Genomic DNA, 72,089 nt, shown 5'->3' on the forward strand with positions numbered 1-72,089 from the left:
GGTAGTTCTAATGCCGAATTTAAGATAATAAACTGGATATTTATTAATTGCTCATAGAAGGCATTTTATATGTTTTTATTTAAATTCATCGGGAGGGGGGGGGGGGGGGTTAAAAATTGAAATAGAGTTTTAACTAATTAAAGTTTTTTATATTATTTGTATTTACTAAGAGAAAATAAACACGATGATACTTAGAATATGCTATTTAAAGAGCATAACCATAGTACCTAGTTAAGAAAATTAAATTATAAACACTGGGAAAAAGTGTAAACTGCATCTAATGATTACTGGAGACCGCTCAAATGTTGACATAACTACGTATATGATCAATTGATTATTAATTATGTATCGCCCTTTAAATTGAACAGTTTTTAAGTTATCGTATTCATACACCCACAGATAAACACACGTATATACACGATTGTAAAACTGATTTTCAGACTCAGAGATGTGTCAAAACCGTTCCGATTCTATGCAGGTTACAAGAATTCCCCCTATACTTATCTTCTTATCGTCACAAATCGTACACATGTTCAAATCATCACAAACACCTACCGGATGCAGGTGAAAATATTCACTTCCTGCCCTGGTTATCAGCAGATTATCAGCTATTTAAGTCAACATTTCGAGGCACATTTCTCACACGTAAATGCCCACCACAACATAACAATATAAAATATGTTTAAACATCATGTATAATCAGTTTAAAATGTGTGATATAGAGACATAATGTTTACGCTGTTGGTTTTATTGATTATATATTATATAAAACGGAGGAGTGGGTTGGTCAAAATTTAAACTTTTTTGATATTCGAGTTAAATCAGTAAAATTACAATTCACAACCTACAGTTTGTTTTAGGTTGGTAGTTCTTTGATAAACTGCAGTATTATTTAGCCTTTTTATATGTTTTCGATAATTCAAACAACATTACAAGACTTAAGTAATGGAAACAAAATGAAATTGGTCATAGGAAAAATTCATCTTATTTTATCCTTATAGTTTGTTATTTTAGAATCTTTGATCAAATCTCTCAAGAATTGACCCTAGTTGAATTCATTTAATCATAGGAACAATTCATTTGTTTTTATACTTCAAATCTGCACTAATAAATATTTTATTTTACAATCTTCGATCAAATCAAACAAGGCTTGACCCTAGTTGTGTTCATTTCATCCTAAGAAAATTCATCTTTTTTTTATACTTAGAATTTGCAATCATACATGTTATTTTACAAACTTTGATCAAATCTCAGAAGACTAGACTCAATTTGAATTCATTTTATAATAGTCAATCGGTCACAACCCGATGTATTATTTACTTAAGATAAAACAGGAAATAGCCGCCAATCATTGCAAACATTGTCGTAATTTACGGATGTTTGCAACAATTCACATCCTAGCGACGCAATAAGCCAATCGGCATGTGGCGCGGGTGAACCAACCTGCACAGATAACTTGTTGCGATGGACTCCGTATCATAGTTATATTTGTATAAGTTCCATATTCGCATTTTCATTTAACCAGAGGCTGTTGTAGTGTTAAACCATGAACGTCTTTAAGTCAGCTTTACTAGTCGTAGCATTGAACAACGTGTTGGTGAGTTTTAACTAATTATATTTTCTGCTTTAGATTCATTTAACATAAAGCATTTAAACACATTTCATGTGAATACGAGAATGTAAAGTGATATCAAGTGAGGATTTTTTTATTAACGCTTTCTGTAGAAAAATAAATAGCAGCGTTAAAACGATTAAACGTATAATCTAAATTTCATGTGAAGGACATACCGTTTTATTAATTTTCTTGTGGTAACTAAAATGTAGTCTACTCTATTTTTAAAGTGTACTATTATTTACTTTAAAGCATCCCCCTTTCACATCTCCATTTTTCTTTGTCATCTAGTTATATGTGGACGCTGGGACAGCAAACTGTAAATATAAAGACACATATCTATTCAACTATAATTATGCATGCACATACGACGACCAGTGTACCACGGGGATATGTTTAAACTCAAAATGTGATTGCGCGACTGGAACAGCATACAGCACGTGCGCTGAGGCTTGTGTGCCCGGTGAGCATTAATTAACAAGATACAATTTTTATTTTATTTTAAATAGCCTTCTATATATATAGCATGAAAATTAATATGTATTGAAGACAAACAACCTTTTACATTATATATATATATATATATATATATATATATATATATATATATATATATATATATATATATATATATATATATATATCAGAGGCGTAGCGGGGGGACATATGACCCGGGCGCCGAGCTTAGGGGGGGGGGGGCGTAAAAATGAAAGTTTGAGGGGGGGTGCAAATGAAAAGTTCGACGGGGGGGGGGGTGCAAATCGAAAGTTTGAGGGAGGGGGGGGGGGGTGTGCAAATGAAAGGTTTAAAGGGGGTGCAAATCGAAAGTTTGTCCCCGGGCGCCGGGTAGGGTCGCTACGCCTCTGATATATATATATATATATATATATATATATATATATATATATATATATATATATATATATATATATATATATATATATATATATATATATATATATATATATATAATTTATGTTTATGAGTATACATGCTTGATTTTACGTTACTTGTATGTGCGTAATATTTCACTATTTATGATTTACACCTTTAGGACAATATAAAACATTTACATATCTGATAGAGTTCGCCTTCAGTAAAACTTTTTTTTATTTCATTAATGTCAAAAAATTTAAATCAACGCTATTTTAATGATATATTAATGACTAGATTGCGGCACTACTGTAGCGGCAACACATGGATTTCTAGCGATGCCAGATAAAAACACAATGTCTTCCTTCTACTGTACATGGACTATTCGAGGAATACCGGGGACAAGCATTGCATTCAAGTATTTTAACATTAAAGAATTACTGCATTTGCTAATGTAGCATTTTCAAGTTCCACTTTTCAAAAAAAATATAATGTTATTTTGGCATTGCTTAAATATTTCTTAAGTTTTCCGAATGTCGAAAATTTCATCGACAAAAATTAAATAGTAAAAATTCGAGAGTGAGCTCCCCTAAACATTATTGGGAACTCTTGGAGTGTTGGGATAGCACCGTCAGTGGAATCGGACTAAAACAATGTAGAACAGTTTGTGACAAACGGGATTGCTTTTTAACGAAAATCATCGAAATGTAATAGAAATATCCTGCTTTTTAAGAATATGATCCGAAATTACCATCTGATTCTAAATAGTTATAAGGAAACGGAAATAAAGTAAAATACCACTTCTGACCACCAGAAATTACTGAACCGTTAATAGGTATCTACATATAGGATTAAATAATAATATACGTTCGTTTTCGCACAACTAATCTAAAAGAGTAATCAAGTGTTACCGCTGAAATAAAATAACATAATTAACATATATTAACTTGGAATAGCTTAAACAATTAAAGAAAAAACTAAATTGATGTTCTAACTCTTAAGTGTGCATTTTAATCGCACTAACTGAAACCGTACTTAATTTATCGTGCTCTCTTTCTGTCTCACTCTTTCTCTCTCTCTCACACACACACACACACATACACACAAAACAAACACACACACACACTCTCTCTCACTCATTCACTCACACACATACAGAGTAACACACACAGAGCCAGACAGACAACATCAACACAACAACTAATTAGTTTACGTATATCAAGTTTGCTCCATGTTTTAGTTTGTCTTTGGACACGGGCGATGAAGTGGACTGCTCATCCAACTACATCGAACTATTTGACGGGCCATCCTCTTCAGACAGATCGTTCGGGAAAATGTGTTCAACCCTGCAAACACTGAGCTTGTCTACACAGAACTACATGCATGTCGTATTTAGCACATCTGGGAGTGCAAGATTTCTTGCTATCTACTATAGACATGGTATACACATACACATACATACACTCACACGCACACACGCACACGTGCACGTACACATATACATATATAACTATAATATATAACTATATATATATATATATATATATATATATATATATATATATCTTCTATCTTCTATCTATTATATATATAAAAAGCAATGTATGTGTGTGTGTCTGTGTGTCTTTTATGCATTACCACACCTCTTATCACATCGCCCTGAAACTTTGGGAAATTGTTGAAAATATTCCTAGGGAGGTTTCTGCGAAAAAAAAATTTCAAATTCGCAGGGGTGGCGCCCCGACAGGGCGCGATTTGTTTTTCTCTATATACGGTATATAAAAATAAAAGTCTATTTTGATTTCACACTGTTCATCCGATAGCCATGAGACTTTGGGGAGTTCATTATACCACTCTAGGGAAGGGTTCTGTACAAAAATCATTTTTAATTTCTCAAGGGCGGCGCCACGGGAGGGTGCGATTTTTCTCTATATACGGTATATAAAAATAAAAGTCTATTTTGATTTCACACTGTTTATCCGATAGGCATGAAACTTTGGGGAGTTGATTAGAACACTCTAGGGAAGGGTTCTGTACAAAAATCATTTTTAATTTCTCAAGGGCGGCGCCACGGGAGGGTGCGATTTTTCTCTATATACGGTATATAAAAATAAAAGTCTATTTTGATTTCACACTGTTTATCCGATAGGCATGAAACTTTGGGGAGTTGATTAGAACACTCTAGGGAAGGGTTCTGTACAAAAATCATTTTTAATTTCGCAAGGGCGGCGCCACGGGAGGGTGCGATTTTTCTCTATATACGGTATATAAAAATAATAAAAGTGAATTGCCGTGACACCGTTTACACGATCGCTATGAAACTTTAGGAAGTTGTTGAGAATATTCATGGGGAGATTTCTGCGAAAATTGCAGTGACACCGTTTATCCGATAGGCATGAGACTTTGAGGAGTTCATTATAAAACTCTAGGGAAGGGTTCTGTAAACAATTTCGCCAGGGCGGCGCCACGGGAGGGTGCGATTTTTCTCTATATACGGTTTATAAAAATAAGTCGATTTTGGTGTGACACCGTTATCCGATAGCCATGAGACTTTAGGGGAGTTAATTAGAACAATTCAGGGAAGGGTTCTGTAAAAAAAACTTTCTTAATTTCGCAAGGGCGGCGCCACGGGCGGCTGCGATTTTTCTCTATATACGGTTTATAAAAATTTCGTTTTCACACCGTTCATCCGTGTACCATGAAACTTTGGAGAGATGATTAGATCACTCAATGGTAGGGTTCTGCAAAAAAATATTGTTTAATATTGCAAGGGCGGCGCAAAACGGGGGGAGCGATTTTTTTTCTCTATACACGGTATATAAAAAATAAAACTCGGATGCGGTTCATCCGAGTGCCATGAAACTTTAGGGAGTAGATGAGAATACTCCCGAGAATATTTCAGCGAAAAAGAAAACTAAAGTTTCTTACGGGCGGCGCCATATAGGGTACAACTTTCGTCAATACACGCCCAGAGTTTTAGAGCGACTAAGTTGGCACTTGGCATCCGTTAATCGAGCGTCCTACATAGAGAGTAAGGGGTAGCGCTATATTCAGCGGTAAAACTACAACAGGCTTCTAAGAATAACTTTGTAACGCGAGAAAATCCTTCTGTACAGTTTCGTCACCTTGCGAAAGATGAAAAAATAACTTTTTGAATATGAGGAGCCTACTGTAGAGTTTCGTCACTTTGCGAATGATGCAATAAGCATCTATTATTAGACAATCCAGTCGGAAATTGAAACGGAGCATCTAATAATAGACCATTAGTAACGCTAGCAAAATCATCAGTCACACTGATGTTTAAAACACGTCAAATAATTTTTTTACGTGTTAAAGAAAACGATCCTGTTCATTTGTGTCACTTTAGCGAATGACAAAATCTTCATCATTATTAACAGGATGCTATTTGGCCGATGGCGCCTGTTAGTTTTAAGGAGCAAGGGGTCGTACGCCGCGCCTATGCGGTAGTGTAAGCGGGGGGTGGGGGCCCTGAGAGCGCCCCTCTACGTCTCTGACACATGGGCAGTCACCGAAGTGTGTTCTACCATATTATTTCAGTGAGTGATTAATGTACATTCAATGTTTTCATGCGGTAGTGTAGGTAAACCTGTGTCCCGATATTTGTGATCCAAGCGCAGGCATTGTTTACATTTAAATAGCTCACTTTTAGAAACGACGTTCACGCGTCTAAGAACATTCGATTGGTATTGCGTTTGTGAAATCCTTCTGATATATTTCTTCAAACTTTCTTCAATCCCCGCGGCAATGCGCGGGTGACGGGTACGCTAGTATATATATATATATATATATAGGCCTATATATATATATATATATATATATATATATATATATATATATATATATATATATATATATATATATAGGCCTATATATAATTTAATTGATTATTGTTGTGTATATGTATATAAATATAAATACATATATATATATATATATATATATATATATATATATATATATATATATATATATATATATATATATATAATTGTATCCATATATATAAACGTTTTTACTTTTATGTGTGTGTATTTGAGTGCGTGTGTGTGTGCGTGTGTGTGTGTGATTTGCTTACAGGATTAGATTTTAGAGGTATAGTTGGAGGTAGTGATAGTAGGCTTACTGTGCATGTGATGTCTAAACTACATTTGCGATAAGAAGATGAGAAAGAAAGTGTTAATGCATGTTTAATATAATGATTTCATAAACAGGCCAATATCTATATCTACCCACAGGCACCCATACTTTACTAGATGAACCAACTGGGTTTATCTCGAGTCCTGGGTATTCATTAGATAACACTGAAAATATGTTTTACACCTGGACTATACAAGGCAATGCTGGGACATATGTTGTCTTGAAGTAAGTTTCCCGCTTGATATATCTTGTAAGTGTATTTTATATAAATACAATCTTTCATACCAATAATAGTCTATGTGAGGGTGGGGATTTTTAAGAAGGCGGAACGAATGAATCCAATAACACACAGTTCAAGTTCCAAATACAAAGTTCTTTATTCATATGTATATAATCATGTTCTACCTAACTAGCTATACTCTCCACTATTTACTTATACTACTGACTGTTCACTATACCACTAACTACGTACTCCCATGATCAATCCTACCACTATCTACATTCTAACTGTTCTCTACATAACTACGTCTGCTCCATTCTACAACCTAACACCTTCTGCCCTCGCTAGCTAATCATGATCTCCCGGCCTAACAGTGGCCCACGCTTAAGTGGTCAGCTGACCGTCCCACGTGACCTGTCAGTCCTGTGCGCCCATTGGCCTCTCTAACCAACCAACTAGGCCTATAGTCTGTTTCTGCTAAACTATATCTGCTAAACATGTCTGACGTACTCTTGCGTCATCACATATCTCCCTCCCTTTCTGTAGCTGACAAATTATATTTTTCAGCGTCTACTACTAATCTAATACATCAACAACTATCTATCTTACTACTCTATTCTATCCCTAACATCAATCATATAAATCAAAAACAAAATGGGACAGCACAGTTTACAAAAACATAAAATCTCGTGTCTGTTGTTCTTGAAAAAAATGTCATTGTTTTAGTTCCTGAAATCTTGTGGTGTGACTGGTGTCTCTGCTTGCTAATGTATGTCTATGTTATGGTATGTGTGAATTCAATCATGTGTAACTCAGTTCTGGCTAGGTTGTCGTGTACTGGCCTTGAGCTAATCTTAGTAGAATGTGTAACCGGTTGAACGGGCTCTGCGACCAGTGTAAGTGTATGTGTAAGTGTTATGTAATTGCTGGCGTTCCTCTGTGGTGGGTGGGTTGTGGCGAGTTTTGATGTAAATTCCCGTGAGGCGGGTGTAGGCGTAACTTTCGTTGGTCAATGTGATGACGCAACAAACTCAACGCTGGTTGAGATGTCCACGTAGAGTGATTATACGATGAACTGGAGCTGTCTGATGCGGTGGCGAACAATGACGTAACGTTCCGACGCTGGGAACTTGGACGATGGGTCTTCTACCCTTTGTATCTGCCGACGTAGGTGTACGTAGCTGGCGGTCTGTTATTCAACCCCAGTGCGGGGGCGAAGCGGTGGCGATGCGTCCGCTGTTTTGACCAGGGCAATTCTCTGTTAAGCAGGGCTGTTCGCTGTCCAGGTGATTCAACGTAATCAGGGCTTCAGGTGGCGGCATTCTTTGAAGTGTCTGCTTGATCTCGTCTCATTCTGAATAAGCGTAGTGGGTCTGAAAATGGCATTTCGAGACTATGAGCAATGGCTTTATATGACCATCTTATTGCCCGCGCAGACAAGTATTCAGACAGAGGTACCTTCCATTAAAAAAAACTCAATCCCAAATTTATACGTGCTGAACACCTGTCTGGCGGCATAACAACATTAAAAAATAACATTACAACATAACCAAATAAAAAATCAGTACACTCTAATCTAACAACAATCTGTAAAGCCTAATAAACTCAATAGACGTAAACACTACCAGAGCTTAGAAATAGCTTCACAAAAAGAATAGACATGTGAGTGTATATCAATAATATTCTGCCATTTCAAATCAATATTTCAACACGTAATCATATAGTGGAGCAGCTCTCACTATCTGACTTCTGACTTGACTTAAACTGGCTGGCTTGAATAATTAACTGACTTCACTTTTGACTTCAGTAACTTGACTTATTTCACTTTGACTTCAGTAACTTGACTGACTTCAATTTAACGAATGATTCCACTTTGACGACTTCAATTACTTCAACTTGACGACTAACTTCGCTTTCAAGACTAACTTGACCTCGACGACTTCACTTCAATTCAACTTAAAAGACTTCACTTTGACTTCAACTACTTTAATATGACTTCAAATAATTCACTTTGACTTCAACAACTTCAATATGACTTCAAATACTTCAATATGACTTCAACGACTTCAATATGTCTTCAAAAACTTCAATATGACTTCACTTTGACTTCAACAACTTCAATATGACTTCAAAGACTTCAACGACTGACTTAGATTAACCTTACTTCGACTTCAAAGACTTTAACTTTGACTTCAACGATTTCAACGACATCACTTTGATTTCAAAGACTTCACTATAACTTCGACGATTTCACTTCTTCACTATGACCTCAACGACTTTATAACTTCAAAGACTTTTCTTTGACTGCAACATGACTTCAACTACGTCACTATGACCTCAACTACGACTTTAACAACATTGACTGACTTGACTGACTTCAAATAACTTCTTTGACTTCAGTTCTGACTTATACTTCACTGACTTCAATAACACAATTGACTTCAGATTTGACTACACTGACTTCTGACTGTACGACTTCACGTCGATTTCCTCGACTACTTAGATCAACACAAAAACTCGACTTGACTTCACTTTTGTCCGTTGTTCAAAATCTTTTAGGGGGACGGTCGGGGTCACATTCTTGGTCATGGGCTTGATGTTCTAGGGCAGATGCGTGTTATCTATTTGTTTCACTGATTCTAATGCTAACTATGCTTTTGTTCTTGACATTTCTTACTATCTTGACTATCTTGTTTCTTAACCTACTCTCTAAAGATGTTTCAAATTCTTCTTCTGTCTTGTCTAATGCTATGCCCCGTTTATAGCATTGAAACTCTGCCTCCATGGTTGTGTATGTGTGTGTGTGTGTGTTGAGGAAAGTAAACAAAACTAAGGCAACAGGGCGTAACAATAGAATGTATAAGGCAGAAAAACCGCTGGCACAAACTATCCAGCACGGGTATAAACCCAAACGTTTAAAAAAATGTTGGAAGGTACTTATCTTTTTGGACATGTTGACTGTTCCCTTGTATTGGTAATCCACACTCGTTCCGGTTGAAGAAACCCGCTGTTGTGTTGAGTTTAAGGAAGCTGTACACCAGATGTACTCCGTCATGAGTAAACCGATATACTGTCTTCCTGTCCTCGACCCGCGCTCCACCAGTTGTGAGGGTGGGGATTTTTAAGAAGGCGGAACGAATGAATCCAATAACACACAGTTCAAGTTCCAAATACAAAGTTCTTTATTCATATGTATATAATCATGTTCTACCTAACTAGCTATACTCTCCACTATTTACTTATACTACTGACTGTTCACTATACCACTAACTACGTACTCCCATGATCAATCCTACCACTATCTACATTCTAACTGTTCTCTACATAACTACGTCTGCTCCATTCTACAACCTAACACCTTCTGCCCTCGCTAGCTAATCATGATCTCCCGGCCTAACAGTGGCCCACGCTTCAGTGGTCAGCTGACCGTCCCACGTGACCGGTCAGTCCTGTGCGCCCATTGGCCTCTCTAACCAACCACCTAGGCCTATAGTCTGTTTCTGCTAAACTATATCTGCTAAACATGTCTGACGTACTCTTGCGTCATCACAGTCTACTAATAACACGTGAGTTTTCATTAGTTAATGATGTAAAAAAAATAGACATATTTAGTGAAATAAGGTAGTGTTAATTACCCACACTGTAGAATGGTGTTCAACTTGAAATACCTGTCTTTTCTTACAGTATTACAGATGTTCAGTTCGAAGGTAGCTGTAACTATGATCATCTTACAGTTTACGAAGGAGTTACAAATAATTCATCGCCAATTCAAATGTTCTGCACTTCATCATTTCTGGAGCCAGTAGCGACCAGACGTAACTTCATGTTCCTTGTTTTGAAAACCAGTAGCGGACGTAGATATAAAGGCTTTTATGAATACTATGAGATGAGAGGTAAATATGCTAAAAAACCAATATAGAAGATTTAGTGTGCAAATATGTGTAATCAATTAATAAAATATTGCTTTCTTGTTACATTTTAAAAATAATGCATAACCGGGATTTTTTTTCAAAAGTTATAGTGTAACACTACTCTTCATCAATAGGGCTGGTATGTAGGTCACCAACCAGTTATATGGCTCATGAATGTTTTATTGAGCCGTAGAACTGGTTGGTGACCTACTTACCAGCCCTTTTACACAGCGTGTGTGCAGTAATGAGATTTTCTTTTAAGCGAAAATGTTCCAGTGGGTCAAATGTGTCGATTCTAGGAATTTATGCAACGACACTTTTTAAAAAAACAAAAACAAGAATAGGTCTTAGTTTTATGTAACAATTTTAAAATCAAGAGGAAGATTCCCGAAAGACACTTGCATGAATGCCGTTTGCCCGAAGACTGTTTTCCTGAATGGACACTTGCCCGCATGGGTCAAATTAATGAAAGCCAGTTGCCCGTTTTGGGTGTTTGTCGCATTCGGGAACGTGTCAATTTGGGCATATATAAACTACTGAATTAACAAACATACTAGTGTATTAAATTGAGAGAGTTTTTCTAATATTGTGGATAGATACCATCTAGGTAAAAAAGACTTTGAAAATGAAACCGACTGCTGAATTGCTAATGTTCTTGTGCGAGTAAACGCTAAAGAAGCACAATCTTATAGTACAAGAGTCTGAATCAACGTACGAGAGTGCTCGTACTAATATATTGATACGTTAACCTAATGTGTGCTTGAGAAAAAAAAATAATAGGATTTTTTTTTAACTGTTTGGCAAAATATAGGCCTATGTAGAGATATAAAAACAACAAATACATATACGTTTTTAAGTTTTTAGCTAATATAACAATATACCATTTAACCTTTTTTTTAAAATATATTTCTAGGAACTTCAAACGTATTAGATAAGCTGTCTGGCTTGATAGTAACTCCAGGATTTCCAAGGGCGTATCTTAATAATGAGACGTATGTGTGGTTAATCAAATCAGTCTACTACGGTATTATCACACTCACGTAAGCTTAATGTTTTATTCAAAGCACGGCGTTGTATTTGTTATGTTTTATTTCATTTATCTTTCTTTAAAGCGATATTTTACATCGAATACTTCAATAAGGCGGTGATGCATGCTTCCATCTATAATATTATTGATGGTAATTGATAGGATCATGTACAATGACAGACAGACATACACACACACAAACACACACATATATACAAGTATTCAAACACTATTCATTTACCTTAACATATTGTCCTGATCAACAACTCTACATTTATCCCTAAACATGTCTCTAACAGTTCTAACCTTAAAGCTAAGCCTATCATTAAGTTAATTTACAATTTGTTGTAGGGTTAATCGACAAGGGTGGGGGGAGGGGCACATTTCACCAAAAGACTTAATGTCCCATAAAAAAAAAAATCCCCCACGTCAGTTAAATGACGTGTGGGTAATAAAATCGCGCTATAAAATAAATTATTAAACGTTTTATTAAATGTTTTTTTTTTATAAGATTAAAGATATAATTCAAAAAGGATTATGTTATTAAAGTATATATTGTATCAACAACAAAATGTTGCTTAGACACACAAAAAAAATAATATTAACCACTATACATAGTTTGCATCTTCGTTTACAGAACAGTAAAGTCTTATTAACATGTAACTCATTGGCTTACTCAGAGCATTTTTCAATCGTACAAGATAAATTTAAATATTTGTGTTATATGTAAATTTGTAAGGATTTTTTTTTTTTAATTTTATATTTCTGCAGAAAAAAAGTGTTAAAACTATTAGTATTTTAATCATGCTTATAAAATTATAACTATTAAAAAGAAATGTAATTAAAATGTAATTAAAAAAAACGAGTAAAATAATAAAGTGCATTAATCGTAAACAACTTTTAAAATTGGAAAAAATTCTAAACAATTCAATAGCAACATTTTGTATTTGGTCGTAATAAGAACCAATGTTTTTTAAAAATATTTTTTATCCCTTAGAAAAATGCAGATCCTGCTATTGTAGCATTGACTATTGTGAATTTGGTAAGTTAATAAATCGTATTATTAAATTATATTTTCTAAAAACAAAATTTAAATGTTCGTCAGAAACAATTTATTCATTTCACGCGTATCATTAGATTTAATTATGTAGCTTCTATCGCACCCAAATGCACTTTCATATTTACAAAAACTCTGCAAATATGATTTACACAAGGATTCGCTGTACGGATCATAATTTTATGAAGTTGACTCAGTTCTGTACTTGAACCACTCATTTTCTCCCCCCCCCCTACTCCCCCACCCCCTACGTAAATGCATGATGTAAACCAATCGATCACGTCAGTTTGCAATAATGCCGAGATAAACACATTTAAAAAAAAAATTATTACCTCTTAAAATGCAAATTGATCTTTAATCAACATATAAAAATTCCTAACTAAATCCTAGAGCTTTTAAGTGCCTTTCGTATTTTCAAGACAATCTATAGAATACAAAATAATTGAAACGGTAATATATTTATTTTATTTATGATTAAATAAAACCAGCTAGGTACTATGTATAATTTTACGAGATTCTTTTCTTTTTGGTTACATTTACATTTGTCATTTTCTTTTGATTAAAATTGCAAATAATTCTGAAACTTCGTCTTATTTAGATGTTCATCGCTACGTTTGCAAACGATTATATGTTTTCATTGATGGTATACATTTTTTACTCGTCAGCATCTAATTTTTTCATTTAAAACGAGCTTGTTAAATAAGATTACAGATTGAGAACAATTACGAAGTCGAAAATATATCAAATACCGTACTTTGATAGAAAACAGCAAATGCAGTTTAACATAAAAAGACGACGCTTTTTGAAATACTTGAATACTGCAATACGTACGCCCTTCTCAACATAACAGGATCGTAAATAGGGGCTCGTGAAAAAAATTAAAACGCATTAAAGGAAACAGTTATAGTAGTATGTTTTCAAGCTAAATAAACTAGGACCGTGTCTTATGTTGTATAAAATTGTTTCACCAATATTAACGATAACTGTGTGTCAAGACAATCCCATAAAATCTACTTCTCCATTGAACGTGAGACTTAATAAACGTTAATTTCAGTTGACTCCGGATTTATCGGAATCATAGCCGGCACGACTATTGGCGGTCTTGTATTGGTTGCTCTCATTGTGACTGCCGTGGTCTGTATAATCAGGAGGGTCCGAAGAACTAGGCAGAGTAACAGGTCAGTTTGTATGGATGATTGCATTTGTAATCGTAGTGAGAGGGCACTCTCCGTACCAACAACGATATGGATACAACAACATCAATCATTGGGGTTAAATTCAGTTTAATATGATCTATTTATCTGTTGTTAGTCACAACCAAGCTACCTCTCACTTCCAACAGTGAACTACCACCATCCACATTCACCTCTACACACCACCTTTCTGTCCCTCATAACACACCCGCGATCACACGACCTTCTCGTCTTACCATGTTCATTCTTACAATAACACTAGCGTACCCGCCACCCGCGCGTTGCCGCGGGGATATGATTCCGTAAAAAACTCGGCTATTCCACGGTATTCTTCTAGTTTTTAAAGTGATTTATTTTTATTAGGTTTTTATGAATAGATCTATAGATCTAAATGAAATAGTTCATTTATTCATCGGAAACCATGCCATATTAAATGCATTCGCTGATTAAGAGACTTAAAATTAAGAGACTTAAAAGATTTCTTTAAAAACCCGGCTGTTCAATGGTAGTTCTGTTGTTTTTAGTAGATAGATCTAGATTCTAGTATAAATCCAGATCTTAGCGTCTACGTCTACTTTTTCCGTAGATCTAGTCTAGATCTAGAATCGAGATCTAGATCTATCCCTAGATTCCAAATAGATAATATAAAAACTTATATAAGTTTAGGCCGAGAAAATCGTATTGTATACATTTCATAGCGTACGTAGAATCTAGCTCTAAATCATATTTGAATGAAATAGCTCATTTCTTTATTTTATTCTAAACTCGGAAGTTGACGTTTTAAGTTTCGTGCTCTTTTTTAGTGTAAACAATAAGCGACGTCATTGTTAAATGCGTTCTTGTCCCAAGTATAAACATTGCATAATTAAAATTATTTTTCTACATTCCAATACGCCGTTATTTTTTTATTTTTCTTCTTTAAATAAAATTGCGGTAATACATTTAAAACATCTAACATATTATTTTCAACATAAGTCCGCATAAAGTTCTTCATATATCGCTGCAGATTCTGATGTGATGTCCGGCGAAAATATTTTGCGGACAGACAGAGAGAGAGAGAGAGAGAGAGAGAGAGAGAAGTGCGCACTTGGGATTTTATATATTAGGATACACGTCAACACAACCGGCCTCGCGCAATACTACGGTGTAAACACAGTGATCCGTCCTACATTCACACATTTCATACACATCACATCACCACGCATAGTAACAGAAACCTAAACTGATAAAATACTTTTTATATGTTACAAGGAATAAGCACCCCCCCCCTCTCCCCGTCGTGTAGTTTTTTAAAAGTAAACCAATCTTAAAAATTTTTCGAATATTAGAGATGAAGTTAATAATGTTATTTTATTTAAAAACTTAAAAAAGTGTAGTAAATTAAAACAAACACTGACAGGCTAAGTAAAACTTCATCAAAGATTTACTAAGTACGGACACAAGTATCCACATTTTAATTCTAGCTATATGGATTATCTTCAAGAGTTCGAACTCGGGACTCAGTCATATCCTCTTTCCGGACCACACGCCTCCCTAATAATATACAGAATGCTGTGGTTTAATTGTTTTAGCAGTATGAGAGAATTTTAGAGATACATCATATTAAAAATCTTTAATCAACTTCACAGGGAGAGACCAACAACACAAGAGGCATCTATCAACATCACTCAATTCAACAATAATAATACTAGTGATCACACAAGCAGTGAAGGTGATCCATCGTAAAAAATCGTTCAATCGCACTTTATTTTATAATAATATAAATCATGAAATCATCTTTTTCTTGTTCATGCCCAAAATACATCGGGTAGATGAAGTAGAGTTCATCTGTTTCAGAAGTGATAGAGTTGCCCAGCCGCCTTGACTTAAGTACCCGTCAGAGCTGGGTAGACTCGGGGAAGTTTTACTGACTTGAACCCGAATTCAAACTCGCTTGGCCACTTCGTCCCACATAAATCTTGTAATATCTATATATATATAATTCTCTTCTGGGAGACGCTAGAAAACAAGCTGTAAACGCGCTCCCTACCATCCCCACCCCTACATGGTCTTAGTGAGCTGTGGTTCGTGCTATGTTTACCTTCGTGGAGTCGGGTTTAGTGACGGCTATTAGGGGCAGATAATTTAGTTTGAAACGATTTTAAACATTGGGGGGAAGGGGGGGGGGGTGGGTTATGGTCCTTAATGAGCTACTTAAAGTGTTTTAAAGAAATATTTTCAGTGTCAGCGTTGGTACTGTCGAATTCACAAATTATGAATTACTGAAAAGTAGAAAAAACAACAACTAAATAGCGGCGTATGTTATGCCGCGGGCCGGCTCGTATAACATAATTGAGCAGTGGAGCATTACGAAAATCTTCAATTCTCAGAAACTGTGGGACTCTTTTACTTCCTCCGGCCTTTATAATTACTAATCACGTATCTGGGAAAGTAACGTCGTATTTTTCTGCCCGATGTACCTCTTACAAATAAAAGCGAAATTTTGTAAGACGTGTAATTGACACGACAAACGTTGTAATGTCCCAATTGCCACAGGTGTATAAGGCAGTGCTGTTAGTTTTATTATCAAGTAGCATCATTTACCTCATATTTATTAGTATAAAACTAGTGGTCGCGTAAGAATGTTGTCGTACACTTCAGACATTACGGTAATTTCTTATAAATGTGTATATATATATATATATATATATATATATATATATATATATATATATATATATATATATATATATATATATATACATACATACATATATATATATATATATATATATATATATATATATATATATATATATATATATATATATATATATATATATATAATATACTTGCTTATGTCCGGCCTTTGTGTCACATTGGTGTGGATATGGAAATACCTTCATCGCACTGCGAAGTGCGCGAGTGGTGGTAGCACTAAGGTGACGACGTGGATATCCACGAAAATTAATCTACGATTAAAAAAATAGCCAATAACTTAACGGACGTCCGCCCATATTTTGCTCCTTCCCCAACCCGCGGCGTATTAGCGAAGACAAAGTGGCTATACCGACGACGGAATGACGGAAGGAATAACACTAAATGGCGGCTTATTTTATCTATATAATAATAATGTAATTCGTAAACCTTTATATCTCTATCATCATCAAGTTAGTAGTACCTCAAATTTTGTTACATTTATCTAAATACAGTAAACCTGCAAGTGAATGAAGGTCTACCCTAGAAACTGGCAATATTTCCTGGTACAAAAAATACATGATGAAAGCAGTGGCGGAACTAGAAAAAAAGGGCCACCCCGCAAAAAAATTTTTTAGGCCCCCCCACCCATATATATATATATATATATATATATATATATATATATATATATATATATATATATATATATATATATATATATATATGTATATATATACATATATATATATATACAATCACAAAATACGAACATAAGATACTCATTATACTGGCCTGTTAGGGATTTGAGATACATCAATTTTAAAAAATTTCAACATCATGTTATGTGTGTTAGTGCATTAGTGTGTTTAGTGAAAATCAGTTTTAATTAATTTTTGATAGAAGCCATCTTAACATCCAGTCGGTCAAAAATAATAAAAAACATGAAAGCTTTGTATAAGTAATGGTGTCTCGTGTTATGTTTATTATTATGGTTTTTTTTTTGTATTTATTTTATTAATTTTTAAATGTTATTGATTTAATACATTTCCTTTACATACAATGTCATTCTTTAGTAATTACTTATAAAAAATATTAATTAAGAGAAGTAATTGGTTTTTAATTTGTTTAGTATAAATCTATTAAAAGGAGCTTATGATCACCCCTATTTGAATTTTTTTTTTTTTAAAAAGGGAAATAAGTCATGGAAGTGGTTTGAACATTTGCTTTTCTTTGATAAGTTTAATTGTAGGAGAAAGACTCGGCTTTCACTGTGACCTTCACAGTGTTTTAAAAACAAAGGGAACAAGAATATACAAGCAGTGTTTCTTCCAGAATTTTTTCTCCGGGGGGGGGGGGGGCACTTGAAATTTTCGGGGGGGTCGGTAAACTTTCTTCGGGGGGGCGGACACTGTTAAAAGTATATATTTTCTATATAAATTATATAAATAAATTTCATTTCCTTCGGGGAGAGGATAAAAAATTTTCGGGGGGGGGGTTGGGGGGATAAAGCCCCCCCGAAGAGATGCCTGGAAGAAACTCTGTATACAAGAGCGTGGGGTGGTGTCTATAGAATAAAGATAATCTAACCGCAGCTACGGTAATTTTTTACAAAACAATCATAAGTCAAAAATAAAAGAAAATTTAATTTTTTTTTAACTATAAAAAAAATTTATAATTGTCGGCTCTGGGCCCCTAAATGGCATGGCCCCCCCCCCCCCCCCCCCCCCCCCCCCCCGCATTGCGGGGTCTGGCGGCACTGTAGTTCCGCCCCTGGATGAAAGTAAAAGTGTTTGTTTTAATAGTATGATTTATATTATAAGCATTTAATTTGCATCGACGTTTTTTTTTATAAATAAATGTTATGCATGTTTGCATATTTGCATGTTTGTAAAAAACCTTTGCAATATATTTTCCACAGTAGCACTATTATATCGTACACATAATTTTATTTCCTTAATATTTGAAAATGCATTTTTAAAATGGCAATTAGCTGATCCTAGTATAGTATTACCGACTTATTCACCTTCTACAAACTAAATATTATATAAATATAACCCTCTCTCCTCCCACAAATCATGCTTGTTATGAACATTATCGTATGAAATAAAATTAAATGTCTCATTGTTTATTTAGATAGCACTATTTTCGTGTGTAACTAAGCTTACAAAATTGTGATACCGTTTTAACAAACCGCATAAAAGTCTTAACAAGTTTCTACGTGTAGATGTTATTTCGGTAAATCTTTTATTGCAATGATGATGTAAATTGAAATTGAACTTTTAACATACAATACATTATGAATTATCTGTATGATTTACTTTCAAATAAATTGGTTTAAAGAAAAATTAAAAACATGTGTTTAGATCTAATTTTAAAAATATATCAATTGAAATATTAGACAGTCAAACAGTGATAAAAATGAAAGTTTGTATGAGTTTCTAAACGTCATTTACATATTAATGGGGCTAAGACGTGCGTGCCAGATTGCTAGGCCGTGTACTGTAGATTAACACGCAGTGGAATGCAAGCGTGTTGGAGAAAGACCAACCTATGTTTTTCGTCCTCAGCTGTTGTAAGTTTATATTTCCTGGCTGTCCTAGCATTCTCCGTCAAAGATATTTTAAAGTTTTCTTATAAATATATTGTTTGTTTCTTGTCGTAATGTTTTACAACTATTAATTTCTTTCATAACTGTCACAATTCCATCTTTCATTCTACATTTCCATCTGAAATTACATCAGGAATCATGATTTTTTAAAATCTTAAATTACCCCCTCAACAACTCGTTTTAGCTTAAATTACAAATTGTCATCTTAAAACAAACATTGTCTTCTCTGTTAACATTTTTTACCAAAAAATAGCTGATTTAATTTTAACCATCACATCTTAATCTTTGCTTTTCTTCATATTAAAACACTTTCCCCTGTTGTACTAAACCAAACTTAATCTTCTTCAAATAAACAAAGGCTTCAAATCTTCATTTGTATCCTAAATTAACATCAACACATTCTAAATCAGTGTAATGTTTGAATGGAAATTAAAATCGTCAAATGCATTATTAAAATTAACAACAGAAAGCGAGTTGTTACACGTATAAAGTGCATAGTTAACGTCTGAAATAGAATGGATGGTCGAATAGTAGAACGTTTGACTGCTAACACGAAAGTCCCCGTCTAGCGTCGTCGCTCGTCATTGAGTACAGCCACTGATGAGTACCTGAAACACGTTAGGGAAAGTAAATGCATCTGTGAAGATTCGGGTGAACTCTGTTTCACCTGCCCCATAAGCTGTCAAGTTTGAAAAATAGCTTACTTATTTCATCAGTTTAGAAATAAAGTGTCTGCCTGTATTCACCTGTTCCTTTCATCGTATACGGATGTGACGGACGCTAAATAAAACAGGTTGGACATCTTTTAGAAGTCACGGACCCGTGCACCGTGCCAGGATGTCTGTGCCGCATAGGAATGTGAAACAAACAATTACTCTTGGTGGTAATTTAAAAAAAAACCCACACAGAGTATTAACGTTACGCATGTTCAACAGAGCATAACAACGCAAGACAGGTGCAGGCAATATTACAGCGTGATGTAAAGTTAAAAGGATCAAGTTTAACTGGTGTCATCGACAGGCACGACAAACTCTGACCTTGAAGACAAGAATGTATTAACTTCTTTTCTTGTAGACTGGGAATTTTAATTTCGAAGAAAGTCGGTTTCGAATTTGTTATTACATTAACAAATCAGAAAAAAACCTCTAGCAAGTACATCCTTAACAACTATTGTAATGTTAAACCGTTTTGATTTAATGGTTCCCCACCGCTCAGTAAATTTTCCCATGAATGCGCTTACCGCCCATTAATTGTAACACGTATTTTTTTTTGTAACAGATGTCGCTTTGCCCCTCAGCTAATGGGTTTGACCACAGCTATAATGGGAAACACAAAAACAACTTTGAGGACTAATGTAATAGATTGTAAATGGTGTGGATGTCAAAGACCGGGTGAACGTAATGAAATAAGGATTTCTCTAACGATAGAAAATAATGGTTTTGTTATAAAAAATTTAAAATAGGACTACCTTATTTTTAAAAATAAATAACAAATTAACAACAAACAAAAAAACAACAACAAATAAACAAAATAAACCGGGAGTGATATCCCCTAAACTTTCTCGAATATCTATAATTTAAGCGGGCTGTGTCTGTCCTTCCTTCTGTCATCGCTATAGATTTTGGAACCATAAAAGTAAACATCGCACCATGCAGTGCTTTTCAGTGCACCGCAGCGTCTTCTTATAAGTAATTGAGTAGAGCTTGTTTATATAACTACATAACGTTATTTTATAAATGCCACTCTTTTTACTCTTTCGCATAACGTCAAGAAAATATTAAATACACGCACACTGCTAAAACATATTAAAAAGATTAATGTCAAATATCAATTTCGTATATATTCATAGAAAAAGTGGATACATTTTAATAACATAATAACAGTAGGGTAGAAAAATCAAATTAATTTTTTTTTAAATTTGACAAGGGAGGTAATTTAAAAATAAATTAAATTCACGCTAATAAAAAATGAGAATGCAAATCTACGGCGTCCTAGAAGGAATTAGTGTTGCTATAATATAATTAGCAAAATGTGAATGCAAATTGTGCGGATATGGAAGAGGAAATTATTGTTAGAAAATTATAATTTGCATGGATTGATCAAAGGCAATGTTTTATTTAATTTATTCACTGAATGTACTGTTTACTACTTCTAATTTTTAATCAACTATTCCGCACTATTATAGACGCGTCATCACGTTCATTGGGTGCGCAATAGTTTTAGTTATGAAACTATTGTACATTTTAAAAATTTAAAGTACTGGAAAAAAAAGCGTGAATTGATAAAGTGATATATAGTAGATAAAACACGGATATTTTAAATACTGCCTTTTATTTATTGTATATTTATTATTATTATTATATCTTTCGGTTTGCCGTCAAGCTGGGGGTTTTTAAGGAGAGGCGTAGCGAGGGGGGAGGCTTATGTCCCCGGATGCCGACCTTAGGGGGTGCCAAAGTGGGTGGTTGGAAAACCAATTGCTGGGGGGGGGGGGTTGGAAATCGAAAGTTTGAGGGCGAAGGGGGTGCAAATCGAAAGTTTGAGGTGGTGGAGTGGAAATTGAAAATTAGAGGGGAGGGGGTGCAAATCGTAAGTTTGAGGGGGGGGGGGGGTTAAAATCGAAAGTTTGTCACCGGGCGCGGGAAAGGGTCGCTACACCTCTGTTTTGTAGTCAGACGCGTCCGCCGGCGCTCAGAAGGGCGCGATTGGGTGCCTTTATGATTGCATTTAAATTGTGTTTATGTTATGAGTGTTGTGTTTGTTTTTTCGTTTTTTTGCGTTCTTTTGTGTTGTGTTTAGTTTTGTTCTGTTCCCAAGTTGGTACATTTAAAAAAGATTTACAGTGGCGGAGCATGGGATGCAGCTAGTTCTTATATCACTCGGAATATGAACATGATTTTTAATTATTTAAACTTTTAAAAATGGAATAGAATCTCGTAGAAAAAAAAATTGCGCACAACCGAACGCAAAAACAAAATGTGCATAATAGTGCACAATATTATTAGTACTTCATACATTTACATGCGTTTTTTGAGAAATCGGAAATAGCGTAAATTAGTACTTCCGGTCATCAGAAATTACTCAAAACTTGAAGGTAGGGAATTAGATCTTTTACTTACATGTAAAATTTCATTTATGTATCTGAAATAGTACTCAAGTTATAGGCTTTTGAAAAATTCAAAGTAGAAAAAGTTCCACTTCCGGTTATCAGAAATCGCTCAAACGTTGATCAGGATCTACGATTTCGATAAAATACCTATATATGAAATTTCATCAACCTAGCTGTAACGGTACTCAAATTAACGTGTTTACACACAGACAGTTAGACACACACGCACACACAGACAGACACACAGACATACGGACAAGATTGCAAAATTATGTTTTTCCGTATCAGTGAGGTGTAAAACGTCGAGAATTGTGAAAATCTCGATTTTTTTTTTGCATGATTACAAGACTTTCTCTATTCGTCGCATATACGAGAAAGTAAAAATAAATCAAAATTTAAAAAAAATTTAAAATTAAATTTAAAAACTTAAAATTAAAATAAAAAAAATTAAATTTAAAATTTAAAAAAATGTAACTAGGTCACTAACCCAGTGGTCATTACGTAACTAGGTCACTACCCTGGTGGTCATTACGTAACTAGGTCACTAACCTGGTTGTCATTATGTCACAAGGTCACCCCCTAACCCTCCCCAGAGGTCACTAGATCATTTGGTCAGTAGATGACCTACTCCCCCTCCACCACCGCCACGTCCTGCGCCACCACTCCGCCTATATGTCATTTTGCCAGGCTCACTCTAAACTCCCCCTGCGCCACCGCAACGACTCCTCACCCTCCGCCAGGTGGCGAAGTATTTTACTATATCTCATTGTGCCTCATCCTCACCCCTCAACCCCCCTGTGCCACCGCCAGTTGGCGGAGTATTTTACTATATTATTATATTCATTGTACCTCCTGCTCCTGCTCATGCTCCGCCAGAAAAAATGCCCAAATGTGAACTGATATACTACTCACCTCATTTTAACCCATTTATTAAAACCATTACTTAACAACCCCACCGAATCGCTTCACTTTAAGATTCGAAAATTAACTTTATTAACCATCCTAAAGAATAATATAAATAAGCTGCTCAAAAAAGCATTAGCCACCTCAACAAACAATCGCATTAGCCACCCCCAACACAACCCACCCGCTACCATATACCACCTCACGAATCCAATCCTGGAACCCAACTAACCGTAACTTGAAAAAAAAATATTTTAACCCATTACCTCGCTATACCTAGATCCGAATTTGTGTCTATATATTCGCCTCACCCCTAGGAATAATACATTAAGCGCACACAACTCTACTTGATACCAAATCACCTTCCTTTTTAGATCTTAAAAACAATTTTAATACTACGTCCTGCTAAAATCTTAAGCAGACAAGGACAATGTTTATGTATAAAATACACCTGCTCCGTCGCCATCTCTGTGTAGTTGTGCATCAGTGCGTTCAGTATGAGACGCCTTTATTAATATACAATAGCTTTTTTTAAAAGATGCTTTGAAGTTTTTCAATCTAGACCTTCTAGCTTGTCCCCTGTTGGAAACTTTATCGCAGGCCGCAGGTGTCAACTGTTCTGATAACAGGTTTGAGAATAGTTCTTAGGCCAGTCTCACAGGAACGTAACTAGATCTAGTTGCGGCCCTTTATTCAGCAACAAGTGAAGCGTTCAGCTTCTTGTTATTACATCGTACGACATTAGAGTCATTTTTATGTCTGGTTTATCCTGTTTACTTCCTTGTTGCATTAATGTGTGGCTCCAAATATAAGCTAGGACATATCGAGTCTAGCATTGAATATATTTGATCTATGCTCAATAAGATGTATACGTTTTAAAAAAATGGAGGGAACTTTTGTGAAGTTTATTTTGGTTTCGGCCGTTTGGACTACATTATTGGTAAGCATACATGTCTGTTGTTCTTATTTTAGAAACTAATATTATCTATGGTTATACGCTAACATTATATGTTTTTGTTTCGTTTTTGTTCGATCATATACATTTCCTCTCGTACTAATTAATTACTGGCTAAAGATTTTACTCATTAGCCAGGTAGGTTGCAAGAATGTTAAGAATCGAGCGTTTCTCACACCCATATAATCTGACACTAGACCAGGCTTTTGCTTCCACTTTAATGCATCGAACTATCTGTTGTGTACATAAGAATTGGTTCGATAGTTCTACAGTTCCAAGGCTCCTATCATTTGATGTTCGGGTTAGTAAGGGGTCTCCAAACTACGGCCCGCGGGCCGGATGTGGCCCGCTAAGTCCTCTCATCCGGCCTGCGGACATATTTTTGTCCACGGTAAAATTGTTTGTTGGTGATGGCTGAGGAACTTTGCCCAGAAAAATTAAAGACATGCCTGGAAGGAATTGGACCCCGAACTGAAATTTGATAGTTAATGCGGCCCTCGGACTGAAAAGTTTGGAGACCCCTGTTGTAGACCATAATGGTGTCATATTGGTAAGCCTATACATTACAAGCGATGGCTACTCGGGATATAGACAATATTTTTACACGATTTATTCAACTCACTTCCTCTGTCTGTCATCAGTCTGTCTAGATCGAAACACTCGAGCAAAATTACAGGCACTTCTAACTCACAGATATGGTTCGTAGTTGGTACGTGGGTCAAGACATTAAGACAATGCAACATGACATTAAAATTGTCTTATTTGTTTGCCTAATTAATTATTAATTTTTATGAATTAATGAAATGTTCGCCAAAATTAGTAGGCTGTCTCATCAAACTGTTCCGCACTATTAGACATGCGTCATCACTTCCATTAGATGCGCAATAGTTTTTAGTCATGCACTTCTATTGTAAATTTAAAACAGTTTAAGTACTGAAAAAAATTCATAAAAACGTTTTACAGAAAAAACAATCATACACTACCATTTAAATAATTATAAAGAAAAGTGTGGGTCTCTTTCTAAATAATAATACGGGTATCCAATAAATACTAAAGTAACCCACGCTTTTCTTTATAGTTGTTGAAATAGTAGAGTATGATTTATTTTCTACTTTTTAGTGCATTACTAGCGTACCCGTCCACGCGCGTTGCCGCGGGAATAGAAGATAGTCCGACGAAATATATAAGAAGGGATTCATCCATGCGCTACCAATCCTATATTCTTAGACTCGTGACCTTGTTTTCTAAAAGTTACGTATTTAAATGTAAACAATGCCTACGCTTGGATCATAAATATCGGGACACGGGTTTACCTAACCTACCGCATGAAAACCTTGAGTGTACATTAATCACTCACCGAAATAACACGGTAGAACACACTTCGGTGACCACCCCTGTGTCAGAGACGTAGAGGGGCGTTCTCAGGGCCCCCACCCCCCGATTACACTACCGCGTAGGCGAGGCGTACGACCCATGGCTCATTAAAACTAACAGGCGCCATCGGCCAAATAGCATCCTGTTAATAATGATGCAGATTTCGTCATTTGCTAAAGTGACACAAATGAACAGGATTTTTTTCTTTAACAATTAAAAAAATTATTTGACGTGTTTTAAATATCACTGTGACTGATGCAATATGCTAGCGTTACTAATAGTCTAGTATTAGATGCTCGATCTCAATTTCTGACTGGATTGTCTAATTATAGATGCTTATTGCATCATTCGCAAAGTGACGAAACTCTACAGTAGGCTCCTCATATTCAAAAAGTTTTTTTTTCATCTTTCGCACGGTGACAAAACTGTACAAAAGGATTTCCACGCGTTGCAAAGTTATTTTTAGAAGCCTGTTGTAGTTTTACCGCTGAATATAGTAGTTAGTAGTACCCCTTACTCGCTATGCAGGAAGCTCGATTAACGGATGCCAAGTGCCAACTTAGTCGCTCTAAAACTCTGGGCGCCAAACCGTGTATTGACGAAAGTTGTTCCCTATATGGCGCCGCCGGTAAGAAACTTTAGTTTTCTTTTTCGCAGAACTATTCTATGGTGTATTCTCATCTACTCCCAAAAGTTTCATGGCACTCGGATGAACCGCATCCGAGTTATATTTTTTAAATACCGTGTATAGCGAAAAAAATCGTTCCCCTGCCCCGGGGGCGCCGCCCTTGCAATATTAGACAAATTTTTTTTGGCAGAACCCTACCATTAAGTGATCTAATCATCTCCCCAAAGTTTAACGGTACACAGATAAACGGTGTGAAACCGAAATTTTATAAACCGTATATAGAGAAAAATCGCAGCCGCCCGTGGCGCCACCCTTGCGAAATTAAAAAAGGATATTTTTTTACAGAATCCTTCCCTGCATTGTTCTAATCAACTCCCTTAAAGTCTCATGGCTATCGGATAACGGTGTCAAACGAAAATCGGCTTATTTTTATAAACCGCATTTAGAGAAAAATCGCACCCTCCCGTGGCACCGCCCTTGCGAAATTAAAAATGATTTTTACAGAACCCTTCCCTAGAGTTTTATAATGAATTCCCCAAAGTTTCATGCCTATCGGATAAACGGTGTCACTGCAATTCACTTTTATTATTTTTATATACGTAAATGGAGAAAAATCGGAGCCTCCCGTGGCGCCGCCCTTGCGAAATTAATTTTTTTTTCAGAACCCTTCTCTAGAGTGGTATAATGAACTCCCCAAAGTCTCATGGCTATCGGATGAACGATGCCAAACCAAAATCGACTTTTATTTTTATATACCGTATATAGAGAAAAACAAATCGCGCCCTGCCGGGGCGCCACCCCTGCGAATTTGAATTTTTTTTCGCAGAAAACTCTCCAGGAATATTCTCAACAACTTCCCAAAGTTTCACGGCGATGTGCTAAGAGGTGTGGTAATGCATAAAAGACACACAGACAGACACACAGACAGACACACAAACATTGCTTTTTATATATAAAGATTACATGATAGCTAGTTATTTTAACGTTTTTATGAGCTTTTTAAAAACCATTTTTTAATTAATTAAACTTTTTAATTATAATAGAATAGAATCTAGTAGAAAAAAGAATTACACACCAAGTGAACGCCAAACAAAATGTGTTCGATAGTGCGGAATATTGTTAGTACTTTATAAATTTACATGCGTTTTTTGAGAAATCGGAAATAGAGTAAATTGCTACTACAGGTCAACAGAAATTACTCAAAAGTTGACAAAAGGCAGACAATTAGCTATTTTACTTATTATTGAAATTGCATGTATCTATCTGAAACAGTACACAAGTTATAGGCTTTTGAAAAATTCCACTTACGGTTATCGGAAATGATAGAAAAATTGACACAGAACTACAAATTTGATATAATACTTATATATGAAATTTCATCAAACTAACTGAAGTTATCATGTTCACAGACATACACAAACTTACACACATACGGACAAAATTGCAAAACTATGTTTTTTTTTAGACTCCGTGGGGTTGAAAATGTCGAGATCTGTAAAAAAAAATCTCGATTTTTTTTTTGCACGCTTACAATACTTTCTATATACTTCGTATACGAGAAAGTAAACAAAAGTGGAAGTAAAAACACGAATTTTAATATTGCTTTTAGTAGCTTACGGCCGTTTTAAGGAAAATGGGCCCTTTTTTGGAGATTGATTTAATAAAACTACAAACAAGTTCCGCAACACAACAGCAAACACATTACTGAAACTACGAATTAAAAACTGCCATGAAAACTTAATATCAAATGTTTAATAATTCATCGCAAGTAGATCTTTATTCTGCTTCTTTGCTTACTTGTCGGCGTTTAGCTCAGCACCAGGCATGTGCGAGGCGCTTTTTTGTCACAAGGTCTGTCCACTTTAGCGCCTATACATTTGTCGTTTGTGTTATTCCTGCTGGATATAGACCTTCAACCAACTACAGATCGATCTTAATTCACAAGTGTAATCTTTGCTTGAGTTGTCATGCTCAATTCAGCCATTTATCTTTTAAACGGGAAGCCTATTAACTTTGGGTTTTAACATCAGGCTAGAAACGTAAGATAATTGTTTACATAAAGTGTGCCCTGTAGAATACGAATTTGTCAAAAATTGTCTTGACCAGCAGGCACAAAGAAGGGGAAGCTGCAGGTCCCTTGCTTGTCAGCTGGTTTAGAACATTTTTAAAAAAGGCACCTTCTACAGATGGACATATTTCTTCTGATATCGCAGCAACGTGCGGCATGGACTCTATGTTTATGAGAATATTAGAGAACATTTAATGGTTATCACTATAGCTTTAGATACTTTTTAAAAAATTAATACTTTAAAAACTATAAGTTATTGACCATAAGTATTATTTAACAAATGTTACACACTTTTTAAATGACACTAATTCTAATTAGTTATCAAGTAAAGCGGAATCTCCCATCTGTAACACCCAACCCACTGGTTTGTTCGGCTACGGTCAATTCTGCAGTAACAGCTCCCAATGCGTGACAGACTTTTGCTCCAACTCAATATGTGCATGTAGCAATGGGACAACATACAGCCCATGTGCCGTAGCATGTGTCGCAGGTAACAAATGATTTAAAATTATAAGCTAAATTTTAAGAGAATGTTCAATCAACTTACGCCGCTTTAGTTTAGGTCTGTTTTTATAAAAACAAAACTATAATGCACTTAAATATGTATGTTTTTTTTTAATTTTTATTTTAGATTTACAATCATCAAAATACATACGATACGACTGCTATTTGATTCATTAGCGAATATCGCATTAGGTTTTAACTATAATTATCAAAATAATCATAATAAATTAATCGATATTTTTTTTACATTGTTATTTCTTTGCCTTGTAATATAATCTGATTTTACAGATTGTCAAACAACTGTGAATGCCACGTCAGGAACGATAACTAGCCCAGGTTACCCAATGAGTTCTACTACAACCAACTGTACATGGACCATTCAAGGATCGCAAGGGACCATTATAGCCTTCAAGTACTGAAAAGCACTAAATAAGTGTAATGTTACTATTATAGCTAGCTAAGCTTACAAACTTTAAAAGTAATAGCATCTTTACATTTTTAGTAAATATAAAGGCTTCCATTTAACTTTCGTTGTGCCTACTTGAACTAAGTTCAATTAATCTTCGCGAGCGGTTATAGCAATAGTGACAGCTCGTTCTTCGACATACATCAATTCAGGTAAATGAATTATTTGATTAAAATTCGATTCGTGCAAAAGTGCGGCATCCCATTTAAATATGCCACCTAATATGAGATAATTTTCTTTTACTTAATTAATCTAAATAGTATCTATAATATAACGCTGCTGGTAGTGTGTCAGTCCTTCCTTCCTTCCGTCATCGCTATAGATTTTGGAACCATAAAAGTAAACATTCGCACCATGCTGTGCTTTTCAGTGCACCGCAGTGTCTTATTATAAGTATTATAGTAGGGTTTGTTTATATAGCGGCATAGAGCTATTTTATAATTGCCACGGTTTTTACTCTTTCGCATAACGTCAAGAAAATATTAAATACACGCAAACTGCTAAAACGTATTAAAAAGATTAATGTCAAATATCATTTTCGTTTAGGCTCCCAGAAAAAGTGGATACATTTTAATAACATAATAACAGCAGGGTAGAAAAATCAAATTAATTTAACTCTTTTCTAATTTTGACAAAGGAGGTAATTTAAAAATACATTAAACTCACGCTAATAAAAAATGTGAAAGCAAATATACGTTCGTAATAGAAGGAATTAGTGTTGCAATAATATAATTAGCAAAATGTGAATGCAAATTATTCGGATGTGTAAGAGGAAATTATTGTTAGAAAATTATAATTAGCATGGATTGATAAAAGGCAATCTTTTAATTATTTTATTCACTGAATGTAGGCTATACTATTTATTACTTATAATTTTTAATCAACTATTCAGCACTATTATAGGCGCGTCATCACGTTCATTAGGTGCGCAATGGTTTTAGTTATGAAACTCTATTGTAAATTTTTAAAATTTAAAGTACTGGAAAAAAAAATGCGTGAATGGATAAAGTGAAATATTGTAGGTAAAACACGGATATTTTAAATACTGCCTATTATTTATACTGTTTACTAATTATTATTCTGTCGGTTTGCGGACAAGCTGGGGGTTTTATAGGAGAGGCGAAGCGAGGGGGGGGGGGGGCATATGTCCCCGGGTGCCAACCTTAGGGGGCGCCAAAGAGGGTTCGAAAAAAATTGCGAGGGGGGGGGATGGGTGGAAATCGAAAGTTTTAGGGCGGGGGGGGGGGGAGGGGGGAAAGGGATGCAAATCGAAAGTTTGAGGGGGGTGCAAATCACCGGAAAGGGCGCGACTTGGCGCTACGGGCTAGACTGTGAGCAATATGCCTTTATGATTGCATTTAAATTGTGTTTATGTTATGAGTGTTGTGTTTGTTTTTTCGTTTGTGTTTTTTTTTTTTTTTGCGTTCGTTTGTGTTGTGTTTCGTTATGTTCTGTTCCCAAGTTGGTACATTTAAAAAAGATTTACCGTGGCGGAGCACGGGATGCAGCTAGTCTATAATATAAGCGGGCTGAGCGTGTGTCAGTCCTTCCTTCCTTCCTTCTGTCATCGCTATAGATTTTGGAACCATAAAAGTAAACAACGCAGCATGCAGTGCTTTTCAGTGCACCGCAGTGTCTTAATATAAGTAATAGAGTAGGGTTTGTTTATATAACGGCATAGAGCTATTTTATAATTTCCACTGTTTGTACAATTTTGCATAACGTAAAGAGAATATTAAATGCTAAAACATATTAAAAGTATTAATGTCAAATATCATTTTCGTTTATATTCCTAGAAAAAGTTGATTCATTTCAATAACATAATAACTGTAGGTTAGAAAAATCTAATTAAACTGTTTAGTAATTTTGCCAAGGGAGGTAATTCAAAGATAAATTGAACTCACGCTAAAAATGTGAATGCAAAATCTGCAAGACGGAATAATTTTTGGAATAATATAATTAGCAAAATGTGAATGCAAATTATGCAGACGTGTAAGAGTACATTATTGTTGGAATATTATTATTAGCATTGATTGATAAAAGGCTATATTTTATTTATTTTATTCACTGAATGTACTGTTTACTAATTATAATTTTTTATCAACTATTCCGCAATATTATAGACGCACCATCACGTTCATTGGGTGCGCAATGGTTTTAGTCATGAAACTTTATTGTAAATTTTAAAAAGTACTGAAAAAAATGCATGAATTTATAAAGTGCAATATGGTCGGTAAAACACGGATATTCTAAATACTGTTTAGAATATTGTTTACTAATTATTATTCTATCTTTCGGTTTGCGGACAAGCTAGGGGTTTTATAGCAGAGGCGTAGCAAAAGGGGGGGGGGGCATATGTCCCCGGGCGCCGACCTTAGGGGGCGCCAATGTGGGTTGGAAAAAATTTGCGGGGTGGGGCAGGGTGGAAGTCTACGGGCTAGACTGTGAGCAATATGCCTTTATGATTACATTTAAATTGAGTTTATGTTATGTTATGAGTGTTGTGTTTGTTTTTTCGTTTGTGTTTTTTTTTGCGTTCGTTTGTGTTGTGTTTAGTTTTGTTCCCTAGTATTCGTAATTCTTTCCCTTCGTTGCATCAGAACTATGAACTACGCAGTGGCTTTGTGTTCGTTATCAGTCCACACCCCCCGCACTCGTTGCGTCAGACTGTATTGCGTTCTTATCAATAGTCTCTAGTAACTACACTAGTTACATCCACCCCCGCCTTTTTTTTTGTGTGTTTTCAACCACAAATAACTCTTGGCAGGTGCACTCCTCCAATGTCAAACGCAACACCGTAAAAAAAAATTTACTGTTCCACTAACTGTCAATGTCGTCACATTCGTATAAGATTGACAGTTATCCCTATTTCAACATATCAAATGTGTCTACATCATATTCATCAGACACAAAGCAGTTCTAGAATTCACATCAACCCCCGCCTTTTTTCGTTTGGTGTCATCACCAGTTCACTTTTGTAGCTTTTGAACAGTCTGTTCTCATCCCAGCGCGACCATGAAAGAATTGATGGTTGCTGACGAAACATTTCGTATTCTTTCTGTTCCTCAAACTTCTCCGCGGACCACTTATCTGATGTTCTACTGTCTCTCTGCTTCTGGGAGGACCGGGGTCCTCATTGTTGCAGTTATCCTCCACTTGTGTATCGCTGTTGTGCCGTTGATGGTGACATGGTTCCGGGATGGGTATGTGAATTTCCGTTGTAGTTTCTGGTTCCCTAATTGTCTTAGGTTTCCTTGTGTGTAAATGCTCTTCTTGACTATGCCAATATTTCTTTAATTGAGTAATATTCGCCCAACGATCCGGTTTGGTGTGATTGGTGGGTCTTATTTTAAAGGGGCCACCGGCTACTTTAGGCATCTCCACGACTTGCCATACCTCCTGTCCCCAGAGGTCGTGGATTTTGTTTCTGCCTAATGGGTGGTTACGCAGTAATACTTTGTCGTTTAGTTGGAGTGGCGGGTCTTTTGTCTATACCAGCGGTTCTCTTCGCCGTGCTTCATGTTCTAGTCTTTCTTGTACCACCCTGTACATTTCTCTAATTCGTCTCATATGTTCATTCACATATTCCAGTGCGGTGTATGAGCCAGTCATGCTTTCCTTTTTTCCTAGGAACAAGTCAAGAGGGAGTCGAGCCTCCCGTCCGAACAGTAACATGTGTGGCGAAAGGCCGGTTGTGGCATGGGGGGGGGGGGGGGTGCAGTTGTATAGGTATACCAACTCTGGGAGAAAATCAGGCCAACGTTTTTTCTGTTCAGGTTCTAGAGTCCGCAGCAAATCATGCATGCTGCGGTTGAACCGCTCGCACTGTCCGTTTCCTTTAGGATTATATGTGGTTGTTCTAGATTTGTTGATCCCGTAGTGGCTGCACAGTTGGTTAATTACTTCTGACTCAAAGGCCCTTCCTTGGTCAGAGTGTAATTGTCTTGGTATGCCATATTTGATGAACCAGTGTTCTATTAAGACCTTTGCCACTGTTTTGGCCGTCTGATCTCGTGTAGGCGCCGCGACAGTCCATTTGGTGAATACGTCAGTCATCACCAACACATGTTCCGTCCCATCCGATGCTTGCTCCAACGACGTAAAGTCCATAGCCACAATCTCTAGGGGTTTTATCGCCAGTAAGTGTCCTGATGGCTGTCTCATTTTGACAACTGGCATTTTCGCATGCTGACACCTCACACAAGTCTCACAATGGCGTTTGACCTCCATCTCCATATTGGGCCAGTAGCACCGCCGTCGTAATATTTTGTGCGTCCTGTCCTGACCCTGGTGTCCCGCCCTGTCGTGTGCCAACTTTAGCACCTTTTCTCGTAACTGTCCAGGCACCACCACCTGGTGTATTGTCCCGTCTATTTGGTCATGAATTCTCCGCATGAGAACACCATCCTTTATACTGAGACGGTCCCACTGACTCAGTAGTTTCTTTGTTTCCCGACCAAACTGTTCTCTTTCCCTTCTTCTTGGGAATTTTTGTTCCTGGACGTATTTCAACAGCGGCTGTAACCCACTATCCGTTCTCTGGGCCTCTCTTATCTCTTTATGATTAAGGCAATTAAAATCACTGATGTCCATATGTCGGGGCTCTGTGGATGTGTGCTCCACCGCGGTCTGCCCGTTTTGCATCACTTGCACCCCGTGAGGGATATCTGTTGACGCTCTGACCTCACATATTCCTGTCAGCGTTTCTTCCTCATCGCCCGGTCGCTCGTAAGGATTCCTGGATAAAGCGTCAGCATTGCCATTGGACTGCCCTGGGCGATATTTTATCTCTAGGTCAAAGAGTGCCAATTCTGCTGCCCATCGCTGTTCGATGGATCCCAGCCTTGCTGTCTGTAGGTGACTCAGGGGGTTATTGTCAGTGTATACCACACATTTAGCACCTAATAGATAGTCCCTGAATTTTTCAGTCACAGCCCGTTTCAATGTCAAAAGCTCTAGTTTCATGGCGCTGTAATTTGTCATGTTCTTCTCTGATTCCTTCAGAGCCCGACTGGCATACGCAATAACCCTGAAACCTTGATCCTGTTGTTGTGATAGTACAGCTCCCAGACCTTTAGAGCTGGCGTCAATTTCTAGCCGAAATGGTTTGTCAAAGTCTGCGTATCCTAATATCGGCGCCTCGGTTAAAGCATTTTTCAGTAGCTTAAACGAGTTCAGGCATTCCTCAGTCCATAATTCCCCTATCAGTTGTGTTTTACCTTTCTTTTTCTCCTTACTGTGTTTAAGTGTCATTTTGTTTACTAAGTCATGCAACGGTGCGGCAATTTTTGCAAAACCAGGTACAAATTTTCTATAATAGGAAGCAAAGCCCAAGAATGATCTGACCTCTACTGTGGTTGTTGGCTGTTTCCATTCTTTAACAGCTGCAATTTTATCTGGGTCAGTGGCGATGCCATCAGAAGAAATCACAAAAAAACGTACCGATTTCAGACCGAAGCCGCATTTGTCTGGGTTCAGCTTTACTCCTATCTCTCTAAGACGGAGAAAAACTTGTTCTAATCTTTCTAGATGGTCCTCCCAAGTTTTTGAGTAAACTAGTATATCATCCAAGTACACCAACATTATTTGAAAAGGGAAGTCACTCATAGCACTTTGCATTACTCGCTGGAATGTAGCAGGCGCATTAGTTAGACCAAACGGCATACGGGTCCACTCGTACAGTCCTAGTGGAGAAATAAATGCAGTCTTATGTTGATCGTTGGGGTGCATGGCCACTTGGTGGTAGCCACTAGCCAAATCTAAGGTAGAAAAAAAATCTTGCTCCCCCCAACGCATCAAGACATTCATCAATACGAGGCAAGGGGAATGCATCCCTTCTTGTGATGTTGTTCAATTTACGGTAATCACAACACAGTCTTATCTCCCCTGACTTCTTTTTTACAACTACTATCGGTGCCGCATACGGGCTTGTGCTGGTTGTAATAATTCCCTTTTTTAGTAGATCGTTCAGGTGTGCTTTCACCGCAGAGTAGTGACTTGGCGGTAATCTTCGATAAGGTTGCGCCACAGGCTTGTCTTGCAGTAAGGGTATCTGGTGTTTTATTACTTCCGTGTACCCCAAATCACCCCCGTACGAGGCAAATATATCCCTGTACTTATTCAGCAATTCATTTGATTTTGGGTCCTCAGTTTCCGGGAATGTATATGTTCGGTCATCCTCTTTCTTCACCTCGGCCGTCACATTGACCGACCTAATTGTTACTTCATTACTGCTGGTATTGATCAGTTCGATGCGCTGTGCCGAAGTTTTTACCTCGACGTTCTGTGGTACTCCTACCAGAGTGTTAGGCGGTACAAAAATTTCCTCATCCAATACATTTGCCACTAACCCTAGGACCAGTCCATTTTCCGCAGATGTGTATGTCCGCAGTAACACGACGCCTGCCCTCAGTGCGGCGCCACATGGTTCTATCATCACATCACCATTCACGCTTCTATCACCAATTTGTAGTGTGATTGACTTGACCGTGTTTGCCGGGATTGATGTCCTTCCACTGGTCTTAGCAAACCTGGCCAACTTGGATCCCCGACCTGGTGTGGGCGATCCGACAACATTTGTAAGAAGTTCTGGCAACTGGCCAAGGATGTTCATGCCCAACAAGCAAGGTATATTTGACACATTTGTCTCTGGGTTGTGTTTCGTGACGAAAACCCCAACCTGCTTCAACCTGTGTCCTGCCACCACCACATCTGCCAGAAAATAGCCACAGTATGGAATGGTTAATCCATTAGCTGCCGTCAGGCGCATGCATGTGTCAGACCTTAAACTATGGTCTTTTCCTTTCATCCATTTGGTGTAAAAATGTTCCGTAATTGTCGTCACCTGGGAGCCTGTATCAACAATTGCCTTAACCGCGATGTCCCCGATCGTGATCATCATCTCGGGACAGACTCCAATCATTTTGTTCCTTAGGCCATAACCTCGCCCGTCTGTAGCCTGGCCCTGCCTTACAGAGGACGGTCGTTTCCCTGACAGTACCGTGCCATATGTCCGGGTTGTGAGCAGTACAGGCAGATTGGTCGACCGTCAGCTGTCCACTGGAGTGATAGATTGGCCGGTCGCGGCTGTCTAACTTGTCTATGTTTTGTCCAGTTTTTGCCCTGATTATCTGCTGTTGACCTGCTTTCTAACCTCTCCAACCGTTGGTCAACCTTATCCAGGTGAGCCAACAGTTGAGCCATCATGGTTTCCATCGTGCCGGTCCCTGTGGGTGGTGATTGTTTCTGTTCCGGCACAGAGACTTTGTCTACCGAGCAGTTCGATTCGTCCTCATACTCGGACCTGCGGATCGCTGAGTTCCTGACCTGAAGGAAGGTCAACTGTGGGTCTTTGTACACCTCCTCTTTCAAATCTCTCCTTAAGATAGGGGTTGCTAGCCCTTCGATGAAATGGTCCCTCAGCAGGCGCGCATCAATGTCGAGTGTTTTGCCTTTTACAGCGTCAAAGGCCCTGTTCATTCGGTGTGAATATTCCATCACACTCTCCGCCAGTCTCTGCTTTAGACCTACGAACCCCGATAGCAGTTGCGATCCCGACCGTCTCTCCCCAAAGGTCTCCACAATTAGATCTAGCACCTTATCTGGATCTGTTTGGAGGGCTTTATCGTGGCATTTGACCTCCGCCCTAACCGTCTCCCCTATACTGCTCATCAACAACCTTAATCTTTCCTCTGGTGACATGTATCTCGAGGCCCAGGCTGCTTTGACCTATTCACTGAACCTGTTGGTTAAGGTTGGATCACCGTCCCCGTAAAATTTGTTTATATGGGACTCTCTGGGCAGGACCACAATATGGGTCGGCTTTTCGTCCAGATTAGACATTCTAATTTTAATTCTTTGAGTAAAAAAAGACCTTTCCTACCGTTTATGTAAGAATACTTTTCCCTGTTCCTGATTGTCCGAATTCACACACGAAACACAGTTATTAACTAGGTTGACAATGGGTGCCGCTGACGGTTGGTCTAGTTGAATTCCACTACCGACAACGCCAAATGTTACCGAGTGTATTTACTCGTGCTATCTTTGACCAGCACACAACATCGACCACAATACAGATACTCGGAAGTGCAGGTTTACATTTATCTCTTTATTACATGAATCAATGAAAATGCTCCACATAGCAATGCATCAATGTTCCACAAGAATACAATGAACCAACTGACCTCCACTGTCCTCACTAGTCCTCACATATCAGAATACACGTGTCCACCATTCCTATTCTCACAAATCGCAACACGTCTCCACAGTTCAGTCTTCAACTCTGTTCTGCCCCTTCTCCAATACGCCGTCTTATTATATCCCTCGTATTCGTAATCCTTTCCCTTCGTTGCATCAGAACTATGAACTACGCAGTGGCTTTGTGTTCGTTATCAGTCCACACCCCCCGCACTCGTTGCGTCAGACTGTATTGCGTTCTTATCAGTAGTCTCTAGCAACTACACTAGTTACATATATATATATATATATATATATATATATATATACATATATATATATATATATATATATATATATATATATATATATATATATATATATATATATATATATACATTCACTTATAGCATAATATAATCTTGAGAATAAAATATTTAAAAATATTAGGATCGAACATGCCATAGAATTAAACGTAATATTAATTTTGATTTGATAGTAATAACACTTTTTGTTTTAATTTATAAAAATCTACATTAATGCGACAAACGCTCAGAGAATCAAATGAAATTAATGTATTGGAAAAGAGTGTAAATATTTTAATAAAAAGTATGTTTTCTACTTCAATTAGTTAAATATTGTAACGTATAATAATAACAAATCGTTATGTATTAGATGAATTACAGGAATAAATAATTGACGAATAATTTACAATAACTAACTTCTTTATAAGCCTACTGATCACTGAACTAAATGTTTTAAAATTATGTGTGTAAAAGTTTACGGGGATATTGTTCCCTATTGCAATAAATGTTTTATTTTTAGTAGTAATAGCTGTTTTTAGATAGCAAAATAAAAAAAACAACTAGGTTTTTATTAAACGCTGCCTACCATAATTTATATTTCCACCTTTTCACATTTTAGCATAACATACATGGATGTGGGGTTAGATAAAAACTGTTCTTCTGGCTACCTTGAGATATTTGATGGACCTTCGCCATCCAGTGGATCATTGGTTAACACATGTACAACTCCGCAAAAACTGACATTGTCTACAACAAACTACATGCATGTCGTGTTTAGAACGTCTGGAAGTGGGATATTTCTTGCTTCATTTAAAGGTCTAGGTATAAATAACTTTCTTTATTACCCTATATTTCTTTCTGAACCCTCTAAATCTAAATTTCCTGTCATTTTCGTCATGAACATTAATTAATGAAATACAACATGACAGGTACACAGATTACACTCAGTGAACCTAAAGGTTTCATCGCTAGTCCTGGATATCCACTGAGTTACCTAAACAACATGTTTTACACCTGGACTATACAGGGCGATGCTAATACTTACATTGTTCTTAAGTAAGTTTGTATTCGAAGATACGCATTTTAACATATACATACATATATATACATATATATATATATATATATATATATATATATATATATATATATATATATATATATATATATATATATATATATATATATATATATATATATATCATGTTATGTGTCTTTGTGTGTTTATGCATTACTGCTCCTTTAATCCGATCGCCAGGAAACTTTAGGAAGCTGTTGAGAATATTCTGGGAAAATAAAAAAAAAATCAAACTCGCAGGGGTGACACCCTAAATTAGGGCCCTAAATTAGGACGCCATTCGATTTTTCCGTATATGCGGTATGTTAAAAAATAGTCGATTGCGGCTTGACACCGTTCATCCGATCGCCATGAAACTTTGGGGAGTTGATGAAAGTACTCCCGAGAAGGTTGCTGGGAAAATTAACATTCTTTATGGGCAGCGCCCGGGAGGTCGCGACTTTTGTAAAATACGGTTTGGGCGCCCAATTTTTACACTACTACGCTGACAGCCGCTATCTTTGTTCCGTGTAAGATTTACAAGCATTAATGTAAATACGAGTTGGATCGCTGATAAGCATTCACGTAATACTTGACCTTTACCACACGGATGTGTTATTCACAGTTGAATGAACATTTGTGATGTATGGTTCATCGGACCCTCACGCGTCATCATCAACTATCAGGTGATTTGGGGGGTGGGGGGAGGGCGTGTCGGTGTTTGTTTAGCCTCAAGCGCTAAACACAAGATTTGGTGGTAGGTTATTATCAAGAGTTAGTATACTTGTGTAAGTTATATTTAAGTGTTTATAGACATTATATTGAAGTGAGAAAACTGGCTAACAAACAGAACTTAATCTGGTCAGTTAATAGTTGTTCTTAGAGTAGTACTAGGTGAATAAGAAGTTAATATATTATTGTCTTTAAAGCAATCCCTCTTGCATACATTATTTGTGCTTATATAAAAGCTATCTGAAACTTATAACAAAAATCGACATGTATCTATTAGTCAAATGGGTCTTCCGCACAAAATGGTCGTCGTTTATTTTTTCATGTAAGAGGAATCGTAGATTGCCATTTTCCATCCTTCTTTTCAAGTTTTCTCAACTTTGCAATCGTACGAAAAATTAAAATTAAAGTTGATAAGGCTCTGGACCACCGTATGACATAGCATTATACCATCTTCAATAATAGTTTTGTACATAAAGTTTACTCCAATACTCTAGGAAAAATGGATACGTATTTAGCACCACCCCCTAATTTTTGTTCATATTTGTATGTACACAGCTATATGAAAAATTGAATACAAGTTATCACAATGACAAAACGTAGAAATGTATACAATTGCTTGAGAAATCTAAATCTTTTATCTGATTTTTAAAATACATTGTGGTATTAAAAAGGTTTAAAAAGGTGTTCGTTTTCACACCTTTTCGTGGTTTCCATGGCAACCAGAAATGCTATCGGCGGCTATATAATATTTTTGTCTATAGGTTAACAGCTATTAATATACATGTTAAATACAATTTTTTTTTCATCTGTGGAATATATCCGTAAAATATACGACGGATATACAAGTGATTTTCGTCATACGATTATGTATGTTATGCAAATGATTGTGATTATCTAATATATGTCAAATGATTTATTGTTTGTTTTTTAACCCACAGAATTACTGATTTTCTATTGGCGGACTACTCCTGCCGCGATTACTACCTTAAAATATACGATGGTCCTACAAATGCGTCTTCGTTGTTTGGTTACTTCTGTTTATTTAATTCACTTGGGGTTTTGACTTCAACCAGCAACTACATGTTCCTTGAGTTCAAAACTAAAGAATTTAGTGCATATAAAGGTTTTTATGGAAATTACGAGATCAGAGGTAACATTTTATATAAAAAGCCCAAAATTACTCTTAAGAGTGGTCAACGTTTTAGGTTATATATTTTACATGTTTACTTAAGGAAATACAGCTTCTATTCAGCTTTGACCAGTTTTAAAAAAATTCCTGAACAATACTTTTCTCGGGAATACTATAGGTTTCGTCTACAATCTAACGAAGTTCGATATCATGTTGTTGAAGACATTTTTACAATGAAATCTGAGGGCAAGGTCGCTTTTAATTCAGTTTAAGTAAACATATAAAACCGAAGTTTCAAGTGTTTTATTATTTTTGATTATTTTTGTGATACAGGATAGTACAGAATATAAGTTCTACCAATATCACAAACGCATAATGACATCGAAAAGTGTACAATGTATTTAGCCCCCAAACCAATGCCATAAAAAAGTACCGCACGTCTAGCGGCTTCTCGAGCTATTGACTTTATTATTTAGTTTTCTTTTGCCGGCGACACCGTGTGCTTGATTGAAGGGGAAATAGAGCTCGTCCTTGACTATGGTTAAAAAATACTATTACAATATTTTTTTTAATCTAATATTATAAATTTTAATTCTGTATATCTGTAAGAGTGGGCAAACCGCGGATTAAAAAGAAATATACGAAATTCATTTATTATTATCGTCATAGTGTAATAAGTCTGACGTGCTAATTATCTAGATTATTAATAATAGATTATTTATAAAGAATTTATACTAGAGTGGGACGGTTTTTGCTTTCACCATGGAAGCTTTCAAAGTTGCCAAGGGCAGGTTTGGGAGTTGCGTGTGGGCGCTTACCGATTTGAGTGTGGAGGTTTTTTTATTTGACCAGGGAAGGTTTTTGAGTTACTTATGGAATATTTCAAAGTTGGGTGTGGACGTTTTTGATTTGTATATGGAAAGATTTCAAAGTTGGATGGGAAAGTTGTCACGTCTTTTGGTAAGATTTCTTAATAAATCACAAATGACCAATTAAATTTATATAAAATTGTATTTACTTAAAACAACCGCATCAGCATTATAAACAGAAATTGTCTGTTCATGGTCTTGAATGTGTATCATGTTGTAAAATGTTAATAGCGTGATTATGTTTAATAAAATCGAGTATGTCTGTAAGAAGGCATCGTTTGGGATATCCATTGAGGAGTGGTGTCTACAAATTATGTATCCCAGTCTGTTGGAGTAGTGTCTAGTGAGCTGTGAAAGTAATTGAATGTAGATAAATTCAAATTCAAATTTATTCAAATTTATTCAAAAAACGGTTACAATTGTAGGCACAAAGGCCTTTTTTCACATAGGCCGTTTAAACAAATAAAACAATTCAATAACACATAGCAGTAACATAGCACTAAAAATGTGGAATAAAGAAACAATGTTACATAGTTATAATACAAAATGAGATAAAAAAGAGAATATAAATGAGAAATGTTACAATGAGTCAGTTAGGTCATTAAATAAATGTTTGTCTATAGGTTTGTTACGTCGTTATACGTCTTTATCTCTTTTATGGAATAGATATATTGTTGGTAGAGGTACGGTCTGTTTATCTGTCGGTCGCTAATGAGTTTAGGGATGGGGAAGGGGGTTGCGGACTAAGGGTTCCTTGGGGATGGGGCGCATACTGCTAAAAATAACTTGCCAAGCCCATTAATCAATAACAATTATTTATTTGTACTTTAGAGTGATTTGATTGAAGGATATGTGTGCTAACCGCATATCGTATTTAGTTTTTACGTCATAATTTTGGTGAAATTTAAATGTAGACATTTTAAACTCTGTCTCATTTGACACTTACAACTATAACGTTTTTTTTTTAACTTTTAGTTTATAATGTAAAGCAAATTTTACTAAGCTGGTCAAAAATTAAGATGATAACGCTCGATATAGAAAAACAAAATAAATTGAGTTGTAAAAATTAAAGTGTAATTATTATGTATAAGTAAACCTTAAATTAAAGAAGTTCAAGTTAAAACAGAAGTTTGATGAAAACTGTAGTACTAAAGCGAACATGTCAAGGTAATCTGCTGCAAGACTAAGATATATATTCGTCTTCCTTCTAGTTTCATATAGCGAACAGTGTATGTACTAATTTAGTGTGTTTTATGATGCATGTTCTGAGTGTAGATCGGTGCGAGTGAATGTTGGTGCGAAAGGTATGTTGAGCGCATGGAATGATGACGCGTATAGTGCGACAGTGACAATTTTGTGTAGAGACTGGTTGCTGGGTAGTGTGTGTGAGGCAGTCTAATCTTGATCGTCGGTGTGAAAGGGCGTGTGCTGGCTGGCATGACTCAAGTTGAGAGATAGGTTCTAGGAATATAGATATGTAGATAAAATAATAAAGATTCGTACAAGGGGTACTTAGTTCGTCTTATCTGTGAACGTCGTAGATTCGTCTGAACGTGAGACAGCTTTATTGGTTCTCAACTTAGAATAAAAAATCTTTGGGCTAAAATCACCAGCGTGAACGAGAACAAAAAAAAAATAAAACCTTACTAAAAGAAAAAAAAATAGCGTGTTAAAAATGTTTAAAACAAATTTCGTCGATAGCGCTCAAGTAGAAAGATTGACTTTTTGGTTGAGGTCTGTAAGCATAGCTAAACATCGCCATGTTTTCAAATATCGCGATGCAAACCACCTTCTCTCCGATCTAACTTAGTAATCGCCTCCTCTATCCGTTGTTTACAACACGGTTACAAGGATAATTTTTTGTTTAGTTAAGCATTCTGACGAGAATTTTTTTTAAAAGGTACGTTACTCGTGACTGTAAACAAGACTCTTCTAATTTTAGAACATACGTCCCTCCTCTCGTTTCTCTTTTAGGGAAAACGCGACATGCCTTTTTAATTGTAAACAAGAGCGCATGGGGGTACACTTAGAATAAACCCAGCTGCGAAAATGACAATGGAATGGTGACACGTTTTGGTAAAACTCTTTCATGCAAATAAAACAAGGGCCGTCTTTGTTGTCGCCGTGATAATGTATGCCAATGAGTTCTCTCCCCCATTACCGACCTAGTATGAATTTCCACTCCAAAATTTCCATGGGCTATTTCTTTATGGTTGTGAAAGAAAAGTGTATAATTCTCCTTGTAAACTAATTAATACCCTTTACATGTACGCGTCGCTAACGGCGTGAGTGGTGATCAAGTAAAGGAAGTACTTGAGAATGCTTGAAGGGGACAATCAAAACTATAAAAAGATGAAAGATTCATTGTTGTGGTCGTGTATTAGTTTAGGGGTGAACCAGACCACCCTCTCCCCTCCACAGAAGTACCATTCTATAGACAGGGAAGCTTGCCAGGCCCTCCCACCTCTGTCGAATTCAAACCATCTATAAGCCAAAGTACCATTCCCCTTCTATACACAATCAATTTTTATTTAGTAAAGAGACAAATGTGCCAAACTTACGACTCCAAATCAATAGAGCACTGATGGTTCCTAACTTACGTTTGGGAAAGTAAACTCTGTATATTGTGATGAACACACTGTCACTTCATATGCCGAGATCACAGAAACAAAATTTTATTTGTTTATCTTCTATATTAATATGTTTTAGAAAATTATACAAGTATAAGCAAAAATGTATTTAAATATAAATATATTTTTAAAGTGGTAGACAACATAATAGAGTTATAGAACCTTAAAGTTAACAGATGATGAAAAAATGAAAAAAAAAACAATGACATCGTCGTAATTACAATACAGTCTAACCTATGTAAATAAAAGTGCATGAAACCAACAAACAAGTATTGAATATTCTTCTAATAATCAATAAGCAATACACATGGTGTAACCTAAAACAAAAACAAAATGTATGTAAATAAAATAAACGTGACTACAAATAATGTATCTAACATATGTTGTCAGGTGTATCGATTGACTCAACCATATAAGCAAAGTTATTTATAGATTTAATAAGAGAGCTGGCCACTATAGAACAGATGGCGCGCTAATTATAGATGTATTGAGATAGCTGACCACACAAAGAGCAGATGGCGCGCTTCGCACGAACATTTTTCAACACGTATTGTCGATATGACCTATTGAAAACACTAGATTTGCTAAATAATTTATTTTAATGCGAATTTAAAGATACTTTTAAAAAAATAGTAATAATAATTTGTAACGTTTTGAAATACAACATCTAAAATGATAAAAAGATACCCCATTTATGCTGTCATGATAAAAAATGTTAAAGTTAAGGTTTTGTTTAAAACAACAAAAAAATAATAATAAACAATCTAATAAAAAAAACAATAAAACATCATTTAAATAGTAATACCTCATTTTAAAATTAAACAAAAAATTTTCTACCTCGTAAACATCCTCGCAAAGTTTTAAAATGCAAAAATTAAAAATGCCAACACTTAAAAAACCGCTCAGTAAAGCTTTGCACGACTTAGCTGTTTGCCAGCCCATAAATATCCCATCAGTAACGATTAGCATGTACGCGCTTAGTTAATTACAACAAGTATTGATTTTTTGTAATAACTGTCACTTTGCCCCTACCCCTCAGTTAATGGTTTTGACCACTGCTATAATGGGAACCAACATTGTATACACAAAGACAACCTATTTATTGTACACTATTGTTAGAAATTACTGTAGTTAAGGTTTTGCTATTAAAAATCTAAATTAGTACTACATTATATTTAAAATTAAACAAATAATTAAAAACAAAAAAATAAATAAACTAATTAAAAACAAACAAATTATAAGCAATATAATTAAATTAAAATTAATTAAAATCAAACTAATTAAATTCAAATTAATTAAAATCAAACAGATGGCCTGGCGTATTTTACTATATAACACGTCTCCACCCTCACCCACCTGCTCACCCAGGTGGGGGAGTATTTTACTATATATCCTTTGCTCCTGCTCACCCACCGCCAGCTGGGTGAGTAATACCCAAAGGGGACCTGATATACTACTTACACCATACAAAGACAGTCCTTGTAGAAAAAAGTCAACAATACTTAACCCCCTTCCACGGCAGCCTGTTCGGCAATTTGCCTTGATCCTATTCTTTGTGATGCAATGGGGATACAAAATGTTGGCAGCAAAGGTGACTAAATAATTGTTGCGAAGAGTTGATGACAATAATAAATAATCACTACTTGTTTTTTTTTTGTTGATTGGTGGTCTGTTTTATTTGTACGTTTTTGGCAGCAAATTTTTAATTATTTTTATAAACCTAAAAAAAAACGTTAAATGTAAATCCGATCAGTTATTTTTTTCACTCTTGCAATGCTTTAGGTTATGTTTCATTTACACATGATACAATAAGGATAATTCATGTGTTGATACCTCGTAAATATATATTTGCAATGTACCAAAATTTTGTTTTATAGGTTTAAATGAAGTCTTAAATGCCACAACTGGAACGATAACCAACGCAGGAAATCCTTCGAGTTCTCCTGTAACCAACAGTACATGGACTATTCGAGGACCCAAAGGAACCATTATAGCTTTCAGGTAATTTATTCTTTTCATTTTAAGAAATTAGTATTTAAATAGATTAAATTTCAATGATGTTATTTTTAAAGAAATCAATTTTTTTGTACGCTTTTGCTCCGTGTATAGAGGATTATGAAGCTTCATGTCATGCTACTCACCTTTTTTTTTTACTATACTGCTAAATGATATTATCTATTTTAATATTGAAAATCCGTGAAATTACGTACTGAGTGAAAGAAATTTTAATAAATGCAAGACCAAACAGCTACGAACATAAAGACCAGTAGTCAACAAATACTCTAAGGTCAAATCAATAGCATTTATTCTTCTATATGTTCTTTTCTTTAATTATTAATATTTAATCCTAGAAAAAAATAAATACAGGCAGATGTATTACTCATAAACGGGGTAACAAGATTGACCATATTATATATTTTACAATCAGTCAGCCTAGGATGTAGATTAGACAACGGTGCATTTAATGAGGCATGTGTGTCAAACAGGCAAAACAAAACAGGCATAAACATCACGCAGACCTGTCACATTTAATATTCTATATTTTCTTTCCATTAATTATTAATTTTTAATCCTAGATAAAAAGAAATAGGTGAATCTGGCTAAATAGATATGCAGTATGACTCTTAAGAGCATTTTAACTGCTTATACTTAAAATGGCATCACTGTGTATAGGTCCTACTAAATAAATGTTCCATTACCTGTGAGAAATGGAAAATAACCAATAACTAATACATACAAACTCCGTCCGAGTAATCATCATCTATCTCCCTCAGACATATCTTTCTTTGAACTATGCTCAAGAAAAGCCTAAACTTCACGTTTGTGATTAAAGTCACATACTTACACATTTCGGATACAAAAATTCATGCCCTAAAATCGATTACTCGTAAAAAAGTGAAAATTACAAGCTTAACATTTTTAATAGAAACAATCAGTCATAAATAATACATTGCCTTAAAAATATAAATTAACTGCGTGTTGCCTCGAGGCTAGTAGAAAATCTGACGAAATATTTTAAGAGGGTTTTGTTGGGTTCTTCGCCTAGGTGTAGGGGTATATAGCAACGGACAATACAACGTATACAACAGAAGAAAATACGAAATAACACATCTAAACAATAATAATAAATTACATATGTATACATATATACAATTTATATATATATATATATATATATATATATATATATATATACATATATATATATATATATATATATATATATATATATATATATATATATATATATATATATATATATATATATATATATATATATATATATATATGACAAAAAGATTGACATCACAAATAACAATAACAATACACCACGTCCACGTCCAAACTACAACCAACTAGCACATTCTCTGCCAACACACCATCACACGCTCTGACTCCCGACAACTGGCACACCTCACGTGAACACCACTCGCTCCATGTAAACACTATACACAAGAAAAAGGGTACCTGACGTTCGAGCACGCAAACTCGCACATAAACAGTCAGGGGACATGTAAGGGACGTTTCATCAATGCTTAACAAATCCTATTTTCTTAAACGGCTGACCTTGTTTTCTAAAATGTAAACAATTCCAGAGCTACATTTCTTAGATCATATTTGTCGGGGCAGGGTTTTGCCTACACTATTGCCCAGTGTGAAAGCCTTCTTTGTACGATAATCACTCTCGGCAGTGATGAGTAAGAAAACACTTCGGCGAACACTCAGGTGTCAGCGAAGTAGCAGGGCGCTATTAAGTTACATTACCTTAGGGGCGCCGCGAAGGTCACCTGTCTCGGTTTAATAAACGATTGCCGTGTGCCATCATATAAATATTATAGGGTGCTCCTTAAAACTAACGTAGGCGTCATAGTGTTCACGAGGAGACAAGGCGTCAAATCGCACCATACCAGGGTGCCGGCGGACGCGCCTGATTCAATTTTGTGAACAACTATAAAACCGCATTTTTAAAAATACGTTATCACCCTTTTTTAAAATGAAGGTATGGGTCATAGCCCTTACGTGAAAGTCCGGGAAGCCAAATAGCACACTGCGAGGCGCCGGTAAATGCGCCTATTGCGATTTAGTGAGCGCCTAAAGCAGCCCATTGTTCCATAGCCGATCGCAATGTTTAAAATGAACATAGGCACCATAGTACTCTCGGGCAAGCCCCGGGCGCCTAATCCCTCCATCCCCCGAGCCGGGCCCCACGGATGCGCCTGATTCGATTGGTCAACGATTATTGTTACCCATCTGTTCTTCAGTATATATTCTACTTTTTTTAAACGAACTTAGGCGCTATAGTGCTCACTGATAGTGCGCTTTTGGTCACGTAATTACCGGGAGCCAGCGGCTGCGTCTGTTGTAGTTTTAACGCTGAATATATTAGTACATCTTTCCCGCTATACAAGATGCCCGATTTACGGGATTTCTACGAAAGTCACTCTGGCATCTGAGGCAAAATCGTGACAAAAATCTCACCTTCCCGGACGCCGTCAATAAGAATTTTTTTTTTTTGCAAAGACCTTTAAGGGAGTATTCTCATCAACTCATGAAACTCGGATGAACGGTTTCGACCCGCATCCTACTATTATTTTCTAAATAGAAAGAAAAATCACTCCCTTGTGAAGTTACTTTTTTGTGTGTGCAGAAACCTGTCTTGTAGTGTTCTAATCAACTCCCAAAAGTTTCATGGCGATCGCATGTACGGTGTCGAACTGCAATCGACTTTAATTTTTTTATAGTGTATAGAGAATAATCGATCGCACCCTCCCTGGGTGCCACCCATGTGAATTCGAAACTAATTTTCATGCAATAACACCCCCAGAGTATTCTCAACAACGTCATGAAGTTTCATGGAAATCGGATTAAATGTGTAATGATGCATAAAAGATAAAAAACACACAAACACACACACATAATTTCCATTATTCATATATATATATATATATATATATATATATATATATATATATATATATATATATATATACAAATGTTGGTTTAATAATGTTGCTTATCTTTGTACACTGGAAACTAAGTTAGTTTCTTCTTTACTTTTCTCGTTTGAATCACAGCAAAAAGCAAATAAAAAATAATGAATCAATCACCCAGTCACTCTGACTAAATATCTGATGTTTCTTATCTAGGGAAATAGTTCCGGCGTTGAGGGCATATTTTAGTATTTTTCGATATTTTTAGCAATTAAATAAAAAAACGACTTTTAAAACTTTGTAAATTATGTGCTTGTTAAACTCTCGCAGGATAATTTTTAAATTATAATACTGAATTTTTTTTTAGCATAACATACATGGATATGGGTACAAACAAAAGTTGTGCAGATGACTACATTGAGATATTTGATGGGCCATGGACACTCAGCAAGTCTTTTGGGAAAATGTGTACAGCTCGGCAAATACTGACATTGTCAACAACAAACTTCATGCTTGTTGCGTTTAGAACATTAGGAAATGGAGCTTTTCTCGCTACCTATAAAATTCTAGGTATACATTACAACAAAAATTATCTACGAATACAGAATAGTCTATCAATCTTTTTCTGTGTATGAACTTATGTATCTACCTTATAGATGCAAATTGGTGGACATCTATCTGTTGTTTTGTTAAGCACACTTAAATTAAATCAGTTACTTGCAGATATGCTTCATAATCTTTTTTATTCGTTACAACATTCTTTCATTGCTCTCTCTCTCTCTCTCATGAATAAAATCTTTAGCCACCCCACCAGTAGGAATTAGAGTGACCAAAGTGTGATCTAGACTCACCCGTCCTTAATAAACTACAATCTAAAAAAATATCTTGAATTAAATCAACTTAAATCTCCCGACATGCCACTATCTTGATATTTTCTAAGTACTTAGAATGTCGTAGGCGTATAAAGAAATATCAGGTTGTTAGATTTGTAATATCCAGAGGTTGAAAATGGACCTGCTTCACTGCTTTATTTTATTTTTAAAAGGGATGTACTTATGCCAGAATTAAAAATTTTGAGTTTTCAAAATAATATGAAAATAAATAGAAATCTAATAATAACACTTGTTTCATGGCCAATAAAAAGATAAACATACTCCCTTACTGAACAGTGTGGTTTTAGCGTGAAAAATATATGTAAATTTTAAAAGAAAACCAAGATGTATGTACAGATTATAAACTCGTGTAAGGCCTGGAATGAAAACAGAGTTGTCTAAATTGTATTGTATACCCATATCTAAATAATTTGGGTACGGATATTGATTGTTAATGTTTTGATAGTAAAATATATATAAAATAGAGGAAAAATAATAATTCTTACATTGAACGTCTTCAAACTAAACAAAAAACAAGAAAAAAGTATACTTTTCAGTAACTATTAAATATTAGTTTACCTTTTTGTAACAGGTCAGTATGTATAGAAAAATTATGTATTATTGCATTTCAAAATGAAATTTTATAAATGTAATGTAACATACAGTTACAAACATCACACTGACCGAGCCTCAAGGTTTCATCTCTAGTCCTGGATATCCACTGAGTTACCTGAACAACATGTTTTACACCTGGACTATACGGGGCAATCCTGATACGTTCATCACTCTTAAGTAAGTTTGCTCATAACTTTTCTCAATTTTATGTTAACTAAGTTAAAGTGTTCATTTTAGCAAAGGAAAATATATAAATATATTATGATACGAATGCAAAAATATATCAATTTATAAAAACATGAAAAAGAAATATATCAATGCAACATAAATGAATGTGATTGAATGTTTGAATGAATGCAAGTAAGAGGAAATTGGGTAATGTGTACTCCTATGAAAAAATAGCTTAAAATTACTACAAGAATTGAAATAGGAATATATTTGGGAGTAGGATTAGGATAAGGAATAGAAAAAGGAACAAGATATAGTTATGTAAGTAGGTGGGCAATTTTTGAGTATTTAGAAATATGAATATACATATAAAACTAATCTGTGAGTATATAAATGTATGAATATACCAATTATGAATATACAAATTGATACATATATTATCCTAGTATGTAAAAGACCATGAGCGCAATTTTCTATTTCTCGCTCTCTTCCTCTATCTCTTCCTCTGTCTAGCTGCAACATATGTCTATAGGCTACGCGATTAATATCTTCAGAAATATATGAAGAACTTAAAGATACGAACTGTTGTTGAAAATTAAATGTTTGATGTATCAAATGTATAAACAAAATTTTATTTAACGACTGAACCCCCCCCCCCAAAAAAAATAAAACAACAAGAAATGCATAAGAGTCGAATGTTGAAACAAATCGTTAAATATGAAACCGGAGAAGTGTTGTGTAGGGTCTAGAGTAGCACACTGGCTAAAAGAGTGACGTCACACGAAATAAATAGAAAAATATTTTTATCAAACAATGTTAATTTAAAAACAAAATAACCACAGAAAGTACACAACACTAATGGCGTAAATTTTAGGATAAAAAGAAGAATTAAAAATCGAATGTCGAAAGTGATATACAATACTAATGACGTTATCTTAAACAAGATTCATTTAAAACATCTTCCAATTTTATAAATTAAAAGAAATTAACCATTTTATTCACATTTGATTTAAATGTATACATCTGCATATCAAAGCTTACGCATAAACATTTATACTGTTTTCTCGACCAGCTTAGTAAAAATTATGTTTAAAAACAATAAAAATACCATTGAATAGTCAGGTTTTTAACGGTATAATTTAAGTCACTTAATCAGTGTGGGCATTTAATATTGTGTTATGTCGAATAAAAAAGTACATTATTTGGTTTTAATTTTACAAGGTATTGGTAGCTTTTATTATATTACATGCGTTGGATTTTAAATATTTAGTTATCCATTGCTTTGTCACTAAATTCTTACAAAGTATATTAAAGCGAATTGAAATTAGACCAATAACCAGTTTCTAAAATATATTTCTTAAACAAGTATAACATTTTAAAATATACAGCTATAAGTTACGTGTAACGGTTATCTATCGGAAATTTATAAATACATAAGTATATGCATATATGAATACATACATATATGAAAACATAAATACATATCAACATAAACATATGAATATTTAAATATTTGATTATACGAATGTAAAAATATATGAATGTATAGAAACATATCACGAATGAGTGACTGTATAAAATATGTATGAATTGATTATTCGTACCCCTTAAAAAAAGAATTAGTTTAACAATGACTTCATAACAGAAGCAGTTTACTTCAACATTACAGCATACGTTATTGAAATCGAAACAAAAGATATGATTTTGAGGAGTAAATATAGACAGGGACGATCAGTAATTAAGTAAGTAACAAGACGGTTCTAATCAGATGCGAAGCTACAATAAAGAAAGGCCCCGAAACCCGGGAGGGAGAAGATGGTTCAGGCTATTTAGGGGAACCATAAGCCGACCGTAATTAATATTTTAAAGAAAAAATCAAAATTCAATTTCGAATGAATTGATTAACGGATGAACGAATAAACGAATGAATGGATAAGCAAAAAAAATGCCTCAATTAATCAATGCATAATACTTCAATGCTTTAATGCATCAATTCATAAATGCATCCATGCATCCACGCATCAATGGATCATTGCATACATGCATCAATGCAAAATGCATCAATGCAACCCTAACCACACGGATGTGTTACTCACGGTTGAATGAACATTTGTAATATATTTCTCATTGGACCCTAACTCGTCATCACTAGAAATCATGCGGGGTTGGGGTGTGTTGGCGTGTGTCTATCCTCAAACGCTGAACACAAGATTTGGTGGTTGACTTTTTTAAAGAGATAGTAGACTTGTGTACGTTAAATTTAATTGTTTTTAGGCATTATATTGAAGTGAGAAAACTGGCTAACAAAACACAAGTTAATCCAGTTAGTTAATAATTGTTCTTAGAGTAGTACTAGGTGAAAAAGAAGTTAATATATTATTGCCTTTAAAGCATTTCCTCATGCATACATTATTTCTCCTTTTATAAAAACTATCTGAAACTTATAACTAAAATCGACATGTATTTATTAGTCAAATGGGCCTTCCACATAAAAAGGTTGTCGTTTATTTTTTCCCTTTAAGAGGAATCGTACAGTGCCATTTTCAGTCTTCTTTTCAAGATTAAAATCGCTAATGCTCTGGAACCCTTTGTGATGGCATTATACCATCTACAATACTAGGTTTGTACATAAAGTTTACCCCACACTAGGAAAAATTGATACTTATTTAGCACCACCCCTTAATTTTTCTTCATATTTGTACGTACAGTTATATAAAAAATTGAATACAAGCTATCACAATGACAAAACGTAGAAATGTATACACTTGTTCGAGAAATCTAAATCTTTAATCAGATTTTAAAAATCTCTTGTGGTAACAACGCTATAGAGGTTTAAACAGGTGTTAGTTTCCACAACTTTTCGTGGTTTCCATGGCAACCCGAAATGCTATCGGCGGCTGTATAATATGTTTGTCTAGCTATTAATATACATGTTAAATAAAATTTTGTTTTCATCCGTGGTATATATCCTTAAAATATACGACGGATACACAAATGATTTTCGTCATACGATTATATATGTTATGCAAATGATTGTGGTTATCTAATATATATCAAAAAATTTATTGTTTGCTTTTTAACCCACAGAATTACTGATTTTCGATTGGAGAGCCCCTGCAGCTATGACTACCTTAAAATATACGATGGTCCTACAAATGCGTCTTCGTTGTTTGGTAACTTCTGTTCAACATTTTCACCTGGGTTTTTGGCTTCAACCAGCAACTACATGTTCCTTGAGTTCAAAACTGATAGCAGCGTTACATTTAGAGGCTTTTATGGAAATTACATGATTAGAGGTAACATTTTATTTTAAAAGCTCAAAATTACTCTTAAGAGTGTTCAACATTACAGGTAATGAATATTTTTGTTCGTAATTTCGTTGCTCTTAGTACTTTCTCGTAAACAAAGATGGAAGATGTGTTAGAATCGTGCAAATAATCGAAATCAATATTTTCAACAGTCTTCACGTTTGACACTTTACTTAGTCGATAAACCTAGTTTTGCGATTGTATCTGTATGTTTGTGTGTCTTTCTGTGTCTGTCTGTCTCTGAGAATACGATAATTTGAGTAACGTTTCAGTTATGTTGAAGACATTTCATATATAAGAAAGTGTAGTTCTAAACCAGCTTTTAAGATATTTTTGGTAACCGCAAGCCGAGCTAATTCTATTTCCGGTTTCTTAACAATCCATAATTTGTGTACCGTTTAAGTTAGATGGGCGAAATTTTGCATTTAACGATGTTATTGTAAACGGAAGTGATACATTTCTTTCTTTCCGTAGTTACAGTAAACTTGAGTGCTGTTTCATTTCGGTGTACGAAATTTCATAAATAAGTATAACATTTGAACAGTCGGTTGCTTTTAATTTTAGTGACGTCATATTTCAGAAATTGTCCTTTTAATTACAGTGTAGAGTTTATTTTAAAAATTACTATGATTATTAACCTAACAGATAGACGGGTGTTTGAAATCCTTTTCTTCAAATTAATAAACAACATTTTAAAAAATTATATTTTGGAAGTTGCTCTCATTTTGAATAGTCCAATTGAAGTTACGTTTGCTTGATTTAAAGGCTTTTCGTAATTTCCCAATTAAATTTTTAATATGTGTAGGCTCATCGAGGTTCATGTAAGCAATAATTCCCGCTGTATTACATAGAAGTAAGTTAGTTTTTTTTTTAATAATCGCCTATCTTGTTTTAGAAACGTGTGTCATGATTACTTAAGGAAATACAACTTCTAGTCAGATTTGACCAATTTAAAGAATTTTCCTGAACTTTACTTTTTCTCGGGAACACTATAGGTTTGGTCTACAATCTAATGAAGTTATAAATAGTGTTGTCAAAGATATTTTTAACAAAAAACCTGAGGGCTAGGTCGCTCGCAGTCAGTTTAAGTGCTATGCTTAGGCTATATAAGAAAATGCGAGTAGATTTGACGTTTCAACAAAATTATCACCGATGCAACAATTATTTCAGGCAAATGAAATAAAGGCAATGGTTTGCAATCATCATATGTAATTACATTATATATATATATATATATATATATATATATATATATATATATATATATATATATATATATATATATATATATATATATATATATATATATAGCCTATATATATATATATATATATATATATATATATATATATATATATATATATATATATATAGCCTATATATATATTCGCGATATTTACGAGATACCCACACATTCAATACGTGTTTTATTAAAAAATAGCATTTGTGTATTTAGTGCAATTTCAGCACAATTTTTTTTTGTTTCAGACTATAAAAAATATAATGCAATAATCATCTTCATTATTCACAATGTGTTGGAATATGTTTATCTTGCACTTTTTTTTAATTGTCTTTTTTTTAAATTTCGTTTTTACCTTTATACTAGCAGCATATACCCGGCGTTGCACGGGTTTTAGGAAATATAAAAGATTTTTAATTAAATGTCTATATGTTAATACAGACGCAATGAAAATATACAAGCCTAAATCTAGTGACTGTAATTAACTAATTGTAAAAACTGAACGATGTAAAAGAAGAGCTGGCCTCTACAAAAAATTGGATAATTTAAAACAATTTGAATATTCTGGTAATTTAGCCAGTCATTCAGCCATTTCATTTTTTTATATATGTATGTGTATGTATACATATCGGGACCCAAAACCTTTTTTTTTACGCGGGGTGGCCTTTGCATTTTAGTTCCGCCACTGGTAATGCCGGCAGACACCGAAATGCAGTAGGAGGGGGGGGGGGGGTGGAGACAGAAAGTTTAGGGGGCTCAAAATCCGACAAAAAATAACTAAATTTTTTCTTTTGCAACAATACAGAATTATGTTTATTTATATATATATATATATATATATATATATATATATATATATATATATATATATATATATATATATATATATATATATATATATATATATACTAAAATTAAAAAACAATTACTTCTTTTAATTATTGTTTTTTTTAAAAAAAGAATGATTTAATACAAAAAAGGAAATGTATTTAAAATTAATAATTTGATTTAAAAAAAATATACAATTAAACATAACAAGAGAAACCATTACACATACAATGCTTTCATGTTTCATATTCTTTTGACCCGCTCGATGATCGGAAATATTACGGCAGACATAAAATAAAACTAGAAGTTTTCAAAACAAAAAGATTTATGCACTCACTCACATGACATGTAATAAACTGTTATCATTTTTTTTTTAAATTTTTCAAAACCCTTTCAAACCAGAAATAAGTGTCCTGTTTCGTATTTCGTGTTTGTATATATATATATATATATATATATATATATATATATATATATATATATATATATATATATATATATATATATATATATATATATATATATATATTCAATTTATTTAATTTATTCAATTACGGTAACAATTGTAGGCACGGAGGAAGAATGTTACACAAATTCGAACCAGAGTAGGCGAAGCTATGTTTTTGGAAAAAAGTTGTATATGGGATCGGTAAATTAAGACGACGATTTAATTTTGTGTTAAAAGAAAATAGGTCTGATAAAAAAATTGCTTTAGTATATATAATCTTTTTATTTAATGGTAATATATTAGTTGAAATAAAAGAATAAAGGCTACTAGACAAGCCAGTAACCAGTTTTATAGCCCTTTTTTGTTGTGATAGTAGAGGGCGCTGCTTAGTTATAAAGCTGCCGCTCCACACTACAGAAGCATAATCCAACCTAGATTGAATAAAAGCCTAAAAAAACCAGCCTGCTCCTATAGTGCAGAAGGTTCTTTATCCTTGCTAGTTGAAAAGTTTTCTTTAATAGGGACATTTTTAGAAGATGGATATTACCCGACCAAGTGAGATTGTGATCTATAACCAAACCAAGGCATTGTAACTGTTAACCTGTTTAATGTTTGTATTGTCTATAGTAATGCGTAATGACGTGGAAGGTAGACGAAGGCGCTTCTGATGAGATGTAATAATGCGGGCTTGGTTTTATCGGGGTGAAGTTTCATTTTGTTAAATTTTGTGCAGGTAGCAAGCTGATTGTCACATGTATGAAGTTTGAAACTAAGTGAGTCAGCACTGTCTGCAAAGACAAGTAACGAAGTATCATCAGCGAACATCTCGCACTGACCTCCGTCGATGTTTAATGCAAGATCATTAATGTATCATGAGAAAAGTAAAGGACCTGGGGAACCCCTATATTAACATATTTGTGTGAAGAGATGGTATTAAGGTGAAACACGCGTTGAGATCTCTTAGATAAAAAGAAGTGAAGTAACCTAACTGTAAATTCGTGGAATTTGTAAGGAAATAGTTTTTTAAGAAGTACGCTGTGATCAATAGAATCAAAGGCTTTTTCTGAAATCGACAAACAGCGTGCAAGAAAGTAGGTTTTTGTTAATATTTTTAAGCCAGTTTTCATTCATTTTAATCAAAGCAGTATGACAAGAATGAAACTTTCTAAATCCATACTGATTACTATGGAAAAGCTTATGCCTTTCTAGGTAGTTTGTTATGCATTTGTTTATATGTAATTCAAGTGGCGTGGAGAGGGAAGAAAGTATAGAAATTGGCCTGTAGTTATTAGCATCTAGAAATTGGCCTGTAGTTATTAGCATCTTGGATGTTTGTGAAGAGGTATAACCTTAGCATGCTTAAAATGTTTAGGGTAATATTGGGTTAAAACTTCAGAGATTATTGGAGCTGAAATCTTCAATACTTTATTAGAGATGTCATTAAACGAAGCTGTTGTAGACGGTTTAAGAGATCTTAGGCTAACATAAACTTCATGAACAGTGAGCAGCGAAAATATCAGATCTGCCCTACCACGGTGAGCAGAATTACAAAAGTGTTTAAGCTCCTCACTGATTGTGTAATCAGCATCTGTGTTGAGCGCTACAGATGATATAAAATGATTGTTAAAGTCATCAGCAGATATCTGGCAATGTCCAGCTGTATCGCATGTGCGTTTTTTTTCTTCAAATTAATTGATTTATGGCAGTCCAGATAGAAAAATCTGGAAATGGGTCAAAACTGACCATTCGTATTTCCCTATATAATATTTGTATTTTATGGGAAAAACAGGGTAATTTCAACACAATTTTAGGTTATTTAACCTCTTTACATCATGCTTATGTTTTGCATACACTTATATAGATGACTAGACCGTTTGAAAAAAACTGTTGGTCAGACTCAAAGCTCTCGACCAGGTCTAAAAGATGACCGCGAGTGAAATTATCCTTATATGAGATATATATAAATAAATAAACGAACGATCCCCTTAATATTATTTGAGGTCATAGACCTACCCTGGAGGGTAACAAAAAAACTTTATTCGTTAAATATGTTTATATATCGTATTTTCTTATATAAGCATAATAACTGTTTGTTCAAAAAAGTAAACAAAGAATTTCGTCGGTTCATTTTCATGGGAGGTAACCTTTTTAAATAATTATTTTTCAAATAATTGTATACTCGTTTAAACAGAAACAGAAAACGACAAAGTATAGCATTTGTTTTTAAAAAAAATAAGTTGTTAATTAAGCTACGTATCATAACTAAATAAAAAAATAAATTTTAAAAGTCAGTTTAATATAAATTATTAGATATACTGTTCTTGGAACCTCTGTAGTTCTAATTCCATTTTAGTTATATATTGCGTACTTTCAAATGTTTTTTCTGAAAGCGGATGTTAAACAACATACAACAGGGGTCGGCAACCTGCGGCTCTATTGGTGTCAAGATGCTGCTCTCCAGCTCCTTGCACAAATACTAATAATCTTAATAAAAAAATAAAATACTTGAATTAAAAAATTGGTAGCGGCTCTTTAACACCAGGGAAATTTTGAAAATTGTAACTTTTGGCTCTTCCGCTTCAAAAGGTTGCCGACCCCTGACATACAACATCTTCTCTAAAATTAGCATTACTGTTTAATTTTAAGCACTCCACATCTCTCAACCATCACCAAATAATTAGTATTCAAATTATCAAATGTTTTTGAAAACCTAAGCGAAGCTAGGCAGTATGCTTAGTATAAATATATATATATATATATATATATATATATATGTATATATATATATATATATATATATATATATATATATATATAAAGAGAGAGACAGAGAGAGAGAGATAAAGAAAGAGAGAGAAAGAGAGGAGAGAGAGAGGAGAGAGAGAGAGCGGGGGAGGGCCAAAACATTTATTTTTGCCGGGTGGCCCCTTTTTTTCTAGTTCCGCCACTGCAATGATACGATCCTAGCTACGCTACTGCCTTATATTGTGTCAGAAAATGTGATTTAAATCCATACTTGTTAAACAAACATAACCTCGAATTCATGTGTGATTTAATCCTCTTGTAACACGTTTTGGTTATGTGAACTGAATAATCTATTCTGCATGAAGGATAACAGATAACATAATATACCGCATTTTAATGTTGAGGTTATTATTTATGCATGTTTTTGCACACTTCTTTAAACAGAAGGATGTTTAGAGCTCCATATTTGATATAATCTACGTCTTTTTTTAGCAATGGAATTGGAAGAGTCTTGCTGGCGAGGACATACATGTGAATCATGCAGTGGATTCCTTTTTGCTAGGGAGCTAAATCTTTTACTGTTTTTCAAAAGCCCGATTTTGACCCATACATAGATGGCGTACCATCAGTACAAACCCCACAGCCGTATTTCCATTTTAATCATCCAGTTTCAAACGTATTTATTTGCTATTTGTGAAGATATCATGGAGAAAATACACGGTTCTGTTTTTCTACACTGAAGTACGCTGGCTGTCAAGGGAAATGTGGTGAATCGTGTTTTTGAATTGAAAGATGAAATCAAGTTTTTCTTGGAAGTTCAAGGAAAACAAGACCTACAAGAGTAGCATACTTAGCAGATATATTCGAGCATAAACATAATCTTTACCTGAAGCTTCTGGGAAAATGGACGAATGCTGTCTCTTTTTATTATGTTCTCGGGGCATTTTTATCAAAGGTGTAAAATTGGCGAAGAAAAAAAAATATTGGAAATATTGGCATGTTTGAGAAACTCTGCAGTGTGATAGATGCGACTGATTGTGAGATACGTAAATGAATCACTTGAAAACGAACTATGGAGTTATTTCCTTGAGAAGAAAGAAGAAAATGCATTGACACGTAGTCGATTCTCAGCTTCCCTTGATGTTGCCAGTATTCCCAAAGAATTACAAAATAAGATCTTAAATTCGCGGAATGATTCCGCGTCACATACTGTCTTACTTGAAAACATGCTCACATAATTTTGGTGTGGTATGCACCATTCATACCCGACCGTGAAATTGATTACCTTTCGATTTTTAGTTTCTTCTATGTGTACAATCAAACACTTCTCCAACTAAAAATTAAAACAAAGAAAGAAATTTAATTTTGAGAATAACATAAGGTTGGCGTTAACAAAAAATTAACCGCCAATGTTGAGGCTAGTTAATAACATGACATTTTACTCATCGTATTAAAACAGTTAGCAAAAATAATTCATATTCAAAGGTTTCTAGAAAATCTTATTTTAGTGCTTATATATTTCCTTACTAATTTCGACTTTTAATTCTATGGGGGTCGCTGTTCACTTACTTTTTATAAAAAAGGGTCGCCACTTGAAAAAAGTTTGGGAACCAATGATCTAAAAAACTTATTTGCATTTTAAGGCAAATTAGAAAAGATCAAAGGATTTTCCAGATTCTGTGAATGTTTCCGCATCATCAGTAAAGTTTGACTTTGTACAGTACAAAAGGTTTAACCAGTGGAAAATGTAAGCAAAATGTACAATAAAGCAACACACTTATGTACATCACTCTAAAACAGACCAATAAATATGTAGCACATATTTCCATTAGCAGTATTGCTTTGAAGGAAAAAAAGCAACATTCAGATATGTTGCAATCTAAACCGGATAATCGCTTTTCCGTATTTTGTGCGTATGTTGTCTGTTCATAAACATATACTTTTAATAGAAAGGATAGTGTAATCAGTTTTATGCCTAGCAACTTTTTCGACTACCTAAAGAGTCTAGACTTGACTATACACTCTAAAATTATCTATGCACCTTGTATTAACAAAAGCGTACTACGACAATAAATCAGGATTGTATGAAAATTACGAGATCAGATGTTAATGCGCTTACATAAGCCCAACGGTTTTCGAAAGAATGTCGAGTTTTTTGTTGAATTAATGGTCGGTTTTTTTTTTTACGTTTTTTGGTAACCAATTATTTTTTATTCTTATAAAGCTAAAGTAAATTTATATTTAAACCCGATTCGATATTTTTCTCAAGCTTACATTGCCCTATGTTATGTAATAACTCTGTAATTGCGTTTTATTTACACATGATCCTATTAGGAGAATTCATGTTTTGAGATCTTGTAAATATATCTTTGAAATGTAAACATTTGTTTTATAGATTTAAATGAGGTCTTAAATGCCACAACTGGAAAGATAACCAACGCAGGAAATACTTCGAGTTCTCCTGCAACCAACAAAACATGGACTATTCGAGGACCCACAGGAACCATTATAGCTTTCAAGTAATGTTTATCTTATAATTTTAAGACATTAGTATTTAAATAGCATTTTCAGACAGTTCTAATTTAATGTTGTATCTAAACAAAAATCGGTTTTTGTTTAACGCTTTATCTTCGTGCATTGAGGGTTGTGAGGCTTCATGTGAAGATACTTGAAAATGTACGCTTTTTTTGGTAACTTTACTGATAAATGATATTAACTATTTTAGTATTGAAAATATCTGAAACTATGTGTTGTTAGTAAGGAAATTTAATAACTTTGTTATTGTGGGTGTGTCAGCTAAAAGTTGTGTAGTAAAAGAACGATAACAAATCTGTAACATTGGTTATGTAGGGACGAATATTCCATATCATTTAAATGTTAAGAAGCTGATAAAATATATGTTACTGTCGGTCAGCCTGGGAGCTACATCAGACAACAGAACATTTAAATGAGGTATGTGTGTCGAACCGACGAAACAAAACAGCCATAAACGTCACAAAGACCTGTCATCAATAAATACCGTAACGTCACATATAGTAGCATTTATTCTTCTATATTTTCTTTTCTTTAATTATTGATATTTAAGCCAAATATAAAAGATAAAAAGGTATGTATCTTCTTCTTCTTCGTTCTTAATTTTAGTGTTGGGAGGGATCGAGCCTTATCTGACAGAGACTCGAGACTTTTTTTCGAATTGATTAACCATAAGCTTTGCCGACTCTACCATGCTTCCATCACAATTAGGGATTACGTGTCAACTGGTTATGCACCATTGAGGCCATTGACTCCGATTTCAGCCTGCTTTTCTTTTTGGATTTGCATCCATAGCCTTTGTCCAACCAAGAAAAAACTACAAGGCAGCAGTTGTTTGATTTTAGAGATGTCTCTCCTAGAAGAGTGGCTGGCCCCAGCTAACGAGCCTCATCTGCCCGAGGGTTCGAACTCGAGACTTTTCGGTTTAGCAACCATGAGCTTTTCCGACTCGACCACGCCAATATGCGATATGACTGCCTAAACTTAAACGACATGAATGGGTGTAGGACCTTATAAATGAATGTCCCTCTACCGGACTGACGTAGTACTAATAAACGGTGTTAAGCTTCTGATCACGTTACAAGAGGGTCGTCGTCTACTGCAGGGGTCTTCAAACTACGGCCCGCGGGCCAGATGCGGCCCGCGAGGTCCTCTCATCCGGCCCGCGGAGATCTTTTTGTCCACGGAAAAAAAATTCTGTTAGAGGTGGCTGAGGAACTTTGCCCAGAAAATTCAAAACAATTTGAAAAAGTTAGCTATGGCTGCAAATAACTTTGCCCACCGTGTTGCAGACATTGGTGAAAACATCTTGACTAAAATCGCGAAAATGCAAGCACGTTTAATTATTTTTTAATTGCAATGGATGAGTCGCTGGACAGCTGTTCCACCTCTCAACTGCTTGTGTTCATTAGGGGTGTGGATGAAGACATGAACATAACACAAGAGCTGGCTTCCCTACATAATATGTATGACACTGTTACCGGAGAGGATATTTTAAATGAGTTAAAGAAAACATTTGCTGATTATAACTTGGACTGGACTAACCTCAGTTGCCTGACTGGTAATGGGGAAAAGTACATTAGTGGCGTAAAGAAAGGCTTGGTTGGACAAGCGATGAGAAAAATATTCCACAACCAATGCTCCTGCACTTTATTATTCATAAGCAAGCTTTGAGTGCTAAATATATGGATATTGGCAGTGTACTGAATTCTGTAATGAAGTGGCGAATTTGATAAGGTCACGAGGGCTCGACCATAGATATAGAATACGTGAAGAATAATTTGAGAGCAAACTTGGACCTCGAGTGTGTTGTCGGCCCCCGACTGTGTTTCTTTCATATTTTTTTCTTCGGGGGGGGGGGGGGTATGCGGCACTTGAAATTTGTATATATTTCTGTATAAAGTATATTTTGGAGGGGGGGGGGCGGTGGACGTTTTTCGGAGGGGGGGAGTGGGGCTCCATAACACCGAAGATATGCCTTGAAGAAATTCTGGCCACCGAACTGATATTTGATAGTTAATGCGGCCCTCGGTCTGAAAAGTTTGGAGACCCCTCAGTAGCGTACGCAGGGGGGGAGCAGGGGGAGCGGCCGCTCCCCCTCTGGCCATTTTCAGCAAAGTGGCGCCTTTTTGGAAACTTTTTAAACTCAAAGTTTTAAACAATGATATTTGATAAAAAAATATTTTTGGCCGGCACATCTATGTAAATCACAACATTTCTTTTCATGCAGCAATTAAGCATTATTGTACTAGTCTAGTAGTATCTACGTTTACAACACGTATTAACAGCTGCATCAGCTTGCCATTCTAAAAATAACCATTACGATGCATTGCACTGTTTAAAAAACCTCTACGGTAGCACCACTTGGCAAGAAGGGTGTTAAGTTTAAGGCAACTGTATAATGTATTTGCTTATGAATAATTGAATTAGAAAATGTTATACGTAAAACTTCACACATAATTACTTTATATATACAGTTTGAATCGTGTGATTAATTTTTTTAAAATTACAATACAGAAACAAATACAACTGATGTGGCACCTCTATTTAAATTTACTTATGAGAAAACTGCGTAGTGGTGGGGAAATTTTGACAAGGTCAACAATGTCATCACGATAAAGTAGTAGTATTCTTACAGTTTGGGCGATAGTGATTACGATTACAAATTATATGAAACAGTTACAACCCCCCTCCCCCATGGACCCCTCTATAAAAAATAATATTGTCATAATACCACTGCTACTTATTTAAATCTATTTCTGTAATATATATTTGTGTAATATATATTTGTATAATATATATGTTTGTTTAAAACAGTCATCTAAAAACTGACGCTATGTTCACTCCGAGTTGATTATCTCTCCCCCCCCCCCCCCACACCTCACCACCACAATTGTGTAGAGCGACATTAATGTCACACCTAGGTATACACTGGGTTGGATGATTGACCTAAAGTGAACGGACAGTAGAGAATGAAGTTGAACCCACCCCCCCCCCCAACAACCACCCCGAACTGATCTGTTAAGTACATGTAGAAAAACGCGTAATGATGTACCAAAGTACCATGCCACCAGAAAATTAGCTTTTTAAACGTAAAACTCTGTGAATATTGTTTTTGCAATTACCAGTAAAAAGGTGTGTGATCAATATAGTGATCTAGCCCATACCTATCACTATGTTAAAAATGATCTTTAAAGAAATCAAAGAAGCAGTAGTTAATTAAAATATAGGGGTCGGCGTGGTCGAGTCGGTAAAGCTCATGGTTGCTAAACCGAAAAATTCTCAAGTTCGAACCCTCGGGCAGATGAGGCTCGTTAGCTGGGGACAGCCACTCTTCTAGGAGAGACAACTCCAAAATTAAACAACTGCTGCATTGTAGTTTGTTCTTGGTTGGACAAATGCTATGGAAGCAAATCCAAAAAGAGAAGCAGGCTGAAATCGGAGTCAATGGCCTCAATGGCGCATAACCAGTTGACACGTAACGCTTAATTGTGTTGGAGGCGTGGTCGAGTCGGCAAAAAAGCTCATGGTTGATAAATTCGAACAAAGTCTTGAGTTCAAACCCACTGGCAGATAAATCTCGATCCCCTTCAACTTAACTATAACACCGATATTTAGTTAATTGTAGGCTGTTATTCCGAATGTTTTTCAATTATATATTGAAAAGCGTGGTTTTATACCAACTCTGATTTTAAAAACTTTCATTATGCTGTAATACTTTAGCCTTTATTAAATTCTGATTATAGACAAAAATATTTTGTAAACCCGAATAGTGTTAAACAATTTCATTATATTCTAAAGTAATTATTTATTTGTTTTGACATTTGTAATTGAATGTGTAGATATATACATATTTATATTAAGAGTGATTATTTCCCCTATATCACTTGTCTTAAATAATTACCCAGGAATTATCATGTAAGAAAATTTTCTTTACAAGAATTACATAACAGATTGTGTTACGTTCATTGTTTTTGGTTGTAGTATATATATATATATATATATATATATATATATATATATATATATATATATATATATATATATATATATATATATATATTGTTTAGATTGCTACAATTTTAGTTTTGTCGGCCTACATTGTGTGTTTTTTCTTATTTCTTCAGAGTGCTACTGTCAATTTATTTTACAACCAAGCGAAGTAATGACATACAGCTAGTAAATATATATATATATATATATATATATATATATATATATATATATATATATATATATATATATATATATATATATATATATATATATATATATATATATATATATATATATAAAATACACGTATATAGAGCGTGTTAAAAATTCGGCGCCTTTTTTTTTGCTATTTTCGCTCCCCCTACAACGAAAACCTGGATACGCCTCTGAGACCCCTGTACTATACTGCGTCTATTAATATTATCTCTTTTGTCTTGTTAATCTCACCACATCTTTTATAGGCGTTGTCTTCTATGATAACCAGGGCCTTATCCCACTTTCTCTTTCTTTATAGCTTTTATACTTATACCAGCGTCTCTCAGGTTGTGATATCATCCGTTGTACACCTCACTTCCTTTCTTTTATTTCGTTCTTTTTTTTGGTGCTTTCTTGCTATTCTCCCGAAGATGAAGATCAGATATTTCGTCTTCAACGTAAGATTATTATTTGCCTATGTTTCTTTCTATTTAGCCGTGAAGTGTGTTTCTTGTTTTAAGTATTTCCCTCCATGTCCATGCGCCGTAAAGCAAAATAGAATTCACATTGATGAGAATGATTCGTTTTCTGTGACATTTGGTTTCCACACAGTTTTAGTACTTTAAAAGCGTATAATCCTAAAGTTTTCTAACTTAATATACGTGTTTGATATGACAGTTATTAGACCGATTTAACTGCTTCTTCATTAACTGCTGATTTTCTGAGAATGCAGAGATCATCGGAGAAATCCCATTTTAATGTATTATTTCCCGTGCTTTCCGTTTTTTTCAAGATTTTATTTAGCTCAACACGTCTTCTTGTTTGTTTGTTTATTTGTTGTTTTGTGGGTTTGTGTTAAATTCTGTAACTCAAACTTTCAAGATACGTCCCACTTTGATAACAATACAAAAATTATCTATTTTTTAAATTTAAGTAAATGTTTAATTAGTCATTAAAAATTGATCAAACGGTTTCGAAACTAAGTGCGATACCGAAATTAAATCACACAATAGATTATTATATTCAATAACATAATGTAAGCAACTAGATAGACAAGATCACATTAATATTCTGGTGAGATGTGAAATATATAATTGAACTTTAGCTATATTTCAAATGTGAAAAATTTAGTTTTCTAGTAAGCTACGTAATTGTTTGCAGAAGGACATTGCATTTGTATTACCTGATCACCTTTATCCACCACACAATGTGGCAAACTGACCTGCATACTGAAATTTAAATCAAAACCATATGTGTAACCTGTCAGTGCTCAGTCAAAACTCATAATTGCATACCCTACTGTTGGCTTATCGATAATGCATTGTCAAGAAAAATATATACCATTGAACTTATTCCTAACCAATCTCTTATCTATGAAAAAAGTAGATAAGACTTAACGCATTTAATTGTGGGCATTCTTTATATAATATGTCTTCTGGATGTTCATTATCTTGATAAGACAAGACAGCTTTAAAGCTGTAGCGTGATATGAAAGTTTGAGGCGCAGTCCATAGTAGAGCATAGAGTAAATTCTTGCTTCAAATCTGTCAAACTGAGTGTCTTGATGATCCAAGCAGGTATTATAAGTCCATAAAATCTGTAAGATTTAATCAGGTGTCAAATCAAACCAGCCCTAATTATAGGTGTGTGATTTGTTTAGGTTTACATAGTTATTAGTAAATTGACACAATGTATGTCACAATATCCACTGAAAAGTAGAATTTAAAAACACAATACTAACACAATAGGTTTGAGTTAGCATATACTTTAAGCTACTGTCTCCTTTCCTCATCTCAGCCAGATGAATTCCTGGTTCTTTCTCAAGAAGTATCAGTCCCTGTTGAGAGGAGATATCCAGTGTTTCTTCCAGACTTTTTTCTCCGGGGGGAAGCACTTGAAATTTTTCCGGGGGGGGGGGGGGGGCGGTAGACTTTCTTTTGGGAGGGGGGGTGCGGACACTGTTAATAGTATATATTTTCTATATTCATTATATAAATTTCAATTCGTTCGGGGAGGAGAATAATTATCGATTTCTGATAAGCTGACTTCATAAATTATGAATCAATAAAAAGTAGAAAATAAAACAAGTTTAATAAACCTCTCTAGCAACAAGCTTTTAAATACACTGTAAACATATTATTGATAGAAAAATCTTTCCTGTTTGCCTGCTAAAGGTTTCTAATAATGTGCCCATACAGTGGTTAAATAAGTGAGCTCTAGGTAGATTTCATGATGTTTTACACGCTTTCATTTTGTCTTCTTCCAGTCTTACATTTTTTCTTGTTAAGATGAGCGTGGGGCCGATCAATTTCTGTATTCTTTGGAGGGTCTTTTCGTCAGCTGGCAGTTGCTTTATCCGCCAGTCACCATTTTATTGAAGACTTTATGCCAGCGGCTTCAAAAGATATTTCTAAGACATTCATTTATCAAGGACTTTAGTTCATTTTTATGACATGTATACTCCTGGACTCAACTCCAAGGGGTAAAAGAAGATTTACTATTGAGTTGAATATTATTATGTTTCTGTTAAATATCGGCAAACCAAAACATATTTTGTAAGCTGTTCTTGCATTGACAGTTCTATATAAAGACACAGTTCATCTTTTTTATTTCGTTCTTCACAGTAGTTTTGATGAAATTTCTTAACGTGCAATTAGGTATTACGTAACAACATGTAATGTGACATATGGCCCATTGACTACCTTCAGCCAACTCTTCGTTCTCTATTCACTTCCATAGATGATTTCACACAAAGACAATCTGTATAACTTTGATTATTTGGTTTTGGAGTTTCATCAACTAAATAAGTTGATGTCCCCCGCTAACGAGCATCAGCTGCCGAATTATTGGATGTCACGTCCCAATCCACCATTTTCGGGATGTACCAAGCACTCCTTACAAGTGTATTTAGCTCTAAATGTGCATAATTTTGATAAAAACATGTTTAATTTTCTTCGCATATTCTGCAACATTTAGCACCAAGCGAACGCCAAAACAAAATGAGCATAATAGTGCGCAATATTATTATTTACATGCGTTTTTTTGAGAAATCAAAAATAGCGTAAATTAGTACTTTCGATCAACGGGAATTACTCAAAATTTGACAGAAGGTAGAGAATTAGATCTTTTACTTACATGTGAAATTTCATTCATCTATCTGAAATAGTACTCAAGTCATAGGCTTTTGAAAAATTCAAAGTAGGAAAAGTACCACTTCCGGTTATCGGAAATCGCTAAAAAGTTGATCAGGATCTACGATTGTGATAATATACTTATATATGAAATTTCATCAACCTGGCTTTAACGGTACTCAAGTTATCGTGTTTACACACACACAGACACACAGACATACGGACAAGATTGCAAAATTATGTTTTTCCCAATCAGTGAGGTGTAAAACGTCGAGATTTGTAAAAATCTCGATTTTTTTTTTGCACGATAACAAGACTTTCTCTATACAAGAAAGTAATTATTACATTTTACACTGAAAATGTGTGTAATGACTTTACATTCTTAAGCTATTTGTTAAGTCACATTTAAATTAAATATATGGAAAATCTCAACCCATTATCAATACCAGAGAAAAGTTAAGTTATAACCAAAAAGGAGTACTACATAATCTCCATGCGATGTACATAATTATGTTAAAACTTTTAAACTTTGTAGTTCTTTGATCAAATTACCCAGGAAAAACTAAGCGTGGTCCTAAAAAAAAACTTAATAACTGGAAAATACGTATAACAATTAACTAATGAGTACTACTTTTTAAGAATTTAAAAAGAACTACACTGTCCGAGTAATCATCGTCTCTCCGTCAAACAAATCATGTTCGCTTTGAAATAAAATAAAGAAAAGCCTAACTTCCAGTTTGTAACTGAATCGCACATAATTACATATTTTGGATACAAAAAATAAGGCCCTAATATCGTAAAAGAATAAAATTAAAAGCTTAACACTTTTAATATAAATATATAAATACGCACGAATAAACCTTAGTCTTAAAAATATAAAAATGTTGTCTCAATAATATTATTTTATAACAATAGCTATCTACAATGGAAACTAAAAGTTACCTTTGCTTTTAAAATACTGCTAAAAGCTAATCATATAATAATTAAATTACCGAGTCGCTCAGACTGAAAATATCTAATAGAAATATCTAGTATTTCAGTTTAGGGAAATAGTTCCGGCGTTTAGTAGCCTACATACTTTTGTGCGAGATAAATGGCCCGTTGAGGGAGAAATACAACGGGCGCTAGGTTGATTGTGTTGCTTTTTCTCTAAACCTAAAACAAACCAAAAATACCAGTTGAACTTAAAATTTAACCGTAAACGAAAAATGTCGTTTAAAAACGGATTTTTATCCAGAATCGGTACTTATCGAATTTAAGTTTAATCTAGACGTAGTAACTGCACATTGATACTAAATATAGTCGTAGCCATACTCCTAAACCTTACACCTAAGCTCAAACATGACAAAAGTTGCATTTAGAGTTTCTTTCATGCGAATATACAAGGGGTGTGAAACACGCCTACAGCCTGCTATTACGAAATGTAATGTATATAGAAAATACAATTTTACCAGTGCCCCCCCCCTTCCCCGGACAATGTATTGTGTGTACTTTTCCGGAATTAGACTATTTCCTAAAACATTTTTCATGTGACGTCACGGTTTTGTTTTTCGTTTGACTTTGAACGTTTTAAGTTTGCTTGTGTTTTCACCATATTGTTCCCACAGAGTGGCAGAGTGACAGAATAGAGAAACTATAGATATAGATGTATAGTTGTTTCGCTATTTTGAGCAATAACATTTTAAAAAAATAACTTTTCAAAATGATGTAATGTATGTGCTTGTTAAACTATAGCTTGATAATTTTTAATTTATAATACTTAATCTTTTTTTTAGCATAACATACATGGATATGGGTACAGACAAAAGTTGTGCAGCTGATTACATTGAGATATTTGATGGACCATGGACACTCAGCAGGTCATTTGGAAAAATGTGTACAGCCCCGCAAATATTGACATTGTCGACAACAAACTTCATGCATGTAGTGTTTAGAACATTAGGAAGTGGGAAATTTCTCGCTACCTATAAAATTCTAGGTATACATTAAAACAAAAATTATCTACGAATACAGAATAATCTATCAATCTTTTTCTGTGTATTTACTTATGTATCTACCATATAGATGCAAATTGGTGGACGGCTAGCTGTTGTTCTGTTAACCACATTTAAATTAACTCAGTTACTTGCAAATACGCTTCATAAGCTTTTTTTATTCGTTACAACATGCTTTAATTGCTCTCTCTCTCTCTCTCTCATGAATAAAACTTTAGCCACCCCACCAGTAGCATTAAGAGTGACAAAGTGTGATCTAAACTCACCCGTCTTTAATAAACTCCCTACATGCCACTATCTTGATATTTTCTAAGTACTTAGAATGTCGTAGGCATATAAAGAAATATCAGGTTGTTAGAATATGTAATATCCAGAGGTTGAAAATGGACCTGCCCCAATGCTTTATTTTATATTTAAAAGGGATGTACTTATGCCAGAATTAAAAAAATTAAGTTTTCAAAATAATACGAAAATAAATAGAAATCTAATAATAACACTTGTTTCATGGCCAATAAAAAGATAAACATACTCCCTTACTGAACAGTGTGGTTTTAGCGTAAAAAATGTACGTAATTTTTAAAAGAAAACCAAGATGTATGTAAAGATTAAAAACTCGTGTAAGGCCTGGAATGAAAACAAAGAGTTGTCTAAATTGTATTGTATACCCATATCTAAAGCCTTTGCGTACGGATTTTGAAAGTAAAATATGCATAAAATAGAGGAACAATAATAATTCTTACATTGAACGTCTACAAACTAAAAAAAAGAAACAAAGTAAACTTTTCAGTAACTATTAAATATTATTTTACCTTTTGGTAACATATCAGAATGTATAGAGTATTGT

General features: G+C 34.8%; 1 protein-coding gene across 1 annotated transcript; it reads left to right on the forward strand.

Moving 5' to 3' along the window:
• Positions 1-12,767: 12,767 nt before the first annotated feature.
• Positions 12,768-36,070, forward strand: LOC131942563 (uncharacterized). The gene is made up of 4 exons (XM_059302458.1): positions 12,768-12,843; positions 13,913-14,036; positions 15,680-15,772; positions 35,818-36,070. The coding sequence occupies exons 1-4, from the start codon at positions 12,768-12,770 to the stop codon at positions 36,068-36,070; spliced, it is 546 nt and encodes a 181-aa protein (XP_059158441.1).
• The last annotated feature ends 36,019 nt before the right edge of the window (positions 36,071-72,089 follow it).

Source organism: Physella acuta, unplaced genomic scaffold (genome assembly GCF_028476545.2).
Source record: "Physella acuta isolate Inbredline_101_S28 unplaced genomic scaffold, ASM2847654v3 ptg000412l, whole genome shotgun sequence".
In the NCBI taxonomy this organism is placed as follows: Eukaryota; Metazoa; Mollusca; class Gastropoda; family Physidae; genus Physella; species Physella acuta.

Bases quoted from the DNA above. Each gene is read 5' to 3' on its own strand.
- LOC131942563 (XM_059302458.1), top strand. From the start codon at position 12,768: ATGTTTTTTAAAAATATTTTTTATCCCTTAGAAAAATGCAGATCCTGC. The intron at 14,037-15,679 runs GTCAGTTTGTAT...TCAACTTCACAG, and splicing joins AGAACTAGGCAGAGTAACAG to GGAGAGACCAACAACACAAG. The intron at 15,773-35,817 runs GTAAAAAATCGT...ACCAATTTGTAG, and splicing joins AGCAGTGAAGGTGATCCATC to TGTGATTGACTTGACCGTGT.